This window comes from Cibotium barometz, chromosome 20 (genome assembly GCF_041138505.1).
Source record: "Cibotium barometz isolate CiBa-2024 chromosome 20, ASM4113850v1, whole genome shotgun sequence".
In the NCBI taxonomy this organism is placed as follows: Eukaryota; Viridiplantae; Streptophyta; class Polypodiopsida; order Cyatheales; family Cibotiaceae; genus Cibotium; species Cibotium barometz.
Genome location: NC_141065.1, coordinates 4,074,970 through 4,147,058, shown reverse-complemented (window position 1 = coordinate 4,147,058; position 72,089 = coordinate 4,074,970). Strand labels below are relative to the sequence as shown.

The following is a 72,089-nucleotide window of genomic DNA, read 5'->3' as shown; positions in this document are numbered from 1 at the left end:
ATGTAAAAGTGTTACTTTTATCATATTTGAATTTCATGCATAGAGGTATGCATAAAAGATTATTATTTTAATGTAAAAGTGTTACTTTTATCATATTTGGATTTCATGCATAGAGGTATGCATAAAAGTTATTTATTTTATTATAAAAGTGTTACTTTTATCATATTTGGATTTCATGCATAGAGGTATGCATAAAAGTTGATTATTTTATTATAAAAGTATTACTTTTATCATATTTGGATTTCATGCATAGAGGTATGCATAAAAGTTGATTATTTTATTGTAAAAGTGTTACTTTTATCATATTGGATTTCATGCATAGAGGTATGCATAAAAGATATTCTTTTATACTAAAAGTGTGATTTTCATCATAAATGGATTTTATGCATTACTTAGATGCATAAGAGAAATTCTTTTATTCTAAAAGTGTAATTCCTACCAAATTGAATTTATGCATAAGAAGATGCATAAAAGATTGATTTTTAATTCAAAAGTGTAATTCTCATCTAAATTGAATTTATGCATAGGAAGATGCATAAAAGAATGGATTTTTAATTCAAAGGTGTTATTCTCATCCAAATTGAATTTATATATAGGAAGATGCATAAAAGATGGATTTTTAATTCAAAAGTGTCAATTCTTATCTAAATTGAGTTTATGTATAGGAAGATGCATAAAAGATTGAATTTTAATTCAAAAGTGTCATTTTCATTTAAAATAAATTTATGCATAGGAAGATGCATAAAAGATTGATTTTTATTTCGAAAGTGTTAGTCTCCTTAAATGGAATTTATGCATAAATAAATGTATAGAGAAATCTTATATCAAATATAAGAATTCTCTTGTATTCTATAAATAGATATGGAAAGTGATAGGATGTGATAAGAGGCATATGAGATGTGATAGGATGTGATAAGATGTGTATGGGAAGTGATAGGATGTGATAAGAGGTATATGAGATGTGATAGGATGTGATAAGAGGTGTATGAGATGTGATAAGATGTGATAAGATGTATATGAGATGAGTTAGGATGTGATAAGATGAGTTAAGATGTGATAAGATGTGTATGAGATGTGATAGGATGTGATAAGAGGTGTATGAGATGTGATAAGATGTAATAAGATACATATGAGATGAGTTAGTATGTGATAAGAGGAGTTTAGATGTGATAAGATGTGTATGGGATGAGGTAAGAAGTGTATGTGATGGGATAAGATGTATATGGGTTGTGATAGGGCGAGAATGGATGTGATGTAAAAGAATAGATGTGAAGGCGTATGTGGTTATATGAATGGGAATGTGGAAATGGATGTATGAAATTGAATGTGGATGTGGATGTATGGATGTGGATATGGATGTGTATGTATAAATGCGGATATGGGATTGGATGTATGATGTGGATGTACGAACATGGATGTGTATGTAGAATAATGAATGTGAATGTGTATGTGAAATAATGAGTCATTGATATGAGTGAATGGATGAGAATGAGTACACATATGAATGGAATGTGGAATAAGTAATGTGGAATGAGGAGGGATAATGTGGAAAGATGAGAGTTCGATATAGAAACTGTATTTTGTGACCTGTTTGTAAATGACTGTTTTTTGTCAAGAATGCTGGGGAAGCATTTTGACCGTTCATGGAGACCAATCTGATAAAGTTGCACTGCTGACGGAGAGAATGGAGGAAGTCTCGCGTACCAAGGTTGACCGAGCTCTTGACCAGCCTCGGTTCGATTTAAATGGTGAGCTTCCGGTACGGTGGATGAGGGACCAAGGAAGCGGCCTATGAGTGAAGTGCTAGGTCACCTGCGAAAAAGGATCCTAGAGGGTGCTAACCATACAGTGCTCGGGCTCTGGGTTGCTGAAGATACCCACACGTACGTTGTGGAAGATATTGGAACAAGGAGTAAGAGTTGTTTTCTGAAACCGGGCATGGATCTGGTTGATTGACCTTGCTGGTCCTCAATGGATGAGTCCATGGCTCTCTTTTATGGATCTGTTGGTTGATCTTGCTGATCTTCAACGGAGATTCCATTTTGTTATGTGAATATATTGCCGGTTACCATGAGCTAGGAACTATTGAAAAGGCCCCTGAGTAAACAGGTGGTGAGCGTTCTGGTTGCCAATGATGCCATAAGTACACCAATGAATGAATGATTGGAAATAGGGATTCAACTAGAGATTTAGAGGATTGTCATCAGTGATCTAATGGTTTCATTAAAAGATTGTTTTAAAGTTAGTTGATGCTGAGAAAAAGGCAATTTCATATTGGGTGTGTAAGTGGTGTGACTAGTTTTATGTTTGCATGAACTTCCGGCTAGGGGACTTGGGAACACTTTTCCATGGTACTCGGGATAAAACCTAACCAAATTCCTAATTGGATCACATCACTTCAGTGGTTGGGCGGTTGGCTAACCCATGGGACTGGATGGGGTTAGGCTGGACTGATGGATCTGTAAATCAAGACTCAATTTCTGTTATTACGATAGATGAAGTAAATCCCAGATAGTAATTGTTCTATGGATAGGAATCAACGGCTGTGCCTCTTGATGGGGAAAAAAGCATTGATCCCAATGATCCAAGTGCAAGTTTCTTCCTTGATCTGACCGAGTATCTTTATAGGTGTAGTCGGATCAGTTTTATCAGTAATGGTCTTGACTACGTTAGAGTAAAAAAAATATCCTGGAGGAATTGCCCGTGCTTTTCGGATAAGGGAAGTTTTTTTCCGCGTTCGGTTTTGGAAAAACCGACAGATTAGTCTCTTTTTTTCCGGGTTCGGTTTTGGATCCTGTTCCCACCACACACACCGAGCAACGGATTCGGGATACTAGCAGCGGAAGTAGCACTTCTCGCGTGGGACAGGGGTCCCACACTCGGGGCCTCGCCCACGGATATCCAGAGGATCCTATTCCCACCGAGCAACGGATTCGGGGTACTAGCAGCGGAAGTAGCACTTCTCGCGCGGGACAAGGGTCCGACACTCAGGGCCTCGCCCACGGATATCCGGACAAGAGACTAATCCGTCGGTTTTTCAAAAAATCAGACTCGGAAAAACTTCTCTTACCCGGAAAGCACGGGCGATTCCACCAGGATAACTTTTTACTCTAATGTAGTCAAGACCATTACTGATCAAGCTGATCCGATTGTACCTATAAAGATACTCGGTCAGATCAAGGAAGAAACTTGCACTTGGATCATTGGGATCAACGCTTTTTTCCCCATCAAAGAGGCACAGCCGTTGATTCCTATCTATAGAACAATTACTATTCGAGATTTACTTTATCTATTGTAATAACAGAAATTGAGTCTCGATTTACGGATCCATCAGTCTAGCCTAACCCCATCCAGTCCCATGGGTTAGCCAACCGCCCAACCACTGTAGTGATGGGATCCAATTAGGAATTTGGTTAGGTTTTGTCCCGGGTACCAAGGAAAAGAGTTCCCAGGCCCCCTAGCCAGATATTCATGCAAAAATAAAACTAGTCACACCACTTACACACCCAATATGAAATTGCCTTTTTCATAGATTCAATCAGTTTTAAAACAATCCTTTAATGAAACCATAGTATCACTGATCACAATCTTCCAAATTATCCGGTTGATTCTTAATTTCCCATCATTCCTTCATCAGAGTATCTATGACATCATTGGCAACTAGAACGCTCACCACCTGTCCACTCAGGGGCCTTTTCAATAGTTCCTAGCCCATAATACTCGGCAATATAATCACTTTTAAAAATCTAGATGGACTCTCGTTGAAGATCAGCAAGATCAACCAACAGATCCATATAAAGAGCCATGGACTTATCTATTGAAGACCAGCAAGGTCAATCAACCAGATCCATGCCCGGTTTCACAAAACAACTCTTACTCCTTGTTCCAATATCTTCCTCGACGCACGCGTGGGTATCCTAGGCGACCCCCAGAGCCCGAGCACCGTATGGTCAGCACCCTCTAGGATCCTTCGCAGGTGATCTAGCGCTTTACTCATAGGCCGCTTCCTTGGTCCCTCATCCACCGTACCGGAAGCTCACCATTTTAACCGAACCGAGGCTGGTCAAGTCCTCGGTCGACCTTGCTACGCGAGATGTCCTCCATTGACTCTCCGTCTCAGCAGTTGTAACTTTATCAGTTAGGTCTCCATGACCTTAATCACAAGATGGTCAAATGCTTTCCCAGCATTCTTGACATAAAACAGTCATTTACAAACAGTTTACAATACAGTTTCTATATTAACTCTCATTTTTCCACATTATCCCTCATCAATCCACATTACTTATTCCATATTCCATTTATATGTATACTCATCCCATCACATCATTTTCCATCTCATCACTTCAGATTCCTTCACATCACATATCATATATACACATCCATACATATATCCACATCCACATCCACATTCACCTTCACATCCATACATCTACATCTACATGTATACATCCACATCTCCATGCATACATCCACATCCACATTCACATTCACATCCATATATCTATATCTACATGCATACATCCACATCTCTATGCATACATCCACATCCACATTCACATTCACCTCCATACATCTACATCTACATCTACATGCATACATCCACCTCCACATTCACATCCACATCTATACATCTACATCTATATGCATACATCCACCTCCACATTCACATCCACATCTATACATCTACATCTACATGCATACATCTACATCTCCATGCATACATCCACATCCACATTCACATTCACATCCATACATCTACATCTCCATGCATACATCCACATCCACATTCACATTCACATCCATACATCTACATCTACATGCATACATCCACCTCCACATTCACATCCACATCTATACATCTACATCTACATGCATACATCCACATCTCCATGCACATTCATACATCCACATCTACATACATACACATCCACATTCACATCCATACATCCACATCCACTCATCCCATACTCAATCTTATCACATCTCATATAACTCTTAACTCATCCTATCACATCTCAATATCTATTTATAGAATACAAGAGAATTCTTATATTTGATATAAGATTTCTTTACGCATGCATAAATTCTATTTTTAGGAGAATAACACTTTCGAAATAAAATCAATCTTTTATGCATCTTCCTATGCATAAATCCAATTTAGTAGGAATTACACTTTTAGAATAAAAGAATTTCTCTTATGCATCTTATTTATGCAAAAATTCCATTTATGATGAAAATCACACTCTTAATATAAAAATTATATCCTTTAAGCATATATTTATGCATACAATTCTTTTATGATAAAAATCATTCTTTTAATATAAAATTTTTATCCTTTATGCATATGTTTATGCATACAATTCACTTATAATGAAAAATCATTCTTTTAATAAAAGAATTTCTCTTATGCATCTTAATTATGCATAACATAAAAATCAAATTCTCCACGATTACAATAAAATTCTTTTAATTAATCTAGGATGATAATTCCTAGAATGTGGTAGGAAGTCCTCTTTTTATGCTTTGAATGAAATTATTTTATGCGTAATTTTTATAAAAATTTTGCCATAGCTCCGCTGCTATGACTGATAAATCTCAATTTTTCTAAGGGATCAAGCTTATCATTAAGGAAATAATTAGAAGGATCCCTAATTGGATCATTAATCCATAATGGATTGAATCATCAATATTCATGAAATACATAAACTAAAAGCATAGAAAAAAGCCATTAATTTGGCCTCAAGCATAGATTAATCTTAGATTAAGGAAAAGCTTTATGAAAAGCTTCATTTGGATTGAGAATGGGTCATGAGTATGACCATTTCTTGAGTGAGAGAGAGAAATTACATAAAAATCATTTGAATTAAACATAAATGGAAATTTATGTAACTCTTAACTATCATTAATCAATTAACTACAATAGCATTCATCAAATTATGTAACTCTTCACTACCATTCATCAATTAACTTCAATAGCATTCAAAAACCATTCCAATTAAGCTTCTCAAGCTTGAGAGGGGTTGACAAGAGAGAAACATTGACAGATTATAGAAAAGCTCAAAATTCACCACTTACCTTACAAATTGCTTGATTCTTTGTTCACGGTAGAGGCCCCCAACCAATCAATTGGTTTAGTATGTTGATAGAGCCACCAATGGAGATTGAAGAAAGAGGGAAGCTCCAATTCTTACAAATTGGAGAGAATTTTAGAGAATAGTAAATATTAGCATTATTTCAGCATAGTTCTAGAATAGTAAAGTTCTCCTCCTTTTTTTCAAAGGATTCATGTTCTATTTATAAGAGAGGGAGGCTCTAACCAAAGCTAACTGATTTCTAGAATTTTCTAATTTCAGTTTGGTTGAATTTAGACTAGATTTGGACCTAGTTTGGCTCCTTTTTTATTCGGTTTGGTTCCTTTTTGATTTGGTTTGGTTCAAGAGAGAGGAGAGATAAAAATATCACATTATTTTTGAGTTTAAAACTCATTGAAGCATGTGAAATATGCACCTCCTTTAATGGACTCCCCTTCCTTACATATGTGTCAAAATGGAATCATTATCACCAAAATATCTCATATTTTTAATATTGCTCATAGTTTTTTACTAATAAACCTTGTACATTTTCAACTCTTCATCTTATGTGAGCATTGAAAAGATGCAGGGGGGAAGAGAGCTTGAGCTCTTGCAAGCACACACACACACTCACAAAACCCTAATAGAGAACACACAAGGTGAGAGGCTGAAAATCTTCTTCTTCTCTACTCAACACTCAACACACCATATACAAGATAAGAGTACACAATAATATGGAAGGTACTCAACCAATACATACACGGGTTCTCTATAGTGTGAACCCGACTAAATGAGCTGGCGCTATAACTATGCCAGTCTCTAGAATGGCTGTCACACAGCCTGTCATCCCACTGGCCGCATATCACCCAAGATCTCACCAACCATGCGAGTGGTGTAAGAGTGGGGCCTATCCCCCAGGCGGGTCATCAGTGTCCACCGCCTCACTAGATGAGCTCGATATCTCAACACTCCCCCTCGAGCTCAACTCCATCTCATGTACACCAAGCGAAGCCCTGAATCTGCGGAGCTTCTTTGTACCCAATGCTTTGGTGAAGATGTCAGCTACCTGATCCTCTGTGCTGACATAAACAAGGTCAAGATCTCCTGCCAAGACCTTCTCTCTGACGAAGTGGTAGTGGACCTCTATGTGCTTCGTACGAGCATGAAAGACTGGGTTCCTGGCCAACTGTATACTGCTAATGTTGTCACAGAAAATGACAACTTGTCTATCCACTGATAGACCCAAATCTGCAAGTAGCTTTCTCAACCAAGCTACCTCACATGCTGCCATAGCAGCTCCTCTGTACTCGGCCTCTGTACTACTCGATAGAGCAACCGTAGGCTGCTTCTTGCTGCTCCAAGTCACAGCAGCACTCCCCAAAGAAAACATGAATCCACTGGTAGATCTTCTATCTGAGATACTACCAGTCCAATCAGCATCTATGTACCCATGTACACATATCTCTGTCCCAGTCTCATAGAATAGTCCACAATGCAAAGTAGACTTCACATACCTCAGTATGCGTCTCACTGCATCCAAATGCGATTTTCGTGGAACTTGCATAAACTGACTCACCAACCCAACAGCATAGCTCAAATTTGGTCTGGTGATCATCATGTATATCAAACTTTCTACTATGCTTCTGTACATAGTAGGATCCTCCAAGATCTCTCCTGAATCTGCACTCAACTTGCCATTCTGATCCAATGGCATGGAAATAGGCTTACAGCCTGTCATACCATACTTGGACAACATGTCCAAGCCATACTGTCTCTGCAGTAATCCAATACCATGTGGTGACCTAATCACCTCAATGCCCAAGAAATATCTGAGCTCCCCCAGATCCTTCATCTCGAACTTCTATCTAAGCAAGATCTTTACATCAAAGATCTCTGCATCGTGGTCCCCCGTAATGATCAAGTCATCTACATAGATGACAACAAGCACAACTCCTCTATCACCATGTCTCACATACAACGAGAAATCTGCATTGGCTACATGAAAGCCAATAGTGACAAGATATTCAGAAATCTTGTCAGACCATGCTCTTGGTGCTTGTTTTAAGCCATACAAGGCTTTCTTCAACCTGCAAACATGCTCGGGGTGACCCACATCCTCATATCCAGGTGGCTGCAACATATACACCTCTTCTTGCAAATCCCCATGCAAGAATGCATTCTTTACATCCATCTGATGTAAAGATCATTGCTTTGACGCAGCCACTGCTATCACAACTCTCACCGTTGCCATCTTGGCAACTGGGCTGAAAGTTTCCTCATAATCAATCCCATATGTTTGCGCATATCCTTTGGCTACCAATCTAGCCTTGCACCTGTTTATGCTTCCATCACTGTTATGTTTAACTTTGTACACCCACTTGCATCCAATGGCTTTCTTGCCTTCAGGCAATTGCACTAAATCCCAAGTCTCATTTCCATATAGTGCATCCATCTCCTCATCAATAGCTTTCTCCCAACACACATTTCCAACAGCCTCATCAATGCATGTGGGCTCAACAACCTGCACAACCTTTGCCATATATGCATAGTGATGTGCCACATAACCATCATAAGTAAACCTCTGCACAGGGTTCTTCACTCTACCAGATCTTCGCAGCTTTTTATTCATGGCTTCCATAGCCTTCTTTACACCAGGTGTTCTCATAGCTGGGATCCCAAGCTCCTCATCAAGGCTCATATTTGAGCCACTAGACTCTCCATCAACATGAGAATGCCCTGTAGAAATGTCAGGCATACCAAGGGGCTCAACCACTTTCTCTTTTCCTTTACGTGATGTACTAATCACATTTGCAGGGCTGGTATTATGACGCAGCCTGCCACTCCATGGTCTATCATCAATAGACCCACTAGACGAGGACTCTCCTGGTCCACTCAAAGACTGTGATTGCTGACCTGCATTCTGTGCAACCACACTTCCACTCACATTAGCCCCAACAGCTTCTTTTTCAGCAGCATACCAGCTGCTCATCTCATCAAAGACAACATCCCTGCTTACCCTCAATTCACGTGTAGCAGGGTTATAACACCTGTATTCCTTTTGCTCAAGGGAGTATCCAATAAACACACATTTTTCAGCTTTTGGATCCAGCTTAGTTCTCAGCTCATCTGGCACATGCACATATGCAATGCATCCAAAGACTTTCAGATGAGACAAATCTGGTTTTCTGCCAGTAAACCTCTCCTCTGGAGTTACATCATGTATGGCTGCAGTTGGAGTCCTGTTCATGATGTATACTGCTGTAGAAACAGCCTCAGCCCAATAGCAATGCATCATATTCTTCTCTTCCATCAATGCTCGTGCAATCTCAGCAATGTGCCTGTTTTTTCGCTCAGCAACTCCATTTTGCTGCGGAGTGTATCTGCATGTAAATTGTCTCCGAATACCATTCTTCTTCAAAAATTCAGAGAACTCATTGGAGAAGTACTCTCCCCTCCATCTGACCTTAGGCACTTTACATATTTCCCTGTTTGCTTTTCAACTAAAACTCTGAAATTCTGAAAGTGAGTGAACACCTCACTCTTCTCTTTCATGAAATATACCCACACTTTCCTTGTGTGGTCATCAATGAAAGTCACATAATACCTGCAGCCTCCCATAGATATGGTCTTCGTAGGACCCCATACATCTGAATGCACAACATCTAGTGCATTTCTACTCACATATTTGTTACGTGGAAACACATGCTTTGTTTGCTTCCCAAATTGGCATGCTTCACATATTTTCTGCATACCTTCCACTTTAAATTTTGGCAACCCTGTCACAATTCCTTTTGTCTGCATAGACTTCAATCTCTGTACATTTACATGTCCAATCCTTTTATGCCAAATGTCTGTGTCTGCAACAATTCCTGAACTATTTGCAAACATCGCAGCACTCATTTCAGGCATGTCTACATTCAACGTAAACATTCTGCCCACTCTGTTGCCTTTTGCAACCAACCTGCACTTGTCTTTAAAATCTTCAACATAACATCCATCATGGTTAAACCGAACTTGCAAACCCTGCTCAATCATCTGGCCAACTGAAACCAGATTCTTTGTTATGTTCGGTACATGAAGTACATCTGCAAGGTACTTCACTTTGCCATCCTGCATAGATAATGGCACATCTCCAATGTGGGCAATTGGATGAGCAGTGTCATCCCCTGTTTCCACAAAACCTGGTCTTTCCGGGTTTTTCATCTCCTTGAACCACTCCCCATGACTCGTCATGTGGTTCGAAGTGCCTGAATCCACATACCATACATTATCTTTTTATGCTGCATCAACATTTTCAGACATGGCATTCACGACATGCTGCATAACAAACAACCTTTCATTATCCTCATTATTTCTGCTTGAGGATGCATAGTTGTTTTGCTGCACTTTCCCATTTTGCATGTCAGCCTGCTTCTTATAACATTCTACCTGCACATGTCCAGGCTTACCACAATAATAGCATTCACGTGCATCATTATATTGTCTTTGCCAATTTCCACGGCCTCTTTGACTCCCCCTGCCTCTGAATTTGCCTCTTCCACCTGCGTGTTGTTGTTGTTGTTGATTCTGGGACTATTGTTGTTGCTGTTGCTGCTGGCCATAATTTTGATTACCTGTTCGGCCACCTCCTTGACCGCATCCACGGCCTCCTCTACCTCGTCCTCTTCCTGAACTCGTGTAGAAGGCCTGTTGCTCTGAACTGTTTTTGCTTTGTGAAGACTGTTGGTCTTCACCCAAGCTCTTCTCTAACACCAAATCTGTAAAGTTGGGAATGTTTTCCCGAGTCTGAATAGACGTCTTGAACGCCTTGTATTGTGGCCCGAGACCACGTAGACAGACTCCCACCTTGTCATCATCATCTACTGATACACCAATAGATGCAAGGGATTCCACAATACCCTTTATCTTCAGCGCATAGTCATTCACAGACATGCTCTTTTTCTCCACAGTATGAAGTTCATTCTTCAACTGTATCTTTCGTGCCTTGGTATTTGTTTCATAGAGCTTTACCAAGGTGTCCCACGCCTCCTTGGGGGACTTAGCATCCTGAATATGCCCAATCATGGTGTCCTGTATACTAATGGAGAGCCAATACATAACCTTCCTGGCTCCTTGGTTCCAGTCTTTAAACTCTTTCACATCTGCAGAGCAGTCGGATTTATATCTGGTATCTCCGGTGCCTCTTCATGCTCACCTTCTATGTAGTCCCAATAGCCTTTTCCCATCAGGAAATTCGTCAACCTGAACCTCCAAGCATGGAAGTTATTCTTATCAAGATTCTCAGCCACAATCTGAGTTATCCCATCATTTGACATCTTGCCAAACACACAACTTTACCAGAAACTGCACTCTGGTTTTTCTGCACAAATGCTGTATTTTCTGCACAGCGGTACTGTAGTACTCTCAAATGTCACAACCAGTGACTTCAATGCACATACATACACCCAATGGCAACTGTAGACCTCTTTGCAGCACCCCCAGTGTCTGCACAGTCAATCTGTCTTCCTGCAGTTCTTAAAACAGAGTTCTGCAGAGAATCGATGACTTACCCGCAAAGCTCGAAATCGCATGCTTTCTGAAAAACGGAGGTCCAGAAGCGCCCAAAACGCATTTTCGGCCCGAAAATTTCAGTCCGATAGTCCGATAGGACTGTATAGTTGCCCTATAGCTTTACTCCCGCGAAGAAAGCTCCTCAGTCAGAGATCGTTTGCCGGTGCCTCCCGTAGAGCTCCCGACAAGGGTGTAGTCACCAACACAAATAGGGAAGAGTAGTTGAAGCTCTTACCCTCGTACCGCTTCCTGTGGTTCTCTTGCTTGCAGCTCAGCCCTTAGCACGAACCAGGCTCTGATACCATGAAAAGATGCAGGGGGGAAGAGAGCTTGAGCTCTTGTAAGCACACACACACACACACTCACAAAACCCTAATAGAGAACACACAAGGTGAGAGGCTGAAAATCTTCTTCTTCTCTACTCAACACTCAACACACCATATACAAGATAAGAGTACACAATAATATGGAAGGTACTCAACCAATACATACACGGGTTCTCTATAGTGTGAACCCGACTAAATGAGCTGGCGCTATAACTATGCCAGTCTCTAGAATGGCTGTCATACAGCCTGTCATCCCACTGGCCGCATATCACCCAAGATCTCACCAACCATGCCAGTGGTGTAAGAGTGGGGCCTATCCCCCAGGCGGGTCATCAGTGTCCACCGCCTCACTAGATGAGCTCGATATCTCAACAAGAATTTACTCATTTTTGGATATCCAAAATATCTCATATTTTTAAAATTGCTCATAGTTTTTTACTAATAAACCTTGTACATTTTCAACTCTTCATCTTATGTGAGCATTTACTCATTTTTGGATACCCAAAATATCTCATATTTTTTATATTACTTTCTTACTAATAAACCTTGTACATAGTCAACTCTTCATCTTATGTGAGCATTTATTCATTTTTGGGTATCTTTTTTTACAAAATTGGATTTATCTCCTCCTTACACATGGATTGATGCTATTGGCCCATAGGAACCTTGATTGGACCATAATCCAAAAATTTCTGAAAATCTAGACCCTTAGGCTAAGGTCCTTTATACCCATTTCCAATTAATTCCAATTGCACATTGGAAAGTTCTTTTTGAATTTTTGTTTCAGGGGAACTTATTTTAATAAGATGAGATAATTTTCTATTCAAAAATATTAAAAATCTGAATATTCTCTCTCTAGAATATTTTCTCTCTCTATGTCAAAACAGGTAGAGACGAGATCTCTTATAATTCTGAAGAGGGAATTGATTACAGGGAAAGATGCTGGATATCTTGAGAGGTTGGGGAGGAATCGTACATTCTCTCCCACTTGAAAAACGCGAGATGTCCCCATCTCGCAAACTGGGGGTAATTTCACAAGATGCACGAATATGAGACCTAGAGAAAAATTTAATTAAGATTAACCACCAAATAAAAAAGTCTCAAAGAGAGTAAGGGTCAAGACAAGAACAAGATTTAAACTTTATTTATTCTTGGAACATATACAGTAAAGATAGAAGAACTCTTTACACTTCCATAAGCCCGTCCATCATATGATCACAAAAGCAGCACTCACAAGCTGCGCACGTATAAGGTAACTCATCTATGGAAATTACGAATTTTAGTTTGAATATCAAATTGTATGACTTATATCACACAATTACAACCTTTTTGTGCTTCTTGATAAATTTTTGGCAATTTTGGCTTCTCAGTTGATCTTTATTAGCCAATTCGCTCTGATACCAACTGTGAGATCCCTGTTCCCACCGAGCAACAGATTCGGGGTACTAGCAGCGGAAGTAGCACTTCTCGCGCGGGACAAGGGTCCCACATTCGGGGCCTCGTCCCACGGATATCCGGACAAGAGACTAATTCGTCGATTTTTCCAAAAATCAGACTCGAAAAAACTTCTCTTACTCGGAAAGCACGAGCGATTCCACCAGGATAACTTTTTACTCTAACGTAGTCAAGACCATTACTGATCAAGCTGATCCGATTGTACCTATAAAGATACTCGGTCAGATCAAGGAAGAAACTTGCACTTGGATCATTGGGATCAACGCTTTTTTCCCCATCAAAGAGGCACAGCCGTTGATTCCTATCCATAGAACAATTACTATCCGGGATTTACTTTATCTATCGTAATAACAGAAATTGAGTCTCGATTTACGGATCCATCAGTCCAGCCTAACCCCATCCAGTCCCATGGGTTAGCCAACCGCCCAACCAACCACTGTAGTGATGGGATCCAATTAGGAATTTGGTTAGGTTCTGTCCCGGGTACCAAGGAAAAGAGTTTCCTGGCCCCCTAGCCGGATATTCATGCAAAAATAAAACTAGTCACACCACTTACACACCCAATATGAAATTGCCTTTTTCACAGATTCAATCAGTTTTAAAACAATCCTTTAATGAAACCATAGTATCACTGATCACAATCTTCCAAATTATCCGGTTGATTCTTAATTTCCCATCATTCCTTCATCAGAGTATCTATGGCATCATTGAAACAACTAGAACGCTCACCACCTGTCCACTCAGGGGCCTTTTCAATAGTTCCTAGCCCATAATACTCGGCAATATAATCACTTATAAAAATCCAGATGGACTCTCGTTGAAGATTAGCAAGATCAACCAACAGATCCATATAAATAGCCATGGACTCATCCATTGAAGTCCAGCAAGGTCAATCAACCAGATCCATGCCCGGTTTCACAAAACAACTCTTACTCCTTGTTCCAATATCTTCCTCGACGCACGCGTGGGTATCCTAGGCGACCCAGAGCCCGAGCACTGTATGGTCAGCACCCTCCAGGATCCTTCGCAGGTGACCTAGCGTTTCACTCATAGGCCGCTTCCTTGGTCCCTCATCCACCGTACCGGAAGCTCACCATTTTAATCGAACCGAGGCTGGTCAAGACCTCGGCCGACCTTGCTATGCGAGACGTCCACCATTGACTCTCCGTCAGCAGTTGCAACTTTATCAGTTAGGTCTCCACGACCTTAATCACAAGATGGTCAAAATGCATCCCCAGCATTCTTGACATAAAACAGCCATTTACAAATAGTATTTACAAACAGTTTACAAATATAGTTTCTATATAAACTCTCATTTTTCCACATTATCCTTCATCAATCTACATTACTTATTCCACATTCCATTTATATGTGTACTCATCCCATCACATCATTTTCCATCTCATCACTTCAGATTCCTTCACATATCATATATTCACATCCATACATATATCCACATCCACATCGACATTCACATTCACATCCATACATCCACATCTACATCCATGCATCTATTTTCACATCCACATCTACATGCACATTCACATCCATACATCAACATCTATATGCGTACATTCACATCTACATGCATACATCCACATCCACATTCATACATCTACATCTACATGCATACATCCACATCTCCATGTATACATCCACATCCACATTCACATTCACATCCATACATCTACATCTACATCCATACATCCACATCTACATCTACATCTACATGCATACATCCACATTCACATTCACATTCATACATCTACATCTACATGCATACATCCACCTCCACATTCACATCCACATCTATACATCTACATCTACATGCATACATCCACCTCCACATTCACATCCACATCTATACATCTACATCTACATGCATACATCCACATCTCCATGCATACATCCACATTCACATTCACATTCATACATCTACATCTACATGCATACATCCACATCTACATCCACATCCTCATTCACATCCATACATCTACATTCACATTCACATCTACATGCATACATCCACCTCCACATTCACATCCATAATCTCACCCTATCACAACCCATATACATCTTATCCCATCACATACATTTCTTACCTCATCCCATATACATCCTATCACTTCTTAACTCATCTGATCACATCTTAACTCATGTCATATGCATCTTATCACATCTTGTCACTTCCCATTTCTTTTATGCATACCTCTATGCATGAAATTCAATTATGCTAAAAGTAATACTTTTATAATAAAATATTCATCTCTTATGCATACCTCTATGCATGAAATTCAAATATGCTAAAAGTAACTCTTTTATAATAAAATATTCATCTCTTATGCATACCTCTATGCATGAAATTTATGTATGCTAAAAGTAACTCTTTTATAATAAAATATTCATCTCTTATGCATACCTCTATGCATGAAATTCAATTATGCTAAAAGTAACTCTTTTATAATAAAATATTCATCTCTTATGCATACCTCTATGCATGAAATTCAATTATGATAAAAGTCACACTTTTATAATAAAATAATCATCTTTTATGCATACCTCTATGCATGAAATTCAAATATGATAAAAGTAACACTTTTATAATAAAATAATCATCTTTTATGCATACCTCTATGCATGAAATTCAAATATGATAAAAGTAACACTTTTATAATAAAATAATCATCTTTTATGCATACCTCTATGCATGAATTTCAAAATGATAAAAGTAACACTTTTATATTAAAATAATAATCTTTTATGCATACCTCTATGCATGAAATCTAATTATGATAAAAGTAACACTTTTATGTTAAAATAATGATCTTTTATGCATACCTCTATGCATGAAAATCAATTATGCATAATATAAAAATCAATTTCTCTAGGCTTACAATGAATATCATTCAATTAATCTAGGATGATAATTCCTAGAATATGGTAGGAAGTCCTCTTTTCATGATTTGAATGAAATTATTTTATGCGTAATTTTTATAAAAATTTTACCATAGCTCCGCTGCTATGACTGATAAATCTCAAATTTTCTAAGGGATAAAGCTTATCATTAAGGAAATAATTAGAATGATCCCTAATTGGATCATTAATCCATAATGGATTGAATCATCAATATTCATGAAATACATAAACTAAAAGCATAGAAAAAAGCCATTAATCAAGTATAGATTAATCTTGGATTAAGGAAAAACTTTATGAAAAGCTTCATTTGGATTGAGAATGGGTCATGGGTATGACCATTTCTTGAGTGAGAGAGAGAAATTATATAAAAATCATTTGAATTAAACATAAATGGAAATTTATGTAACTCTTAACTATCATTAATCAATTAACTACAATAGCATTCATCAAATTATGTAACTCTTCACTACCATTCATCAATTAACTTCAATAGCATTCAAAAACCATTCCAATTAAGCTTCTCAAGCTTGAGAGGGGTTGAGAAGAGAGAAACATTGACAGATTATAGAAAAGCTCAAAATTCACCACTTACCTTACAAATTGCTTGATTCTTTGTTCACGGTAGAGGCCCCCAACCAATCAATTGGTTTAGTATGTTGATAGAGCCACCAATGGAGATTGAAGAAAGAGGGAAGCTCCAATTTCTTACAAATTGGAGAGAATTTTAGAGAATAGTAAATATTAGCATTATTTCAGCATAGTTCTAGAATAGTCACACTTTTATATTAAAATAATAATCTTTTATGCATACCTCTATGCATGAAATCTAATTATGATAAAAGTAACGCTTTTATGTTAAAATAATAATCTTTTATGCATACCTCTATGCATGAAAATCAATTATGCATAATATAAAAATCAATTTCTCTAGGCTTACAATGAATATCTTTCAATTAATCTAGGATGATAATTCCTAGAATATGGTAGGAAGTCCTCTTTTCATGATTTGAATGAAATTATTTTATGCATAATTTTTATAAAAATTTTGCCATAGCTCCGCTGTTATGACTGATAAATCTCAAATTTTCTAAAAGATAAAGCTTATCATTAAGGAAATAATTAGAATGATCACTAATTGGATCATTAATCCATAATGGATCGAATCATCAATATTCATGAAATACATAAACTAAAAGCATAGAAAAAAGCCATTAATTTGGCAAAAAGCATAGATTAATCTTGGATTAAGGAAAAGCTTTATGAAAAGCTTCATTTGGGTTGAGAATGGGTCATGAGTATGACCATTTCTTGAGTGAGAGAGAGAAATTACATGAAAACCATTTGAATTAAGCATAAATGGAAATTTATGTAATTCTTAACGATCATTAATCAATTAACTTCAATAGCATTCATCAAATTATGTAACTCTTCACTACCATTCATCAATTTACTTCAATAGCATTCAAAAACCATTCCAATTAAGCTTCTCAAGCTTGAGAGGGGTTGAGAAGAGAGAAACATTGAGAAATTATAGAAAAGATCAAAATTCACCACTTACCTTACAAATTGCTTGATTCTTTGTTCACGGTAGAGGCCCCCAACCAATCAATTGGTTTAGTATGTTTGAAGGAGCCACCAATGGAGATTGAAGAAAGAGGCAAGCTCCAATTTCTTACAAATTGGAGAGAATTTTAGAGAATAGTAAATATTAGCATTATTTCAGCATAGTTCTAGAATAGTAAAATTCTCCTCCTTTTTTTCAAAGGATTCATGTTCTATTTATAGGAGAGGGAGGCTCTAACCAAAGCTAACTGATTTCTAGAATTTTCCAATTTCAGTTTGGTTGAATTTGGACTAGATTTGAACCTAGTTTGGTTCCTTTTTGATTCGGTTTGGTTCCCTTTTTATTTGGTTTGGTTCAAGAGAGAGGAGAGATAAAAATATCACATTATTTTTTAGTTTAAAACTCATTCAAGCATGTGAAATATGCACCTCCTTTAATGGACTCCCCTTCCTTACATATGTGTCAAAATGGAATGATTATACCCAAAATATCTCATATTTTTAATATTACTCATAGTTTTGTTACTAATAAACCTTGTACATTTTCAACTCTTCATCTTATGTGAGCATTTACTCATTTTTGGATACTCAATTTATGTCATTTTTTGATATTACTCATAGTTTTTTACTAATAAACCTTGTACATATTCAACTCTTCATCTTATGTGAGGATTTACTCATTTTTTGATACTCAATTTATCTCATTTTTTTGATATTACTCATAGTTTTTTACTAATAAACCTTGTACATATTCAACTCTTCATCTTATGTGAGCATTTACTCATTTTTGGGTATCTTCTTTTACAAATAGGATTTATCTCCTCCCTACACATGGATTGATGCTATTGGCCCATAGGAACCTTAATTGGACCATAATCCAAAAATTTCTGAAAATCTAGACCCTTAGGCTAAGGTCCTTCATATCCATTTTCAATTAATTCTAATTGCATATTGGAAAGTTCTTTTTGAATTTCTGTTTCAGGGAAACTTATTTTAATAAGATGAGTTATTTTTCTATCCAAAAATATTCATAATCTGAATATTCTCTCTCTAGAATATTTTCTCTCTCTATGTCAAAACAGGCAGAGACAAGATCTCTTATATTTCAGAAAAGGGAATTGATTACAGGGGAATATGTTGGACATTTTGAGAGGCTGGGGAGGAATCTTACACTTATGGCTTCCCCTGAATGCAAACAGGTAACATGTGCAAACAATTCTTTTCATCCAATTCAGGGAGTTGTGGTGAGGTGATCCTCACAATAGCCGATGGTGCAGACTTATGTCTTCCAGATGTATTGAATGTGCCAGGGATTAAGAAGAACCTACTATCCATCTCCTCTTTTGTAAGAGAGGATATGCAGTGAACTTTGAGGATGACAGATGCACAATGAAAGACTGTGAAGGTGGCTATGCATTGGTCACTTTCAGCACATTGTACCATGGGCTATATTAGCTTGACAAGTTTGATAAGAGAGAGCATAATGCTCATGTGGTTACCATTCTTACACCTCCCATGCACAATGTAGAATTGTGGCATGCCAGGTTTGGGCATGTAAATTATGGTAGTTTGCATAAAATGGTACACGATATGCCTCATGTAGAACTGCCACCAAAACATGTATGTGAAGGGTGCATATTGGGCACATAATTGCATTCCCAAAAGATGGATCAACAAGGGTTGTCTGAAAATTAGAGCTTGTGCATAGTGATGTGTGTGGTCCTATGCAGACACCATCTATTGGAAAGCATCTATACTTTGTAACCTTTATCGATGACTACTCCAAATTTGCTTGGTGTATCCTTTGAAAGCAAAATCTGATGTATTTGCATGTTTTTAGCATATTGTGGCACAAGCTGAAAATCAAATAGGTTGTAAAGTGCAAACCCTCCGTAGATCGAGGGGGAGAATACATGTCCATTACTTTCAAAGCTTTTATGGTAGAAAAAGGCATAAAGCATTAATGCACGATGCCATATTCTCCTTAACAAAATGGTGTTGCTGAGAGAAAGAACAGGTATTTGGTGGAAATGGCTAGATGCATGGTTAAAGGCAAAGGCTTGCCTCACAAATTTTGAATGGAGGCAATAATGTGTGCTACACATTTGTTGAATAGATGCCCTACTAAATCATTGAAAACCATAACGCCATATGAGGCTTGGCACAAAAGGAAACCTAAAGTTGATCACCTTAGAGTTTTTGGATGTATAGCTTATGCACATGTACCTCAACAATAGAGAGGTAAGCTTGATGAGACAAAGCAGCTACGTGCATATTTGTGGGTTACAACAGTGGCAGTAAAGGCTATAGTCTCTTTAATCCTTCCACATAAAGGATTTTGGATAGCTCTACAAGCAAGGAGAGTCCTACGACGTTATGTTTGCTAAAAATTCAGACCAGCCCCCATTGGGTTGAATTTTTTGGATAGCCACCTTTGGGCCCACTTAACATGTTTGAAGGACTTCTCTCATTGGGAATTGATGGCTCAACAAATCAGCCATCAACTTTCCCTAATGGACAATAGTTGGGTGCTCAAAATCAGCCTATGAATGAGCTCATTACACCTCAAAATGTGGAGGAAACAGTGGAGCAAGAGTGGACAACAACATGGAAGAGGCTAGAGTTGTGCCTCATTGGTGGCTGCTCCATACTTTACAGGAGAGAAAACTTTTAGCTCCACTTGGTAGCAGGACACGGGTTGGTTCACGTAATGCAAGAGAATAGCCACAGATGTTGCTTGCCTGAGTACACTTTGTGATGCAGATGAGCCATATTTAAAGAGGCTCTTGAGGATGAGCATTGGATGGTGCTGGATCATGGTCTGTACGGCCTGCATCTGATCTGTCTGGCCATGAAGCTCGGCTGACAGAGTCCTGTGTGACGCCTATAGGACCTGCATGTCGGTGCAGAGGGTCCCTGTAAGGGCTCTAATGTGGAGGTCCCTGTGTGTCACGTCCTCTGTTAGTACCCTAATCTGCATGTCTCTCTGTGATGAGGACTCTAGCCTAGAAGAGGCTAACTAAGCCCCAAGAGAGGCTATAATCATCTCCTGAACCTGGAATCAGTCCAAGAGGGCTCTGAGCTGCAAGTCAAATCTCGTGAAGTCTGTCGTCTGTAGATAGGTGGGGGAGTGAGTAGAACTATGAGGTGGGGTCCGTGTGATGAGGATGAGCCTGTGAGGATATGAGGATATGGGTTGGCTGTGAGGGGTAGAGGGTCGCGGTCGACTAAGAGAGGAATAAAGGGGGGGAGACGGTCTGTGAGGGAGTGAAGGAATGGGTGGGGAGGAGAGAGGCATGTGTAGAGTAAGGAGTCGGGTATGGAAAAGAATTTTCATTGGCTTTGAACATTATTTCTTTGAGAATAACTCAAACTACTTAGAGAATTAAGAGGAAAATATAAAAGACTATAACACCTTTAACACATAATGCATAATATTGGGCTAGGTAACTTTCACTTGCATACTCACATGAAGCAAAATGATAAGCAATTATCTATTTCTCCATTTTTCATGATGTCACAATTTGTATAACATGTGATAATTATGAGGTTACTTTGAAATTATATAAAAGAAAGGAATATACCTTGTAATCATATAGGTCATATAGGTATGCGCACGCGTTAAATTGGTATTGAATTAAGAATGAAAACTCAAAGCATACATGCATTTCATTTTTCATGCCAATATTATTTATATTTACAAACATGCCTTACGTTCTTTTTTTTCAAGAATAAGGATTCTCTAAGACTCACAAAATGTAATGAAATAGGTTTGGGTGGCATGGGGAATGAGGCCTAGGCACTTGGGCTTAGGGACATTTACATGTGTACTTTTAGGGGACCCTATATGAGGTATAGGGCTCATTGTACCCTTTTTTATCATTATACTTTCATGAATACTCTTACTCTTTGGAGCTCTAATCTTCCATGGTGGACTTCTCCCTCTTGAGAAGCTATGTGTGTACTCCATTATGAGGAGTGCAATAGGTGTTACTCCCTATGATAAGTGGAACATGTGTGTACTCCATGATGCTAATGAGTGCAATCCTTAAGTTTCCTTCATTGCGCAAAATCAATGCAAAATAAATTCTTTATATCAAGTGCGCACTTAGCATTTTGAAGTGACCTTAGAACTTTGAAACACCTATGGCTTAAATTTTAAGCATTATCTGCACATTGTAGCTTAAGTAGATTCTCACAAGTTGTCATTTCTTTAAAGACTAGGAAAGGTTTTACATTCGTAAAAGGTTGGAGAAAAGGCACGATGTTATTTTTTAATACATCATTTTAAATGTTCGTGGGAAACAAGTGATTCGAACATGTAAATTATGGCCTTGATCAAATTCGTAAAAGTAAACAAGATAGGGAACCCTACATTCTAAGTGTGAAAACATGGCAAGACCATGTACTCTTGCCAAGCATGTGAAAGGTGGGAACAAAAGAACACATACACTTGCACAATCATCAAGTTGTTATATTATGATAATGAGAGTGATGGTAGGGTGATCAAAAAATATAAAGATAGATGCCATTGATTTTCCATTGAGGTGACGGTTTTTCATAAACATGGTGTTATTCATATATGCATGAACATTGGCTCAAGAAATAAAACTCTTTACAAGATAAATAGATTTAATTATAAGAAGAAGAAAAAAATAAACTCAAGAACATGATGTTCTGAAAACACGGTGGTATCCACATATGCACAAACATTGACTCAAGACTTGAGTCTCTTTGCAAGACAAATAGATTTAATCCTTATAAAAGGAAAAAAAACCAAGATAAAAGAGATGGCGATTTCAAAGCCTTGAAGCTAATCATTTACAAAGCCTTGGAAGCTTGACCATTTACAAAGTAATCAACGTTTTAAGCTTTATAGCCAACAAATTAATGCTTATGTTTCCAAATTAATAACTCTACAAATCCTTTCTTTCCAAGATTTAATGACTAGGTGAATGGTTCTATTCAGCTAGCATGGTGGTGCTTTGCTCTATTTCCAAGGTTATACCATTATAAAAAATCTAGTGATTTTTTAACACACATAGCTTAACAAATAGAATTATAATAAGTCCTAAAGTAGTTTTGAATAAAAATGTATTATGTAATATGAGATGATGGATAAGACATGATAAGTTCACTTTAATTTTGGACATAGCCAAGATTTCCATGTATAGAATTTATTTTCTCGTAACACAAAGGACACAATCCCCTTGTAGGAGAATTTAGTCAATGGTTCTCGCTCTTTCTTGTCTAGTATTTTCATTTCTTGTGTGTGTGTATATGTGTGTGTGAGACATAGAGAGAAAGAGAGAGAAAAATAAATTAACATCTATAGCCAAAATGACCTATGAGAGACTAAACTTACAAACATCATTAAGGTCTAAATCCAACTATCCAATCCAACAAATAAAAACTTTCCACCACAAAAGAAAAGACCTAGTGATCTAATCGTCTATAGATCTAAAATGCCATGCATGAGAGAGAGAGAGAGAGAGAGAGAGAGAGAGAGAGAGAGAGAGAGAGAGAGAGAGAGAGAGAGAGAGAGAGAGAGAGGGAGGGTGGGAGGAGGGGGCGATGCTCAACTTGACAGAGAGAGAGAGAGAGAGAGGGGGGGGGAGATGCTCAACTTGCACGTGAGAGAGAAAAAAGAGATATTTCAAGAGTTATGTGCCTCTTGATTGATTTCTTCTAGGTGTGTGAGAGAGGGAGTGTGTCACCTCTTGATTGATTACTTCCACATGTGAGAGAGGGACCATTTGCTGGAGTAAAGTGCCACACTCATCAGTGATGCACTAAAAAATCATTATGGAGAAAAGAAGTAACCAAATAGAAGTTGTGCTTTGGAATTTGACAATAATTACACCCATCCTAGCCTAGGTTGAAATGTGGAGAGTAGCAAATCCTGTGATAAATTTTAGCTGCATCATCCATTTTAGCCTAAAATGGGGGTAGAAAATCCTCTTATGAATTCATTTTTTACATTATCTTATTAAAAAGAGCCACTTTTATGGCTTTTTAAATACTTTTATAAAGAATGAGTTTCTTTTTAAGTGTGTTATTTCAAACAAATTCATACTAGGAAAATATTTACAACATAAGTTATAAGTTGAAAAATATATTTAAATGCTAATTAAGAAACCAACAAAATCTTCCATAGTCATAAGTTAGGCATTTTTTTGTAAAAAGTTCTAATTTACATTGAGAATACCTTAGATTATATTGAGGCCATTGGCACATGCCTCTATCAACTAAATGTAGACTTTTCTATTATACATGTAAATGTATTAAAATGAGTCCAGTGGCATATACCTACTAAACTAAAACACACTTTTCTATACATCTCTCCTTAAAAATAAGACTCTTAAAACATTTTTATGTTATCTCTAGTAATTGTTTTAAAAATTTAAGTATATGAATTATGTCCAAAATAATTATCGTAGATAGATGTATGAGCATTTTTAGTAGTTACATGGATTTTTGAGTTGATTTGCCTTTCACATGTGGCTCAATTATAAGAATTGTGTTATAAATCAGTTTAGCAATGTTGGTGAATCCATTCCATATACTGATAATGGTATGCTAAGCTAGAAGGGCTAGATGCTACAAGTGGTACATTGCTGAATGCATTCCGTAATAACAATGGTCTACTAGGCTATAAGGGCTAGGCACAATGCAAAGCGGTGCAAGCTATGGATGATGGCATGGGGGTAAAGTGTGAGACCCAAGGTGGTGACACATCATAGTGGTACATAGAAGGTAGAGGTGGGGTTTATGGGTGTAGCTGAAGGTAGCTTAAGGTTATATGAAGATGTACCCTCTTAGCTAAGGAGCGGTATTTAAAATGAAGATTTTGAGAAAAATCTTCAAAAATATGCTTACATAACGGGGATTTAGATGGCATTATAAAAAAACCGTAAGTTTATAAAGAAAAAGGGGTCATTTTATTAAGTCAAAATTCAAAGAAAATGGTATTTTTAAATACCCTTTGAACGCATGTTATATATAGGTCTTCCTAAAAGTACACCCCCTAGGGTTACACCTTTCTCCCAAGATGGAGAAAGATGCACAAATATGTGCTACCACATGTGTTCTCAAGTGATAGCTTTCTCGACATTTGAAGGAATAAAAGATCATAGAAGATGTTCTTAGAAGTGGAAAAACCCACCCCCAACCATCCTCCAAAAATATATTCTCGACATTTGGAGGAATAAAAGATCATAGAAGATGTTCTTAGAAGTGGAAAAACCCACCCCCAACCATCCTCCAAAAATATACTCTTTTTTTCTCTCTCTTCTCGTCCCTTGAAGTGCTTAACATGCTCGAAGAAATCATTTAACCATGCCCCAAGAAATAGTTTAATATAGTTCCCTCAAGCAAATACATGTGGATGCCTAATTTTATTGTTGCTTTTCACCAACTTCCATGCTCTCCCATGCTCCGTTCTCAGAGCACGGAATCTCCACATATACAAGGGACTAGTAGAAGGGAAGGAGGTTAGTAGACAAGAGAGATCCTCCATCTTGGTTGTATCCCTATCTCTGTTTGAGTGGTTGGTACCTAATAATGCTTATCTAGCTTATCTAGCTTGTCCTAACCACATTTGGCCTTGTGGTTCTTGCATATGATGCAACATGGCTAGATCCAGTGCGGAAGAGATATTGTTTGACAATCAGTTTATAGAAATTTTGGGTCTTATTAATGTGTATATCCTAGAGGATATGGTAGTCAATGTTTTTTGCATCCTCATACTTAGTAGGCATCCAAGAGATCTATCCTATGCCTCTCATAGTCTTTTGGAGTTTATCTTTCTACTATTTCTACCCTAAGATAGGGTACTTGAAATTCCATTCGTACCACTACCTCAAGCGTATACACCATATTGAAGGATGTTAAACCAGTCATGTTCTTATAAGCTGCCCAATATGCCCATAATGCAAAATGCAGCTTTGGGTCTCAATCATTTTGGTTCTCATTGACTATCTTGATTAGGATTCCCTTCAAGATTCTATTAGTTAACTCTGCTTGGCCATTATCTTGCTAGTAATACACTGTTGATTTCTTGCGTATCACCATGTGCTACTCTTTCAACTTCTTAATCACTTAACTTAGGAATTTAGTATGTTGATTACTCAAAAGCTCAATTGGATATCCAAATATGATTGTGATCACTTTATAGAGGAATTTTGCTACTCAAATGGCTTTGTAGATCCTTATTGCTATGGCTTCCACCACTTAGTGTAATATTTTATCACCATCAGAATGAAATTATTGCATGTGTGCTAAGCTGCTGGTTTGAATGGTCCCATGAAGTCCAATCCCAATTTTTGAAAAGGCTCAAGGGAAATATGGGGTTATGCAACATTTAATTTGATGCATTTGGTTGCCCCTCTCTCTAACAAATGGTGAAGTTGAATTTTGGAAGTAGTAGCATCCATTTGCTAAGCATTTGGAAAATCATCCTCCACACGAGTTGGGGCTTCTCTTGATTTTAATCTTGACAAAAAATAGGTATTGCTTGATGGTGAAGTTGAATTCTGGAAGTAGTAGCATCTGCTATAACAAGTTTTCCTACTTATTCACCAAGTAATTATGATTCGCATAAAGTTCAAAGGTGTTACTCATGTATTGTATGAACTTCTTAATTGATAAATCATTCCCAATGCCTCATTATCCATTGTGGAATAGCTCATTTTTTCTTTGGACAGTCTCTACTACCTCGCATAGTACACATGTCTAAACCATCCTTCTTGGGCTTCTTGCATAAAGAACTTCTAATGTGGCTACATTAAATACATCCACAAACACATGAAACATGAGATCAAAATTTGGTTGTTGAATTATGGGTAATAAAGCAAGTATTCCCTTCAAATTTTGGAATGTTTCTTGACACCCCCTTGACCAGACATACTCCACATCTTTCACTATGAAACAAAAATAATAGTGTTGCCATGTATGGTAGATACCTTAGGAATCTACCAGACATACTCCACATCTTTAACTATCAAACAAAATAGTGGTGTTGCCATGTCTGGAACATACCTCATGAATCGGCAATGCCATTAATCTATCCCAAGAGTCTTTCCAATTCTTCGATGCTGGCAATTTCACAATCAATTCTGTAGCCAGATCTATTGTTAAGTCTTCTAACACTGTGGGATCCACTTGTTACCACAAATAAACATTTGATAGGATATTTTTCTAAGCACATCATTACCTGTGTAAGTGCTCTGATCTATTATTAAGTCTTCTAACACTATGTGGGATCCACTTGTTACCACAAATAAACATTTGATAGGATATTTTTCTAAGCACCTCATTAGCTGTGTAAGTGCTCTGATTATTTCCCAAACAATTGAAATCATCAACAAACACTCTCATAAAAGTAGTTAAGTACTCAAAAAAGATTTTGTGAGCCATCCTCTCGAATGTTATAGGTACATTTCGCCAATGGCCTTAATATAATCTAAGATATTTTCAATGTAAATTAGGACTTTTTGCAAAAAAGGCCTAACTTATGACCATGGAAGACTCCTTTGTTTTTTAATTGGCATTTAAATATTATTTTTTAAACTTATAACTTATGTTGATAATATTTTCCTAGTGTGAATTTCTTTGAAATAATATACTTCAAAAGATTTTTTTTAAAATAAAAGTATTTAAAAGCCACAAAAGTGGCTCTTTTTAACAAGATACTATAAACAAAGAATTCATCAGAGGATTTGTTACTCCCATTTCAATTTCAATCTAGGCTAGAATGTGTTGAGAAATGTGGTGCCATGAACACAGAGTTAGGGCAAGGCATGAGTAGAGGACTAGGGTCAAGAGGAGCATGCAACCACATCACACTTGGATGCTATCCCACATGAGCATATTTGTAAGAGATATACTCTCCTCATATAAAAAGATTCATTTTCAAGCAATGAAGACAAGCAGCTCTCAAGCCTCTCTATGAGTACAAGTTTTCATCTTGTAACCTAATTGTGCTTGAGTCAAGCTCAATTAAGTCATTAGGATCATCATCATTATATTATTAATTAGGTTACACCTACCACAAGATTAGTATTCTTTAATCATAATAATTAGGGTTAAGCATACCATAGCTATGCATGCTTGAGGATTTATGTATAGTCTTTTGACATGGTATCAGAGCCATCCTTTTTCCTCATGAGTCTCTCCTTATCATCTCATTAGCTTATTTAATCACTTTTTTACACTAATCAAGCCATTAATCACATTTAATTATAACCTTATCCTCTTTCCCTTCTTGTGGCCAAAATTGCTCAAGCTTGTTCTCCTCACTCTCTCAATTTTTGGCCAAGCCCTTCAAGAGGCATCTCACACAAGCCTAGGTAAATATATAGCTTGAAGCATTCACACCAAATCGCCACCAACTATCCGAAGTTTGCGCACTAGAGGTGATTGTCCTTCCGCTTCATTCAAGCAACGTACATGGAATTATGGCAAGCCCTTTTAGGAGCTTGTCACCAATGCCAAGAGGAGCCTACAATTCAAATTTAGTAACATTTCATCCACTGAACTAGTCACAACAACTAGATTATAATCCGCCTATGTTTCTTCACATTTCGTGGAGATTTTTGATATTTTTGAGCTATCTCTTGGCTTGGACATCTTCAACTCATTAAGGATAACAAACTTATGCAAAAATCCCCAATTACTTTGCCCTCTACAAGCTCAATTCAAGCCTCCAAAAATCAAAGCTTGCTAATCACAATTTATAACATTTATCTCTATAATTAAGAAAGTAATTTATAAAAATTAAGCTAATTGAAAGATAAATTGGATTCATTGGGTATATTAGCCTTAGTTGAGCATCAAATCACATCATTGGGTACTTGGGTGTCCCCAGATTGAGCTTCATGAGCTCATCTTCTTGCCACTCTCTGTCTTTACATGCATTTCCTCCATCCATTCTTTTAGCCCTTTGGATAATAGATCTTCTTCTACATTCTCTGAGGATTCAACTTCTTCTATCTGCTCCTCTAACACTATTTTTGTGTTAGTTGTAGTTTCTTTCGTAGATTACACGTTTAGTACTTCTGCTAAGTACTTGGACATAATCTTTTCTATGTCTAGTTGGAATAAGGATATGAGATGTAGGTTTTCTCTGAGGATTCTTTCCTCCTCATCATCTTCAATCCCATTTAGCATGTTCAGTCCTTCTGTGTACAATGGCCTGATAGAGGGATTCACTTTCCTCTTTGGGTTTGTGGAGATTTTTACCTTCTTTTTCCCTTTTCTTCTTGTTGTGATTTACTCCCTGTGCCAGTCATGTTTGATCTTACCTTGTTGGAGCCATGGTCTTCCCAGCATCATCGGATATGCTCCCTCATTTTTCATTCAGAGAACTAGAAATATGATTAGGAATTCATATCCAACAATTTGAATGTGTTTCCCCCCTTAGAGTAATCCTAGGGGTTGGACTTTGCGCTGATCCACCATCTTCATAGGAGCATAGCCATATTTTATGAGGCAGAGTTCTTTCGCTCTATGGATTCTGACAGTATGTTTACTCCTGAGCATCCATCCAGTATCGCTCCTTGGATTGGCTTCCATTTTAATGTTACTATTATATGGGGTATACCATTGTCCGTATTATAAATTTTATTGCTTCGACTGACTTGCAATCGGCTTTTGACTCATTGTTCCTAGAGGAATTAGACAAACTGCTATGCTCTTCCTTGGGACCTAGAAGATTGCTCAACAATTTCTGCATGTAGTTGGGTACTGAACAGGAGGAGTTAATCAAGGGATATATCAAGTTTTAAACCTTTCATATCCTCCCATATGTCATCTTGTCCTGCCTTTTCCTATCGCCGCTACTACGGATTCCACCTCACTATTGTTTCTTGTTGCTTTTGGGTAGGCTATACCTACTTCTTGAGCACACTGTTTCCTGGGCTCCTCTTCTACCTTTGACAACTAATTCTTGCACCTTACGAGGCTTACCTTCTCGCAACTTCCCTTGGTTTTCTATTGAGGGGATTATCCTCCCACAACACTTGTTTGTAAGACTCCTTGTGTGAGGCTTATCTTCTCGTAGCTTGGGCTCCTCTTCTACCTTTGACAACTAATTCCTGCACCTTACGAGGCTTACCTTCTCGCAACTTCCCTTGGTTTGCTATTGAGGGGATTATCCTCCCACAACACTTGTTTGTAAGACTCCTTGTGTGAGGCTTATCTTCTCGTAGCTTTTGTTCATTTGCCTCCTCCAGGCTTCCCTCCATTCCCCTTGGATTTCATCTGATATAAAGGGTTTTCTTCCAATTTCCTTTCTGTGCTTCTTGCACCTCCTTTGTCACAGAGTCTCTGACTTGTTTTTGTTTTTCCCATTCCATATTGGTTTCCTTCTGGGTGATTGACTGGTCCATTTGACACAACCAACTTCTCTTTTCCCTTTTAAGATCTGGTGATGCTAGAGTCAGCTATACATCTTCCAACTCTTTGATTTTGATTACATTTATGGACATTGCTGGTGCATTCGCTCCTCTTATCTTTTCCTGTAGCAGCTCTTGTTGGTGCTTCTGAAACAACTTATAGTCATTCCGCCAATGCCGGGCTTCCAACAGTAATAACATTGGAACCCGTTGGATTTCCCAATGCCACCTCTTCCTCTTCCTTGCCCTTGGCCATAGTCAAGTCTATAAGGTGTTGGTGTAGTAGCTATGGGTGCTGCTATTTATTATTGCATTGATAGCTATTCTTGCCCTATTTCTGACATTATATCTGCAATTGGATGTTAGGTGTGTCAATGTTTGGCAGATGGCACAAGTCGGCTGTATCTTTCATTCCTCTTTCAGATTCCTCTTTCAGATGTCCTTCCTTCTTTTGCACATTGGGTAGAAGATGTCTGTTCTGTAGTTAGAGGAGTTTTAGGTCTTATAAGAGCTCACAACGAGCTTCTCCACGCGCAAGCTTCTTGGCCACGACATCCACTTTGTCCTTCTTGCCTTTGTGTTTTCTCTTCTTGCTACATTTGGTTTCCTCCTTAGTGTTTGACTAAGATTTTGAGTCGTTGATTCCAACTTGCTTCTAGAGTCACTGTCTGAAGAGTCGTACTTCTTGCTTTTCTTTTTCTTGGACTTCTTTTCCAAGCCCATGTTCCATTTCTCTCGTTTAGGTGCTTCCACGAGCCCGTTAAACCCTTTAATGTCAATGTTGGTGGCTCCCACTGTTGGTTTTAGTTTTGAATCTTTTGAGGAATGTCTTTTTTAGTGCGTGGAAGGTGTGGAAGTGGTTTGAGTCTGGGATACCCATTCAGCTGGTATATCCCCCGAGTGTGGCCAGGAATTGGTCCCACTTCCTTTCATTGGGAACATTGGTGTGAGTGTGATTCACCTTCCACATAGCCTCAAATTTCATGACATGGGTGTTAGGGTCTTCAGCCTTCTTACCCTTATAGGTGGGGCATTTGTTGTTTCTGCATTGGTGTCATTTTTTTTATATGCTGATTAATTGTGGGGAGATGTGGAGCGTTTGCCAAGCGGGGTGGCTACTACTGTAGTTGATTCCACAATGACTGGATAATAAGTTATCTTGCGGGGTGGCTACTACTGTAGTTGATTCCACAATGACTGGATAATAAGTTATCTTGCTATTGCTTCTACGAGAAGTTACTCTCCCCTTTTGAAGTGCTACGCCAGAATGTTGCCTCTGTGAGAGAAATGGTGAGAGAGAAACCAGTAGGACAGAACTTTGTATTAATGTACTCCTTAAACTTATACATTGCTATTCTACTCTAGACTCACTCTCTTTGATTGTTCTATCTATCCCTCTATATCTCTATCTCCTAACTGCTAAACTGCTTCCTTCTTTACTATCTTGGAAGGACCTTCTTCTTGTCCTGTCCAACTGTTGCCCTTACTATTCTAAGACCATTATGTTATCAAACTATTACAATCAAGTGCATATGGTTATAATGTGCGCATGTGCATTGCCATTTGTGCACGGCTGTCGGTGTACTACCTTTGGCTTGTGTTCTCCAGCCAGTTCCTTAGGTCCCACTAGTAGCAGCTTCTATCTCAAACATTCAACATTAGGTATCATCCACACTAGCTTAGATTAGCACTAATAATCACATTGTTAATGAGTATAGGATTAAGTCTTCACATCATCACTATCTCTAGGGGAGCTTGGATCCACAAGTTTCATCATTGTTGGTGGGGCTAATTCCAAGATAATTTTGCTTTTACTCTCATTTGTGGAAATCCCATTTTTGGACACTATATGTCCTAAGATGACTCTGTGTTTGACCTAGAATTGGCATTTGAATGGGTTTAAAGATAGGCAATAAAGTCTACATCATTCAAATAAATGCTCCTTCCATGATGAATGAATGCACAAATCATCTAAGAAAGCTTCAAAAAATGTCCTTAGAAAATCTTTAAAGGCACTGTTCATAAGCCGTTAGAATGTGGCTAGTGCATTTATCAAGCCAAACGGTATAACTCTATAAGTGTAAACTCCGTATTCTATAACAAAAGAAGTTTTAGCTTGATCCTCCTGATGCGCAATGGAAATTTAGTTATATCCTGAATAACCGTCTAAGGAGATGTATGCTTTCTTGCCATCTACGGAGTAATGGAAATTTAGTTATATCCTGAATACCCATCTAAGGAGCTGTGTGCTTTCTTGCCAGTTACTCGTTTGAGTATGTATCTCATCTTATTACCACATTGACCTTTTTGAGATCGACGCATACTCATAATTTTTTATTGTTTTTTGGCACAACCATGATGGGTGACACCCAATCTGAATGCTCAATCTGATAGATGAATCCACATTTGTGATGATGAGCTTCTCCATCTCTTCTTTAAGAATATTAGCATACTTTGGATTCATTGGATAAGGTCACTGATGGTGGGGACATGTTTAGCATTTAGTACCATGGGAATTGTGTGTTGCACAACCTCATTAGTAGGTACTCCCTTTATATCATGGTAAGTCCATGCAAAGCAATCCTTACACTCCTTGTTGAGGAGGTCAAGGAAATTAGCTTTCTAACTTAGAGTGAGGTCTTTAGCTATAAAGACTGGCTTACGGTCTTCAACTAAGTCTACTTCCTTTACTTTAGCTGGACCATCATAGAATCCTTTTGCCTCACTTGTCGGCATTTTTCATTTGGCATCAGCAAATACCAACTTGGAGTTCCCCATTGTAAAAGATTTATAGTGCTCTAGGGTAGGGCACAAGCTAGGTGTTGGCTACTCATTTTCTTCATCTACCTTAGCGGTAGCTTCCACTTCCTTCTCTTTTTGGGCCAACTATTTTTTCTTCTTCTGCCTAGCAGAACGATTAAGCTTTGGTTCATTGGTGAAATTGATTTTGGCTATATCAAATCAGTTAGAGTTAGAGGAGGGTTGCAATAAATACTCTCCCCATTGAATGCACCAACATACTATAGCCATTGGGAAGTAGTTGACCTTTCTTATATCCTTTCATGATGATTGGCCACATAGCATTTACTTCTCCACAACATAATGTAGCCATTGGGCAGTAGTTGTCCTTTCTTGCATCCTTTTATGTCTTTGCAATTTTTGGAGATACTCCTTGTTGTTTTGAAGAACTTCATTCCTTTCTTCAGATTGGGACTCAGTATCAGATTTAGAGCTACTCCTTATAGAGTCCATCTCACTTCTCATTGTTTCTCTTAATATTGTTAGCTCTTTTTGCTCATAGTATCTAAGGAGTTGGTGTTGCTTCCGGTCTCTATTTCAGACTCCTCACCACCGTTGGTATTTGTGTTAGTGTCATCCCACGTGGACTAACGTTCACTATACGAATCCTCTCAACATTAGATGGTAGAGCACAAATCATTCATAATGGCACAACCTGGGGAGCTCCTCACCTTCAAGTGTAACCCATGTAGATCCTTTGGTTCCCCAACTATCGATTGTAGCCATCATATATATCCAATTTAGATCATCTTTAGGCTTAATATCTTGTTTTTCAACATCCTTATAGGGTAAGTCCTTCCATGTATTGTCTTGGAAATTAGCGGACCACTTCTCAGGAGGTCACCCATCCCAGTAGTGTTCATGCCAGTGCCCATCATATGTATCCATTTTAAATCATCTTTAGGCTTAATATCTTGTTTTTCAACATCCTTATAGGGTAAGTCTTTCCATGTATTGTGTTGGAAATTGGCCCACTTCTCGAGAGGTCACCCATCCCAGTAGTGTTCACGCCAATGCACGCTTAACCTCCACCACTCTATTCCCTTCCAGCCACACAAATTGGTGGAGGAGGGATGATAATGGCTCTAGTCTTCTATTATTTATGTATGATCTCATTATCCCTAGAACTATGCATGTGGTATGTAAACGGCTAGGCCATGACCTTCCAACACCCTCCCTTGATGGCCAAAACATATGGTACCCAAAGGCTCTAACAACACTTGGCTAAGAGGTCTGCCTACTCTCATAGAGATGTCACTTTTAGCATATGCCTGCTTGCTAGAGATTACTCCGGCCATACAAGCACGACATGGCCTTCTTAGTTATACACATATTCAGCTCCACCGAGAGGAATTGGCAAGTGGGCTAGCTCTGCTAATAACATCCCATGTTCTCCGTGGCTCTGATACCATGTTGGAAATTAGGAGCCACTTCTCAGGAGGTCACCCAGTAGTATTCACGTCGATGTGTGCTTAACCTCCACCACTCTATCCCTTCCAAGCCATGAAAATTAGTGGAGGGGGGATGATAATGGATCTAGTCTTATATTATTTATGTATGATCTCATTATCCTTGGTACTATGCATGTGGTATGTAGACGGCTAGGTCATGACCTTCCAACACATTGGTCTCTTCTCTGGAAGTATGGCAGCATTGCAAATGGGGTTGAATGTGTGGTGGTGTCCGAAACGATTTTCAAAAAGTCTTCCACTACCACCATAGGATGTAAGATCAACCTTGATGATGGAGTCATCGAATTGGAGGGGATGAATGAGTAGTGGTGTCCAATTTTTTTTAAAAAATTCTCCACTATCCATAGGATGTACACAGCCAGCACAAGATCTACCCTGATGATGGAATCATCAAATTGGAGGTAGACATGGTTCTTAGACTAGTCATGCACCATCTTTGCCTCTTTCATGAAGGCACATCTGCGCACAAAAAACATTGAACACTTAAATGAGATAATGCAAACATAAGAAGGAATAAGCTACCCAAGAACCTCCTGAAATTTATTTTCCCAAGATCTACCTTGAAGCCTTTATTCTAATATCTTTCTCCTTCTTGGTTCCATTTCTGAAAAAAAAAGAGAGAAGAAGAAGAATAGGCTGAAAGATTTCTCCTTCCTATTTGCACTTGGTTCAAAGAGTGGGAGAGCATTTCTGAAAAAAGAGAGAAGAATAGACTAATATAAAGAAGAGAAAACGTGAAGAAGCATTCAAAATTTTCCCTCCTTTATAATATTTATCCCTTCTTCTTTGTACTTTGTTAGGCCTCTTTAATGCTATTGGTAGTCATTTTCTTCAAAAAAGTACTACTTTTAAGATGAAAACAGTGGTTTTTGAATATACTATAAACTTTTTAAATAGATTTTTATATTCATTTAGCTATTTTCCAATGTTACATTGGCCTCTTGTTGATTGGTGCGCTTTTATTTTCTCTGTCTTCCAAAAGTCCCTCTAAATGACCTCCAAAATGTCTTAATGCAACCCCTTCCCATAGTGACAAGTTGGTTAACTGGCTTGACTCTCCCTCTCCCATCCCTCGCCCATCCATTACATATAATAGTCAAGATGAAGCTCCATGGGGTCCTCAAAGAGGTGTGGAATGGGTTCAACATCAACCTTATATTCTTTGTAATTAATAGGCTCCTCAAAGCTTACTTGATTAAGAGGTGTCACCCTTGGTGGAGGTGGTTATGGTCCCAAGATTGGTGGAGGTAATGGGACATTGGGTGCATTGTGTAAGCCCTTTGATAGGAGTTGTTGTTGTCATCCTAAGACTAGTGGAGGTAATGGCACATTGGGTGCATTGTAAGCCCTTTGATAGGAGTTGTTACCTGGGATGATCAACCATTGCTTGATTTGTTACAAGACTGAGGGCTAGTGTTTGAGGTGGGTGCTAACAAAGCTAGTTGTGGTTTCCCTGTGTTGGTAATAGCTTGTAGGCATGTTCAACAATCTCGGGCTTCATGACCATAGTGCCTACAAAAGCCATAGTTACAATTATAATAACAAGTCCTCAAGATTGGACATTTTTGTGCTGGTGGTATGTCCTTGATGATAAATGGATCCCCAATAAATCTCTCTTCTTGGGTACATGTGCACTTAGTCCAGAGATTTGCTAGTCTTCATTTCCTCTTGGAGAGATTTTGAGAAGTCAGTCCAAGTCAGTTCCACTAAGGTATTACCTTTAGTACAGGTTTTGTAATGGTGGTTCTCTATGACCGCTAGTAGCTGCTGATGTAACACACTTAGAATTTGAAGCTTTGATTCCCCTTATCCATCAGTTGGATGGCATTAGCTATGGTGTCGTCCTCCTAGGTGGTGATACCTCTAATGACCAAAAGCATTATGGATATATTCATGTTAAGCCTGTGGATGATCAAGTAGTTGATTGTTGGAGAAGCGCTCATGTAGAGTACAATGAGAGTTCAAAGATCTAAAGGTAAAATTATAAAAGCCACTATAATGCATGGAGCTGCATGGACATAAAGGGCATTGAACCTTGCTTTTATGAACATAAGATCAACTTGAAGAAAGATGTAATTCTAATCAAGAAAATATGGACAGAGAAAAATAGCTATCACCCATAGTCATTGTCCCAAAGAAGAATGAGAAACTTAGAGTCAGCATAGATTAGAGAAAGCTTCATGTGCCTACCATTGCTAATCCATTTTTGCTACCATTCACATATAGATACAATAGTTAGACATGATATGTACTCCTTCCTTATGCACCTCGTTAGCATAGACTAGAGAAAGCTCAATGCGCCTACCATTGTTAATCCATTTTTGCTACCATTCACATATACATATAGTAGTCAAAGATGAGATGTACTCCTTCCTGGTGGATTCAGGAAGGGGTACTCCTTCTTGATGGATCAAGTGGGTATAATCAAGAATGAGGAGGACGTCATCAAAAGATCAAAGGCTTAGAAATAAATCTGGCTATAGAAGTGATTGTGAAGCTGCAACACCAAAGAATATCAAAGAATTGGTAAGATTCTTGGGACATATTAAGTGGTATTGTAGATTCCTGAGGTATTCCTGAGGTATTTGGCAGACATAGAAACACCACCATACTATTTTGATAGTGAATTAATGACCAAATTTTGAAATGATGTTTCACGTGTTTGTGGATGCATCTAATGTAGCCATTAGAAGTGCTTTGATGCATGAAGCCCAAGAAGGATGGTTTAGACCTGTGTACTATGTAAGCCAATGGGAGATTGTACAAAGCAGAAATGAACTATTCTACAATGGATAAGGAGGAATTGGAAATGATATATTCAATTAAGAAGTTCAAACAATAGTACTTGTTGGTAGCACCTTTGAATTTCATGTGGATCATAATTACTTAGTGAATAAGTAGGAAAACTTGCCAAATGGATGCTATTACTTCTAGAATTCAACTTTATCATCAAGCACACTCATGGGAATGAACATGCAGTACCTAAATTTTTTGTCAAGATTAAAATCAAGAGACACCCAAAGTGGTGTGATGATTTTCCAAATGCTCATCAATTCATAATAGCTGATGTGAATCCCAGTTGGTATGATGAAATGGTACTGTTCCTACTAGATGTAACTTTTTTGGATTACATGAGAAGAGATTGAAATTAAGGCTAAGGGATAGCTTTGAGGGAACCACTTACTTCTACTCACCTCAACATGTTGTGGGGGTCTTTCTGATCGCATCGAGCTCGTAACCCTAAAGGTATCCAAGCTTAACACCACCATGGGTAGCTTAACATTCACCATCTCCCGTGAGAGTTGTCACACCATCACATTCCACTATGGGCACTACTCCCTCTTCTCACCTCAAATCTATTGAGAAATATGGTGCCATTGTGGACAAGAGTTGGTAGGGAGTGAGTATGAGTAGTCCAAATGAAGTACAAACCTAGTAAGCAGCCACATAGGCAAGCAAGGACAATCCCACATATGGAAGCCTAAGAGAATGTACCCAACTCCTATAAAACGGAGCCATTTTCAAGAAATGAACATATCACTTGCACTTATCTCAAGTCTCTTTATCATGTATCCAAGCTAATTCATCTTGGTGTCTAGTTGTACTTGAGTGCATCTTAGCACACACTCATGATGAGTTTTCTTTATTTCTATCCATCTTAGATTAGTATTATCATTAGTGTAGGATTAGTTTAAGATTAGATAGATGTCTTGTTATTATAAGATCTTGATCCATGATTCTTAACATGGTATCGGAGCTTGGTTTTGCTCTCCTAGCTTAGTTTAGCATTATGCACATTACTATCACTAATCGCTATCATTAAGATTTATTATTGGGGTTTTCCAAATTATGGTCCTTGTCTCTTTTCATAGCTTCCCCTCCTTCTTACCTTTGAGACTAGAGAGAGAGTTCCCAATCTATACATTTTCAAGCTATAGCGTAGTTGACTCTCTTTAGACATTAGGGAGGTAGAAAGAGAGAGATAAGGAGAGAGTAGAGGAGGACTTCTTTTCAGTGTAACATCCAACGTATCAACCTACTCCCATAGCTACACACCAAAGGCACATTGAGCATAACAAATTTATAACAGCCAATGAGGGTGGTGAAGGTGCACTTGTTTTGCCAGTCACATTAGATAGCTCAAAAAGGAGAAAACAACCGGTCGAATTGTTGTGGAAAGAAATGTTGCTTAAGGCAAGAAACTTGATCTAGCAAAAGTGTGCCCTCCATGCATCGTCAGCCAATGCTACCACGCGGCCAGAAAATGCACAAGGGAAAAGGCTACACGGTAGTGACCACAAGTCTTGCATCCGATGTGCCTGTGGGATACTTCTCTTGGGCGGAGTATGATTTGATGGCTTCTGCAAAGAACAAAACTCAAAAGGTTATTGCAACAACTTTCATTATGGGGGTCATATAACTTTTGGCTCGAGACACTCACAAAGTTGAGTCCTATGGAGCTTGCCTTCGGAATCAAGATGGTCATGGTATGGAAGAATTGTGCAATAGGTTGTGAGTTTTGAGGTTTTGTCGCTCTTGAAGGTGCAAGTAAAGCTGATGCAATTGGTGAAGCATGTGTGTGTTTGGGGTAAATTCTCGTGATCGAGTCTTACTTCTTCCAGCTTGCATCCCGTGACACTGCTTGGTATAAATAAAAATCTCGCATTACAAAAAAAAAATCTTGCTATTTTAAAAACAATCTTAAAACATAAATAAATCTTGTAAGCGTGAATTGAAGACTTTACACTTGTACCCTAATAAGAGGGTCTTCACATGCATTAAGGATCAGATCCACCTCTTACATTGCATCGTTGTATCAAAGCTTTCATTATGAGGCAAAGAGTGCCATATTTTGTAAGGGAAGTAGACATTGCCATTGAAGCTAAAAGCTTCATTGTGGGAAGACCCTTCTCAGCATGAAAAAAGGCACCAAAGGAATAAGTATATCATTGGGAAATTATCACACATTTTGGAAAAAAGCATGAGTACACAAAACATTACTCTAAGCATGCCTAAAGCACAAACGCACGAGATGACCCATAGCACATAGCATGGCACCCACACGTAAAGATTTAAAGGCATTAAAGGAAATTAAGCACAAGGCATCATGCAAAGAGCTTCACGTCCACACTAAAGAAATAGTCAAAATCTAGAGTCAAAGCTGAGAGTAAAAGACTAAGAGCCAAGGAAGAAAAAAGGGATCTTCATTAAGCAAAACAAGGAGATCTCAAGCAAGCACCAACAATGAGCAACAAGGAGATCTCAAGCACGCACAAGCAAGGAGATCTAATTAAGCAAGCACCGGCAATGGGCAGCAACAAGGAGATCTCAAGCACGCACAAGCAAGGAGATCTAATTAAGCAAGCACCAGCAATGAGCAACAAAGGAGCTATTAACCACTACCCTAACCTAATGTTGTAAGTCACTAAATAAGTAGGCAAATCTATGTCACACTTTACCACCTTAGTAGCCAAAGAGAACTTAGGGAAAGTGATGTAAATGTAAACATTCCTAACCACCTACTGTGCTAAGAGTAGCTAGTCAAGCACCTAGGGGGGGGAGATGTTCCATGTGCAAGTCCAAACGTCAATCCACCTACCACTTATATTAAGGGGGAGTGAAGTATTTGTAAACCTCACATATGACCACCTTTGCAGTAGCCTAAAAAATATGGCACCAAGGGAGGGTGTTAAGAAATGTGGTGCCATTGAGCACATGAGTTGGTAGAGAGTGAGTATGAGTAGTCTAAATGAAGCACAGACCTAGCAAGCAACCACATAAGCAAGCAGCCAAGGGAGGGTGTTAAGAAATGTGGTGCCATTGAGCACATGAGTTGGTAGAGAGTGAGTATGAGTAGCCTAAATGAAGCACAAACCTAGCACAAGCAGCCACATAAGCAAGCAAGGATAATCCCACATATGGAAGCCCAAGAGCATGTACCCAACTCCTATAAAAGGGAGCCATTTTCAAGAAATAAACATATCACTTGAGTCCCTTTCTATATCCAAGCTAATTCATCTTGGTCTCTAATTGAACTTGAGTGCATCTTAATTAGCAAGCAACGAACATATCACTTGCACTTATCTCAAGTCTCTTTATGTACGTAAGCTAATTCATCTTGGTGTCTAATTGTCCTTGAGTGCATCTTAATCAGCACACACTCATGATAAGTTTTCTTCATTTCTATCTACCTTAGATTAGTGTTATCATTAGTGTAGGATTAGGTAAATGTCTTGTCATTATTTAGGAGAGCTTGATCTATGATACTTAACAAAATCACTCACACACACTCACCAGCATGCACTAGAGAGAATATCAGAAAGAGGTTTAGCAAGAGGGAAAGATCAATTGCACAATGGGAGAGTGTACTTATATTATGAGAGAAATAGCCTTATATACATGGCCATAAGTGTTCACACACACTTAAACTATGATCGGGTAGGAACCCAAATCTTCTATTTGGCCTATTGCTTATACATTGATGTATCTCATAATACATCGATGCATTACAACACTAGGGAGCACATCCTAGCTCATACCACATGATGCTCTTGGAGTGGGAAATGCCATTAATTATCGGACCTTTATGGGTGCCAGTCTAAGTTTGAGATTTGGATACCATTGCTTCATGGCTTGTTTGTACATGAGTCTGGTGTGTCCATCCTTGACACTTGATGTAGATTACTCATGCTTTAGCATACAGTTGTGTGTGGTAACCTTGTTAACCATAAAATGGGTTAACAATGCCACCAAAATATGATGGACTACTAGAAGATAAAATTGATTTAAAAATGTACTTTAGGATTAAATGAAAAGCATAGGGTAAGAAATTTTCTACACACAATTATATCTTTTACTTATAGCACTAACCTGACTAATTTATTTGAAAGTTCACAACATGCCTTAGCTTTGGCCTGGCATTAATGGCTCAAATTCGATGGTATGGGCCACATTATTTGCTTTCTTTTCCATTTTCTTTAATTTACACAATGTACTCCATGACATTATAGGGTGTCCCTTAGGAAGAATTTCCATTGGCTTTAAACAGTTTGAGAATACTCAAACTACTATGAGAATTGAGAGGTAGATATAAAATATTGACACTTTTAACACACAATATTGGATATTGAGCTATGTAGCTTCCACTTACATACTTGTATAAAGTAAAATGATAAGACATTATTTATTTATTTCTCCATTTGTCATGATGTCACAATTTGTATAACATGTTACAATTATGAGGTTACTTTGAAATTATATAAAAAATAAAGGAATCTAGATGCCTTATAGTTATATATGTCAAATAGGTACATGCACATGTTGAATTAATCTTGAATTATGTCAGATAGGTATGTGCACATGCTAAATTGATCTTGGACTATGAATGAAGACTCAAAGCATACATGTATTTCATTTTTCATGCCAATATTATTTGTATTTATAAACATCCCTTGTGTTCCTTTTATTAAATAATAAGGATTCCCCAAGGCTCGCAAACTCAATGCAGAATAAAATCTTTATATCAAGTACACACTCAACATTTTGAAGTGACCTTAGAACTTAGAAACAACTATGGTTTAAATTATAAACATTTATCGGGCACATGGTAGCTTAGCTTCTGTGACAAGTTATCACCTCTTTAAAGGTTAGGTATGGTTTAGCATTTGTAGGAAATGCTCTGAGATTGAAGTTCCAGAGAGAAGATTGGAGAAAAGACACAATGTTATTTTTTAATACCTTCAAAATACCACTCGACACTATATCATTTTAAATGTTAGTGTGGAATGATTGATTGGCACTTGTGCATTATGACCTTGATCAAAATTCATTAAAGTAAACAAGATAGAGAACCCTAGGTTCTAAGTGTGAAAAAGTGGCAAGACCATGTACTCTTGCTAAGCATGTGAAAGGTGGGAACAAAGGGGCACACGCACTTTCACAATCATCAAGTTGTTATATCATGATAATGACACAAATGGTAGGGTGATCATAAAATAAATTTTCCATTGATGGTTTTCCAAAAACTTGGTAGGTAGTTTTCACATATGCATGAACATTGACTCAAGGCTTGAGTCCCTTTGCAAAACAAATAGACTCAAGAACATGGTTTTTCAAAAACAGGGTGGTGTTCACATATGCGTGAACATTGACTCAAGACTTGAGTCTCTTTGCAAGATAAATAGATTTAATCCTTATAGAAGAAACAAAAACCCTAAGAGAAAAGAGATGGAGATTGCTTTGCGAAGAAGAATCACGGAGCACGCTAAATACAAAGATGAAGGGATTGAATGGATAAATAGAGGGACATAGAGGAACATGAAGATTAAGTTTGTTTATTTAGGATGAAGATTTTTTCATGGGATGATATAAAAGACCCTAAAAAAAAAAGCATGCAACAAAGCCTTGGAAGCCTTAGAAGCTAACCATTTACAAAGCCTTGGAAGCCTGCCAATTTACAAAGTAATCAATGTTTTAAGCTTAATACCACTCTACAAATCCTTACTTTCCAAGATTTTATGACTAGTTGAGTCGTTCTATTCAACTAGCATGGTAAAGTAATAACGATGTTACTCAAAATCTAATAACATTGTTAGTAGTAGTCAAGAAAATAAGAACCTTATCCAAGTGAGTAAATGACATTATTGAAGTAAATAATGCCAATTTTTTATAACACAAGGAGTAAAAGTTATTCCCGTTGGTCAACATTATTAAAAAGTCTAGACTAATATTGGAATCTTGTAATTTTTGGTGACATGATTGATGTTTCAAAACACATGGTGGTATACACATAATATGCACGAGCATTGAGAGTCTCTTTGCACTTTTATTAAGGGAGTGGATGTAGCCTTCGTTAGTGAGTATCTCCACCTTGAGTTTCTTTGCAAGAAATACATTCTCTTACATGTTTGCACTTTTATTAAGGGGGCTAGGATAGCCTTCCTTAGCATCCGAAGCTAAAAAATGGGAGGTGCTTGATGAAAGTCTACAAGTTTGAACACAATGGAGGCACACTACAAAGAATCATCATCATTTGTATATGTTATATATGGGAATATTGAGATTACTTTGTGGTTTCTAGAACTTGCAAAGTGGAAAGGCTATAGAGAGTTGCCATCGTAAGTGGCTTAGTTTAAGTAAGTTTTTTTAAAAAAAAGAAGAAGAAGAAGAAGCTAATGCGAGCATCATCAAGTTGTTGCATTTAGGCCTTCCCTCAAGTGTTTTTAAAGAAGAAGACGCTAATGCTAGCATCAAGTTGTTGCAGTTAGGCCTTCCCTTGTAGAGAAGGTACAAAGCACTTTTTACAGAAGCAAAAGCAAACATGAGTTTCAAGTTCTTACATTGAGGCCTTTACGTTGTGGGAGGAGGCCCAAGGTCGCGACTTGCTACACGGGAGGTTCGCGGCGGGGGGAGGCCATTTGGAGGTTCTAGGAGAGGTAGGCTCAAATTATTATAGGAAAATATAAAGCAGGGAATTATATATATGTGCAAAGCAGGGGGGGTGAGGCCACTACTAAGTTTTAAAGGGAGGTGATGTGTGTTGATATAGAAGGGGGAGGCATGGCAAAGGAACGAAGGGCTTGCTCAAAGGGAAACAAGACCCACGTGAGGTAGAAACGGGCTTACCGTGCATGCACTGCACCCCGCGCACATTTTTTTAATTAAAAAAAAAAACAGAGCAGCGTCTTTTTCAAACACACACACAGGAGCACACAAGGTCGTCGATGCGTACATCCATCTCTCTCTCTCTCTCTCTCTCTCTCTCTCTCACACACACTCTCTCTCACACACACACACACACACACAGGGTTGTGATAATCAGCCCCCTTATTGCATTAGCACGGTGGAAAACATCCCATTATGACACGGAAGGCCCATGAAGAAATGAGCCTTGCTGCGCATGTTGCAGTTTCTATGACCGGCAAGGAGGTTTTTGTCACCTTGAAGAGCCCCAAGGGGCAGGGTGTGTGGCCTGCTGTGTTGTCAAGCATGGAGAGCCACAATTTCAGTGTTCTTCAAGCCAGCCTCTCCACAGTCGAAGACACTCATGTCCACTCCATCCGCGCCCTTGTAATTGCTCTCACCACCTACCTAACCTAGCCTTAATCCCAAGTTTGTGTGTCCTAATCCGGATGTATTAATGTGCGTTTGCTCCACTAGGGCGTAGGTTTTAATGCATGGTCTGCTGCCACACGATTTCATCTTCTAAAGCTTTAGGCTGGGTAAGCCTGTAACCAATCAACCGTCTCTTGTCGTTTTAATTAAAGCTCAGGGCTAAGAGAGTTGAACCTAATTGTTAGGGTAATCTATGCGCGCTCTCCTTGGTCTACGATCTAACCGTGCTGTTGTCTGATTAGCTTAATTACGATCATAATCCCCTACAGCTTGTGTTCTGCTGAAGATGGTATTGCATCGTCCGGTCGCTAAGCCTATGCTAGATTAATGTTCACTAGCGCGAGCAGGCTAAATGTGGTTCGGCTTGCCTTCTGCAGATCCCAGAAAGAGGTTGCGTCGGGAGCGAGGAGCTTAGAAAAATGGTGGAAGAGATCGTGCTGGAAAAGCTGCGAGCTCGCAGCCCGTATTGAAGAAGGTTGGAGCTTCATTACAGACCTGAATCATTACACTTTGCAGACCTTGCCCTAGCTTTATCAGCCATTAATAATACCTTACATTAGCATCCTATGGTTTTAGTGTAAAAAGGGTTTTGAATACATTTTAATCTTGTCACAAATGTTTTCTGAAATACAATACCATGCGTATTGTATCTCACACTTTTTTTGTGGAAGCTTTCTTCTTTTGGCAGGTGTATCCTCTCAGCAGGAAACTAAGGTTAGGGATAAACTTGACATCCATCATCTTTCATTTTCATGTTATATGCTGCATGGCATGCATCGAGATAGATGCGGTATGCATTACGTGTCATGCATGATATATTGATGAGCTTCACATATTTAGAACAGTGTGTTTTGGTGGAAATAGAATCTGGTAATTGTGTATAGTTGGAAATCAAAAGCTTGTGATTGATTTAGGGTCTTCTCTTTTAAGTTGATGCCATAATAGTATATCTTATGGTTTGCATCACATGTGTAGTATATGCACAAACAAAGTTAAAAAGTAACAACCCAACCTTACTGAGAAATTAAGTCAAAAAAAAAATCCCGTTATTAAAAGAGTGGCACCATTTGGTTATATTGTTGTGACATTGCTTCCATGTATGCTCCTAATTTAGAACAATCTCATGTGGACACTAAATTGGAAGAGACTATGTTGCCTAGAAAGCATATGTTAACTAGTCAAGTAGCTAGAAAGTGAATTGTTGAAGGTTGCTAATAAAGAAGTGTGTAATCAAGAGGTTGAGGTTCTCACGATAGGGGAGAGAACGTGTAGGAATCTCATGACCAACCACATGGTTGGACATTCTCACTTATTTGCAAGTGAACGGTGGAAGTATGCATCACACTAGATGTACGTAGTGATCGTAGCCATCGTGAGGAACAACATGCACACATGAAGAACTCAACACCCCTAAGGAGCACCTTATATGATATGCTCAAGATTATAGTGGCCACAACCTTTGTATGGATCGACATGCACACATGGAGGACTTAGCACCCCAAGGAGCACCCTAAGGAGACAAGAGGAAGTTGAAATCAATACGCACAAGCTAAGGTGATTATTAGGACATGATCATGAGCTTTTAGCTAGAGTGAAGGAAAAAATTAGAAGGTTTAAAGAATATCGAGATTCATTTGTGATTAAGAACTAATTTTGTTAAAATGGGATGTAGCCATGCCAATGAAGAGGTGGTGGCTCTCTAAGCTATTCTACGCTATGATGCAATAAGATTCACAAGTAATATGCAAATCTTACGCTCTTTGATTCCTTGAACTTTGGCACTACAAATGATTTAAAAGGCTATGCGAAGTGAATGATCTATGGCTAATGGTAGATAGTGCTAGATCCAATGAGAAGTTTTATAAGCGTATACTTATTATAAATCAACTTAAAGAAAACTATAATAATAGGTATGTGCCCAACCTTGATTTTTACCTCAACAAAGAAATAGTTTTTCATAACACATCATCATACTTCTAAACGGTTAGGGACCTTTATTGTTAGGCACAATGCCTCAACATTTGTGAATATGTTTGACAAACTTCTGGACCCTATACTACTTTCATTTGGTTGCACGAAACATCTAGAAGAGAAAGATGTATGTAGAGGGCTCTCTAAGAATCATAAGGTGTTGCCCATCTAGCTTTTGAGAGCAAAGAAGATACTTTACAAAGGGGTGTTTAATAAATCATCGTGGTGTTAACATACATTATATCGCTTTATGTTATCTCTTTTATTTGAATAAGTGTTATAAGGCAATTTAAAGAAAATTATGATAACATACATTCCATATGTGTAAGAGGGAGTGAGGGATTATTTGTTGGACTCAAGTGCCACAATGAGTTAAAAAGTCATTACAGAGAAAAGGAGTAACCAAATGGAAGTTGTGCTTTAGAGTTCGACTTGGCATGGATTCTCGATAATAGTTGCATCTATTCTGTTAAAGATTTAAAATGAATCCCTAAGCATACATAGCTATGGTGTGTTTAATCTTAATTACTATCATTAAAGAATATTAATCTTATGGTAGGTGTAGCCTAATTAATAACATAATAATGATGATTCTAAAGACTTTATCAAGCTTGTTGACTCAAGCACAATTAGGTTACAAGATGAAAACTTGTACTCATACATAGGCTTCAGAGCTACTTGTCTTTATTGCTTAAAAATGGTCCTTTTTAGATGAGGAGGGTACACCTCTTACAAATATGCTCATGTGGGATAATATCCAAGTGTGACGTGGCTACATGCTCCTGATCCTGGTCCTCTACACATGCCTTGTCCTAACTTTATGCTCATTGTACCACATTTCTCAATAACCTCTCCCTTGGTGCCATGATATATAGGCTTACTTCAAGGTGGTTGAATGTGAGTTACAAAAGATCCATCACTTCTCCTTTGGACAACATGCTACTTAAGGTGGTCAAGTGTCGTAATGCAAGATGTCATCGTCTCCCCTGGGTGCATAAATTGCTATTCTTAGGTGGTCAGGTGTGATAAGAAAACATATTTACAAAGAACTAGGTCTACTCATTAGTGACCTCATACAATCATGAGTTAAGGTGGTGAGGTTTTTATTGCTACTTGTTCATCTAGAAGAGATGTCCCTTTTTTCTTTGTCTTCTTAACTTGTTGTCTATGTAGATGCCATGTAGTTTGTGTTGAATCTACAATCTTCTTCTTTGTGATCGATCTTCTTGTAGTTGTTGCACTCCTGTTCTTTAATTTTCATTCACTTTGGAAGTGTCCTTTCCTCTCACAGTGGTGACATTTCATAGTGCTTTTGTTGAAGAGTGCTTGCTCGATGGTTGTGCTTCCTTGCTTCATCTCCTTGCTCGATGGTTGTGCTTTCTTGCTTCATCTCCTTCACCTTTTCTTGGGGAGGGAGGTCATTATGTATAAACCCTATATATCACGTGTATTCAAGGCTTATTTGTAAAACCCTTTTATCTGTAAATTTATCAGGAATAAAACACAACCTTTTTCTATTCAAGATGTGAATACTCTCTTTCTATGATACCCTTCTGTATGTGAAAAATGTGTAAAAAGGGGATTTTAAAAATTCCTTCTATTCAACCCACGTACTATGCTTACATGTTTATGACTTAATCCCCCGAGCTCCTTTTCAAGTAGGAAAGAGATGCATTCTTCAGAGGTTGGACCTGGCAAATTTTTTAACGTGGTCATAAGTGCATTATATTCCTTAGACATACTTTTTAGGAGTATAGCTAATGTATCTTTTTCTCCTATTTTAGCATTGATGCCATTTAGCTGGGTCATAATGCTTTTCATTTTACTTATGAATTGTGCTAATGACTCATTGAAGCTCATTTGTAACCCATAGAACTCAATTTTAAGATGGATTTCCTTGTTCTTTGCTTTGTCTCCAAATACTAGATTTAATGCATCCCATGTAGTCTTGGCATGATATTTGGAGTCAATGTGGTGGATAAGATTAGTGCCCAAGTGTAGCCTGATAAGTGACAGTGCGTTTTCATCCTTTCATTTAGTGCATCCAGCACATTTTCCTTAACTATCTTTCATAGCTTCTTGTGCATGAGGAGGTACTTCATTTGGGTGGCCTAGGTATGAAATCCTTTCCCTGTTAACCTCTCGATATGTGAAGTAATTCTAGATGGTGTTATGATGAGAAGGTCTTACCACCCAAAGAGCTTGTTTGGGCTTCAATTGTAGTGTTTAATCTCTTACAAATTTGGCGGTTACTCGCAGATGGTAAAAATCAGGGCAAAGCTGGAGCAAGTAATGCAAAATAAATTCCAAGAATTATTGACCCAGTATAAAGACGTGTTTTCCTGGAGCTACATAGATATGTCTAGCATTGACCCAATCTTCTACCAACACAAAATAAACCTAAAGAAAGATGTAGTTCCGATCAGGAAGCAAAGGTACAAGATGAATCCTAACTACGCCAAGCAAGTCAAGGAAGAAACTGATAAATTTTTGGAAAAAGGATTCATCCGACCAATAGAAAAAGTAACTTGGCTGATCCCAATAGTGATCATGCCCAAAAATAATGACAAGCTTAGAGTCTGTGTGGATTACAAGAAGCTAAGTATAGCTACCATACCATTACCTTTCACAAACTCGATGTTGGATGCTAGTAGGCCACAAAATTTATTCCTTCTTGGATAGATTTAGTGGAAACAACTAGGTCCAAATAACACCTAAAGATATGGAGAAGACTTCATTCATCATCACGAAATGGGGAGCATTCACGTCAAACGTCAGGGGAGCATTCGCATCAAACGTGACGACCTATGGACTCTGAAATTTCACCCCCATAACATTCCAACGCATGGTACAAGAAATTTTTTATAATTATTTAATAGAATTGATGCGTGTTTTTTTACATGACTTCAGTTTCCTTGGGAAGTGTGTGGAGCATCTGCATTAGCTACTACGCCTATTCTTAGAAAGATGCATGCAAACTAAGCTAAAGCTGAACCCAATGAAGTGCACATTTGCTATGAGAGGTGGAACACTCCTTAGACACATAGTGTGCAAAGATAAAATTTCTGTCAATCTAGCCAAGGTCAGGATGATAAGCAAGCTGAATCCACCGCAAAACATGAAGGAGCTTAGCAGATTCCTTGGCCAAATCAAATGGCACAACCGATTCCTCAGGTGCCTTGTTGATGTGGCATAACCACTATACACCCTCACAAAGAAGGGGGTAAAATTCCTCTTGTTAGAAGAGCACAAGGGAGCCTTCTAAAGTTTGAAAAAAAATGCTTGCTAGGGCACCGATAATCCCACCACCGGAATGGACAAGATGTTCCATGTATTCATGGATGCATCAAACACAGTAATTGGAAGTGTGCTGATGTGGTAGATAGAAGAAGGGTGGTACATGCCTATTTATTATGCTAGTTGGATGCTCAAATGTTGAGAAACATTACAGCACCACTAAAAGGGAATCCCTTGGACTAATTTACTCATTCAATAAATTTCATCATTATCACTTTGTGTTTCATCATCAAGCCCTATTGTATTTGGTGAATAAGCCATATCTGACTAGGAAGTTGGCAAGGTGGATACTTCTATTGTTGCAAGAATTTTAGTTTACCGTCATGCACACTCCCGAAAATTAAAATTCAGTAGCAGACTTCAATAGCATGATAGACATGGGAGAGCAACCTACAGGGGTGGTTGATCAGTTTCCAGATGAAAACTGTTTGCTATTCAGTCTATACCCATGCAAAGAAATTGGTACATTGACACACTGCAGTTCATTCACAGAAGGGACATTACCTCTACTGACATGAGCAGAGATCAGCATAAGAAACTAGCTCTCTGAAGCAGGTATTACCTTGAGACTGCAAGAGATTTGTACAAAAAAGGCATTAACCAAGTTGTCTGCAGATGTGTACCAGACCATGAACAAACAACCATGTTGGACAAAAGCACATCAAGCAGTGTCAAGTGGGCACTACTTTGGAGAAATAATGGGTAGAAAAGTATTACACGCAAGCTTATGGTGGCCCATGATATTTAAAGATGCATGGGATCATGTCAGGAAATGTGATGTGTGTTAGCAAATCGGACAGCCATAAATTATGCTGATCGAATGCCTCATTAGCCAGTCCTACCGCTTTCAGAAGTGGGGAATGGATTTTATAGGACCATTAAAACCTCCAACAAGGAGGATTGGTAACAAATACATCCTCGTGGCAACAACTGGCTACTACACACACTAAATGGGTGGAGGCAAAAGCTCTCAAGGACAATTTAGATACAGGATTCTTATACGAGAACATCATGATGAGGTTTACATGTCCAGTGGAGCTGGTTGATGATCAAGGAGGACATTTCATCAATGAAGTGATTTAAAAATTGACTTAGTAGCACAAGATACTGCACAAAAAATTAATTGTTTACTATCCGCACATGCAAATGGTCAAGTAGAATCTACAAATCAAGTGCTTAAGTGGATCCTCCTAGAAAAACTACAAATCAAGTGCTTAAGTGGATCCTCCTAGAAAAACTAGAGCGGCTAATAGATGTAGTCAAGAAAAAACTAATAGACCTACACAAAGAAATTCAGATAAGGGACACAAGGTTGGCCAAAGCAAATCAAGTGGAACTAGAGCTAAACGGGTACAAACACAACTCATGCAAGAGAAAATCAAACAACAAAAGCTATGCGAAGAGTTGCTGATAGTTAAGTAGTAGTTGAAATCATCAACTCTGCCAGTTGTCACACTCACAACCAATCAAGTAAACATTCTCCATCAGCCAGCACTGTGTGGTGAATCTTCATGAGGCAAATTAGTGTTACAGTCACATGCAACAGAACAACTAAAGGCCAGACCATAGAATCCAGAGTATGCTGCCTACTCACTCTACTCTCTAAGTTCAAACAATAGTATGATGAAGAAAAATGGGACTTGCTTATAAACCCATACAAGCTCAATGAATTTGTCAGCAAATATAAACCAGAGGAAAGGTCTACATCCCAAACTCCACGATCTTCATCAACAGATCCCACTGAATGATGGTACACAGCAGGATAAAATGAAGTGGAACCAAATATCTATAAAATGAAGATAGAGAGGCCTTGTAGTAGCAACTAGAATCCAACTCGCAGATACACATCTTTGTTAAACTATTCTTTCATTCTTTAAATGCAGATAGAGTTTTTGATATGATTCAACCCCATAATAATAGAGGATGTAATCCATAATAAGCAGACAAGAACTGGCATAAAAATAAAGGGTCTTCCCAGTCAAACCACCATAGGCCACCCCCACCAATCCATCAAACCTTTTAATCAATCTTTGAGGCAGCTGTTGGCACAGAGCCACCGGGCGTGCCAGGTGTTGAACGTTTGACATAAGCCATAGACTGGTGGGACTTGAGGAACTGGCCAAAGAACACAGGCTGACAGTAAAAAGACAATACATCGATAGTCATGCATAGACAGCATAGACAGTATGCTTATTATAATCATATGTACTTTATTTTTTAACAATTTGATAACAGAATGTTCTTGGAATAGTAAGGGCAATAGCTGGATGGGACAAGAAGAAGGTCCTTCCAAGATAGTAAAGAAGGAAGAAGCTAGCAGTTAGGAGATAGAGATATAGAGGGATAGAGAGAACAATCAAAGTGATTCTAGAGCAGAATAGCATTTTACAAGTTTAAGGAGTATAGTAATGCAGAGTGCTTTATATGTTGAGATAGGACTTCTTTTGGAAATAAGAGAATCACCATATGCTTCAATGCTTGACAACCCAATTTTTGCCTTGGACTTCTCTTGACACCAAAATATGGATGACAACCATTGAAGCCTTTAAATTTTAGGCTTGCCTTGGGCCTGTGCAATTCAATAGGGTCTACCTTTTTGCTTGCCTTGAGCTATCTTCACCCATGCACAATAATGGATGCTCACCAAAAACTCCCATCTCGTTTGAATGCCTACAACCCCTCTCTTCCCCCTTTTTTCTTCATTATCCCACAAAACGGGGGTGCATACATGCATAATTCTGCAACAATCAACTTCAACTAGGACCCATCTCATCAATAGAGAACAAGCATCCAACCTTGGGCCATCCAATAATTGTGGCGCCTTGCCCAAAGCTGCAATGCTATCAAGCTTGCTGAAGGTAAAAGGGCCTTCTCATGTCAAACAAGTCGCATTTTCTACCATCTTTGCTAACTACAATCAGTACAAGTATGACTAGAATCTAAATGAGTGTGCTCAATGTGTTTGTATTAATGTTTAATTTCATTCTCCTATGTTCTTTTTATGCCAAGATCAATGCTCACTTGCCTTTTTTTTGTTAACTTCTTTGGCTTGCCAAGTTCTAGGAGAAAATGTTATATTTTATCATTTTCCATGCTCAAGTACACAAGAATGAAGAAATACAATTGATTGATGTTTGAATAAAAGATTACAAGGGTACTATGAGATAATGATACCCCACCAAAATAGAGCCTTCATGTGCACTACATTTAATGTGAAGAAACAAGAAGTGACAACTACGCTACTGCAAAAGTGCCACTAAAACTATGTATGAATCAAAATCTCTTAATTCAGTGTGTTGAGGATTTGGGTTGGAAACATGATTACACACACACACACACACACACACACACACACACACACACACACACACACACACACTAGAGTGTGAGCATGAGCATTCACATATATTACATAACCATGTATAAGATTGGCATGAGCCTTAGCAAAAGAAGCTCTTCTCAATCAAGGATAAGCTGCATAATAGTAGCATGCCAAGATTTGGAGAAATAAGAAACAATAGCTGCGCTTCTGCAAAAGTGCCACTAAAACTATTTAAGATTCAAAATATCTTAATTCAATGTGTTGAGGATAGGGGTTGAAAACACAAGTACACACACACACATACACACAATTTAAGATTCAAAATATCTCAATTCAGTGTGTCAAGAATGGGGATTGAAAACACGAGTACTGTAAGATTCCTCCCTCCAGCTTTTGAGGTGTATAGGTATAAGAACCTCCCCTTCTGATCTTGTAATTATTCCCCTCTCTGAAATAAAAGAAAGATCTTGTTTTACCCTGTTTTGGTTTGGAGAGAGAAAATGTCTAGAGGGAGGTAATCCAAAATTGAGATATTTTTGGATATAAAAATCCTCCTAGTGTCTTAAATGGTTTTCCCTAAAATAGAAATTCAAAAGGAACTTTCCAATGTGCAATTGAAATTAATTAAAAATAGGTATAAAGGACCTTAGCTTAAGGGTCTAGATTTTTAGAAATTTTTGGATTATGGTCCAATTAGGATCAATCCAAGTGTGGAGAGGAGATAAATCGAATGAATAAAAGAAAATATCCAAAAATGAGTAAATGCCCACATAAGATGAAGAGTTGACTGAGTACAAGGTTTATTAGTTAAAAACGATGAGATATTACTAAAAAAAGAGATATTTTGGTATAATGATACATTTTTGACACCTTGGTAAGGAAAAGGGGGGACTTCTAGGAGGTGCCTATTTCACACATGTGGTGGAGTTTTTAACTCAAAATAAATTGTGATACTTTTATCTCTCCTCTCTCCTGGATCAAACCAAATCAAAAGAGAGCCAAACTAGGTCCAAATCTTGTCCAAATTCAGTCAAACTGAACCTGCAAAATTCTAGAACCTAGTTGGACTTGGTTAGAGGCCTCCCTCACCTATAAATAGATCCTTAGTCTTTTGTAAAAAAATCTGTGAGCTATACCATGCCATTATTATACTAAAATAATGATATTTTTTATTATCCCTTAAAAATACTCTACTTTTGGAGAGAGTGGAGCCTCTCTCTCTCTTCAACCATCCTTGGCGCTTTTCTTTCAACACAAAAACCAATTGATTGGTTGGGGGCTTCTTCTATGATAGAGAAGCAAGCAAAAACAAGAGGTAAAGTGTGATTTTATGGTTTTTTCTATACTATTCTCAACGTTTTCACTTCTCAACCCCTCTCAAGCTTGAGAAGTTTCTCAATTAAGTGTTTATAATGCAAAACAAGCTTTTCTTAAGTGTTGTAATGAACAATTAAGAAAAGTTTACATTTATGCTTAAATTAGAATGCTTTTATGTTTATCTCTCTCTCCTCCAAAGAATGGTCATTCCTATGACCAATTCTCTATATTCAATTGATGCTTCTCATGGAGAAATTCTTAATTCGCAAATCAAACTCTAGGCTTGTGAACCTAGAGGTTAAGAAAATGAAATTTTAATACTTATATGCTTGAAAATTATGGTAATATTATGAGATAAATCCATAAATTAGATTTAAGGCTAAAAGATAGTTATACTAGCATAATTACATTACTATGTCTAATTCTTTTCAAAAATATTAAAATTTACCAGTAATAGCAGCAGAGCTATGGCAAATTTTTTAAGAAATTGATACATAATTCATTCTTATGCATAACGTGAAAAGAGGACTTCCTACCATATTCTAGGATTGAATATCCTAGGCTAAAAGAATGATTTTTGTTACATTCAATGGAAAACTAATTTTTAGGGTTTATGTATAATTAAATAATTAAAAAAAGAGAAAATTATGGTAATTATATTTAAATGATAAAAGAGAAATTCCTATGACATTTGGAATTTAATTATTTAAATAGAAAAAGTGAAATTCCTAGCATATTTAAATTAATGGATATTTTATTTGAATTCAAAGGTGAATTTTAGATAAATCTATTTCATGTATGAGAAATATTTAAATGATAAAAGAGGAATTCCTATGATATTTGGAATTCAATCATTTAAATAGAAAAAGTAAAATTCTTAGCATATTGAAATTAATGGATATTTTATTTAAATTCAAAGGTAAATTTTAGATAAATTTATTTCATGCATGAGAAATATTTAAATGATAAAAGAGGAATTCCTATGACATTTGAAATTCAATCATTTAAATGGAAAAAGTGAAATTCTTGGCATATTGAATTAATAGATATTTTATTAAAGAAAATAGGAATTTTAGATAGATTTATTTTATGATAAAAGAGGAATTCCCATGATATTTGAGGTCCAAGAAATTAAATGGGAAAAAGAGAAATTTTTAGTATAATTCAATTTATGATTATTTATCAAAAGTGAAAATATGGGTAGAATTGATTTTTGTAAATCGCATGAATTCTTTTATTCAAAAGAGGAATATTGAATATAATTCATTTGAGAAATTGAGAAAGAATATGAAAATAGTCGTCGAGAAAAAGAACCTTTATCTAGGCCAAGCAATTGATTTTTGTAAATCGCATGAATTCTTTTATTCAAAAGAGGAATATTGAATATAATTCATTTGAGAAATTGAGAAAGAATATGAAAATAGTCGTCGAGAAAAAGAACCTTTATCTAGGCCAAGCAATTGGCAAAAATTTAGAAAAAGTTCTATTATCAGTATCGAAGTAGAAAAAGTTCCATTATCAGTATCGAAGTAGAAAAAGCTACTAAATGGGAATAGGATGTGAATGGATGTAAATGGGATGTGATAGGATATGAATGGATGTGATAAGATGTAAATGGGATGTGAATGGATATGAATGGATGTGATAAGATGTAAATGGGATGTGATAGGATGTGAATGGATGTAAATAGGATGCGATAGGATGTAAATGGGATGTGATAGGATTTAAATGGGATGTGATAGGATGTGGTGTAATGAAAATGAATGTGGATGAGATGTGAAGTAAATGGATGTGGATGTGAATGATGAGATGAGAATGAGATGAGAGGATATGTGAAAGGGTGAGATGGGAAGTAAATAGATGTGGATGTGTATGTGAAAGAATGTGAGGTGAAATGGATGTGATGTGATGTGGATCGGGGTAGATATGAATGGATGAGATGTGAATGAATGTGATGTGATGTGATGTGAATTGGGATAGATGTGAATGGATGATATGTGATGTGAATGGATGAGATGTGATGTCATGTGAATCGGGATGTGAATGAATGATATGGGATGTGAATGGATGAGAAAGATGTGAGGTAGCACAATCGCTTCATTTGCTCTCGATCAAGCTATGTTCGAGTATCACATTTGCTCTCGATTAGGCTATCATTGGTGCTCACAAAGCTAGGAGGTTAGCCTAACACCAATCTTCTTCAAGCCTGCGTTAAGCTTCCTCATAGTCCCGTCTGTCTGCTTTTTCTTGTTGCTTTCTTAATTTTTCTTCAGTGTTTTCTTCCCATTGTTTGGCCTCATCTTCTTGTCTTTGTTATTCAACCTGAAAGAAGAGAGAGATGAAGTCGAGGGTAGCTAGTGGAGTGGGTTTTCTTGCAGCAGCCTCTAAAAGTTGGAGATGCTCTATGAGAAGTTGATTTTGTGCTCAGAGTAGAGCTATGGTGTCTGCCTACTAATGGAAGAGCATGGTCTCTTTCGAGGGAGATGTCTTCTTGTTGATGTGTACTCTCCTTTGTAGACATTTTTCTAAAGTCGATGGTTTGCCGAAGCAAAGTAGGACCATCCAAGGATGCTCTCATGCTAGGATGCAATGTGTGTGGATAAGTTGAATTTAATACCAATGTAACATGTAGTCAAATTATGTGTAGATGTAGAATCCTATCACACAAAGTCTCACACCACCCTCTGTATCCTAAGTTTCGTGAGTCTTTAGCAATCCACTTTATCACTTCCCACTTTAAGAGATGAGAGAGAGAGATAAATATTTGTACACCTTATTGGGTCCCAAATTACCCACTCCACTGAAGGGCCCCCTCCTATTTGTAAGAGTATTTTCTTTATTACTTTGAAGAGAATGACTAACTTTAGACAGTAGATAAGCCAAACGCAAGACCTTCGGAAGACCAAGAGTCAGGCTAACTATACACTACTATAGAATCACCAGTGATCTCCAATCTCTATGCCAATGCACTCTTCCAAGGGGCTCTTCCAAGGGGCTATATAAAGGCTACAAACTGTGGCTGAGAAAGGGGCTAAATTGGGACCGTTCTAGGCTGCGCATATGCAAGGGGAATGACTGAATATGCGGCGTCGTGAACATAACCAATGGGGCTACTGCATGTGAACCTCTTCCTGCAAATCTCCATTGAGGAATGCATTCTTGATATCCATTTGATGAAGTGGCCAACCATAGTGGGCTATTAATGCCATGGCCAATCTGATATCCATAGTGACCAATCAACAATGCATTGAGGAATGCATTCTTGATATCCATTTGATGAAGCGGCCATCCATAGTGGGCTGCTAATACCATGACCAATCTGATAGTTGTCATCTTTGCACAACAGGGGAAAATGTTTCATCGTAGTCTTTTCTATACCTTTGAGAAAGTGCTTTAGCACACAACTTGGATTTATACCTCAATAGAAGAATATGAATTCAACTTGACCCTACAGACTCACTTGTATCCTATTACTTTTTTGCCTTCTGGTAAGTCATTGCTCACTCATGAGAGCATTATGCTCGTTTGTATATATGGTTGCAAACTTTGATGTGTAAGTCAACCTTTGAGGTGTGAACTTTGCCATTGTAGATCTCCTTAGTGCTATGGTTGAGGTTTCTTCATGTTCATATATAGGGGCTAGTTGTTCCTCCATATCTTGACCTTGTTTTGGTGTAGAGAAGATGAAACTTTGAGAAGCGATGGATAACTTCATGGGGAAATCTTCTTGGCTAGAAATTTCTAAACCATTACTTTGATCTTCTCCTATGTCTTTATGGTATGTGCTTAGGGCTCGTTTAAATCACGTCATGCTTATCAAACATAACATCTCTCTTGACACACATAGTTGATTAGAATTAGGACTCTACACCCTGTAAGCTTTGGAGTGTGATTTTTATCCAATGATTTCTATACATGATTAGAATCAAGATTATACACCCTGTAAGATTTGGAATGTGATTTATATAGATCTTTCAGACTTTGTATGTAATTTCTTTCTCTTTTTATATAGGATATTGTTGAGAATCATGGATCAAGCTCTCCTAATAACATGGCATCTATCTAATTAGAAACTAATCCTACTCTAATAATAGCACAATTAACATGATAAATCTAAGGTGGGTGATACCTAAGTGAACTCATGATAATGAGTGTGTGCTAATTAAGATGCACTCAAGTATAATTAGACACCAAGATGAATTAGCTTGGATATGTAAAGAGACTTGAGATAAGTGTAAGTGATATATTCTTCATTGCTTGAAATGGCCCCCTTTTATATATGAGAAGGTACACCCTTGGGCTTATACATCAATTTGGGATATATCCCTTTGCTCATGTGGCTTCATGTTAGACTTTACTCTTGCTTGGCTACTTATTCACACTCCCTACCTCTTCCTTGTTCTCAATAGCACCACATTTCTCAACATCCCCCCTTGGTGTCATTTTCTTAGGCTACTGCAAAGGTAGTCAGATGCAAGTTTTATAACATATTTTCACCTCCCCACATTTCTAACTTGGCTGGGTAACTCAAGGCTCTTTGGCTTGGTTACTCTCCAGCCTAGAGGTTACTTTAGAGATGTTCTAGTTGTTTTTCACTCCCCTATGATGCTAATTTGGCTACTCTCAAGTGATAAAGTGTTTTATATTTGCATATCAATTTGCCGACTCATCTGGTGGCTTTTACAACATATGATTTTGGTTAGGGTAGTGATGGGTAGCTCCTTTATTGCTTCCTTCATGCTTCATTTCGATGTTGATGTCATGGTAGCCTCTTCGTTTGCTATGACTATTAGCATAGCCTTCCTAACATGGTGGAAACACATGCTCCTACACACATAGCCATGGAGTACACATGTACAGATGAGAATGGAGTAAGGCTATTCTAACATGTATTTTCCACCGTGTTAGCATAGCCTTGCTAACATGGTGGAAAACATATGCTCCTACACACATAGCCATGGAGTGCACATGTACAGATGAGCATTGTGAGACCCCTCTGCCCCTCCACGCATAGGATTCCCGGTTGCAGGAAAAGTAGCTTCCTCTTGCACAAGGCAGGGTTTCCTACTCGGGGCCTCACCCTCGAATGTCCGAGCACGAGACTAATTTGGTGGTCATTCCAAAAAAACGAAACCAAGAAAATTTCCCTTGCCTGGAAAATGGGGACGATTCCACCTTTTTGATTATCTTAACGAATTTTCTAACGGGGTCAAGAGACTAAACTATCCTTCACTGACTAAACCAAATAGAAGGAAAACTATTACAGACAACTTGAAGAAATCAATGCTTTTTTCCTAATTAAAATCAAGCACAGCCGTTGATCTATTCATTTGAGAAAGTCTTCAGGTTATTATTTAACTATTCGAGTTCTAAGCGTATTCCTATTATTCAATTTCATTATTAAAACTCTACTGATTCATGCCTAACCCTATCGGCCCATGGGTTAGCCACCACCCAACCACTGGAATTGGTAGAACCAGACAATTACTCACCCACCCATAATTGAATGCCTTTCTTAACTTTTGCTTTCAAATACAGATACCCACACACTCCTCTTCAAAACTTTAACTTATAAAACAGCCATTGACAAACAGTTATTGGTTACAGATGTCATAACTCAAAAATTTCATCCAGTCCCTTGTTTCTTAAAAAAAAGAGTATCACTCTAGACTCTCCCTTGAGACTAGCTGGTCAGCACAACGAGATCCAGTAACAGATTACAATAATCATTGGTCCATCATACATATCTTCCATGACATACGCATGGGTGTCCTAGGCACCGTGAGCCCGTGCATTGCTTGGTCAAAACCCTCCAGGATCCTCCTTAGGTGTCCTGGTACTTCACTCAAGGACCGCTTTGTCGGCTCTCGTCCATCGTACTGGAAGCGCACCATTTTAACCGTACCGAGGCTGGTCAAGACGACTTGGGTAGGCTTTGCCGCGTGAGCTGTCCTTTGAACACTCCCCGCCAGCTGTTGCAACAACCGAACTTCCCTTAGAAAAACACATATACCAAATGCTCCCTCCAGCATTCTGGCGTAAGACAGTCCTTTAAGAAAACAAGGTTTCTATGCAAGTTTTCAGTTTGATTTTCTTTTGAATACAATGAGTATATCTTAAATCAGTATCCCAAAACTTCATGATCGTAATTCTGAATTCCATAACATAATTTCTTGAATTCCATAACCTTGATCCACAGATCAATTTGATTGGTCTCAAACTTAATTTTTTGGTTTGGTGGGAGTTTTGAGTGTATTTTCTTGAACTGGTCACATCTTCTTTCCTCGAAACTGACGAAGAGTTTGGTCTTGGTCATAGTCTGATTTAGGGTTCGAGTCTGATAAGATTTTTCCTGAACTATCTTTCTCAAAAAGGGGTGATATTTCAGTTACTATTTTACTGAATCTCATTTATTGAATATTCACTCACGAATTCTGATGAGGAATAAATTAATCATTTATCTGAATATTTCAACTTTGATAGATTTCCTCAATTTTCTCTTTACAATTTGAGTGAATATAAAACGATAGAAATTTCTCTCTCAGAATATTTACTTATTCATTTATCAAATACTCATAGAAATTGAACATAGAATTAAAGAGAATTCTAATTTTGATATAAAAATTCTTTATGCATGTATTTATGCATAAAAATCAATGTCAATGGGAATAACACTTTTATATAAAAGAAAATCTTTTTATGCATCTATTTATACATAAAATCAATTTTAATAGGAATAACACTTTTAAAATAAAAAGAATTTCTTTATGCATCTGTTTATGCATAAAAATTAATTTTTACAAAGAATAACACTTTTATAATAAAATTTTCTTTATGCATCTTTCTATGCATAGAAATTAAATTCAATGAAAATAACACTTTTATAATAAAAAATTTTCAATATGTGAAAATAACACTTTTATAAAAAAAATTCCATTATGCATCTTTCTATGCATAGAAATTAAATTCAATGAAAACAACACTTTTATAATAAAAATTTCCATTATGCATCTTTCTATGCATAGAAATTAATTTTAATAATTAATATCAATGATATCCATGCATATTCATAGGTGAATATGTACATGAAGTAAATAAGAATATTTCTTTTAGAATGCATAAACAGTAGGAATTACACTTTTAGAATAACATAAAAATAAACTTTCTTTTCTACAAAATTCAAGAAAATTTTGCCATAACCTCCTTTGTATGGCTGACCATTTCTCAAATTTTAACATTCTATTTTCTATTTAAATTAACCCCAATAATATATAAAGGACTCTAATCTACATAATTTTTAATTTCAAGAGAGTAAACAATAAGAAAAGTTTAATCAATTTATTTGTTAATCATTCTAGGATAAAATTCTTTTTAAACTTCTATTTCGGGGCAATTTATTTTAATAAGAAAGGATATTTTTCCATCCAAAGATATCTAAAAACTGAATTATCTCTCTCTAGAATATTTTCTCTCTCTTGGCCAAAACAGGTAAAAACAAGATCTTTTATTATTCTGAAAAGGGGATTGATTATAGGGGAAGACACTAGACATCTTGAGGGGCTGGGGAGGAATCTTACAGGCATGGAGTAAGAGACATGGATCGAGAACAAGATAAAGATACAAGCAAAACATCATAGTGTATTCCATGTCCAATTTCCATACAAGAGGGACTTTATACAGCCATATCCAACCATGTAACTCTTGGGATACACCCATGTGACTTTTGGGCTCCCATAACCTCCACAAGATCGGAACTCCCCACTAGCCCACTTGTAACCACTTCTTGATATGACATCTTATAATGTCCAAATTCCACAACTCATTAGCCTAATCTAATGCTAGTAATGCTAGGGGTGTTCACACCCAAGCTAATGCTAAAATTATAGGGGTGTTTAACACCTCTCTTCCCCTTTATTTAATTGGGACTGTACTATATCCTATCAATGCTAAGTACGTCATGAAAATGTGTGAATAAGTGGCTGCTAGAAGGTATAATGCAAGCCAATTCAAGTCATACAATATAATCATGTAGAACCACATAAAACTGATGGTAGACCAAGGAGATGGTGGGAAGATGATTTCCACCAATTCGATGAAGAATCCATAAGCATATATCGATGAAGAATCTCGTCCATGGACAAGTGTGCTACCATTTGTGGCAGTGAAGCCTGCTAGCCTAGGCCATAAACATAGGCCTCCAAATACCATAAAAAAGCACTCCATGAGGTAGGCAAGAATCATGTAGTGATAATGGAGTCAATGCTCCACGAGCATGGGATGCTAAAAATGTGGGCCATGTCGACCTAAATCGGTGTAGGTGATTCGATGTAGCCACCTACCTACTGCTCCATATGTTCGAGAAGTCAGCTTCATCTTTGGGGGTGTCCACAAAGTGAGTCCTCGCTTGGGTCCTAAAATTACAACACCCAATAAGTAACTGCGTTCTAGAAATCATTACATCATTTTTCTCTATAACTTTCTTATGCTTTTAACATTTTCATTTTGGTTTACATTCTATTTTTCTTGGACTTACAGGCAACTCGATAGGGACCTCATGGAACTTTCCTCCATCCTCATGTCTCATTCTTGGACTTATAGGTGACTAGGTAGTATAGGAACCTTGTTTCATTCTTGGACTTACAGGGCGACTCAATAGGGACCTCGTTGGGCCTCTATTCCGGGCCTCATTCCTCCTTGGACTTACAAGCAACTCGGTAGGGACCTTGTTGGGCCTCTCCTCCAACCCTCATGCCTTATTCTTGGACTTACATGCGACACGGTAGGGGCCTCTTTGGGCCTCTCCTCCGGCCATCATGCCGAATTTTTTAATTATTTATTCATACAATATTTCAAGGCAACATACAACAATTGATGTATTTACAATTGGCACCACATTACTCACTATCTATGTCCATTAGGTCATCTACCCCGAGTGAAAGGTGAAGGATGCGTTCCATGTACTCCATGCAGTAGGCATAGATGAGTTGGATCATCAAAGCCAACATGTCATATGCCATATGTGTGCTTCTTTCAATGTACTCATGAAACCCTTTGGACTTTTAATTGCCTTCTTAACTTTCTTATGTGATTTAGATTGTGCAAGGCATGCAAGATTCCCTGGAACTCATTATCCAACGACAGTGCACAATACGACTTCTGGTGACCCCTTGCATTACAATGCTTATATAAATAGAAATGACAATATTTATTGTGGTGACCCTTATCATGACATAACTCACACTTTCTCCCCATTTTTAGTGTTTGATTTGATCTAAGCCGCCCCTGCAAACAACTAGTGCACCACACCAGTGCAAGACCAAGTATGCCCCAACAAGTAGATCTTAGCGCAATAGCAAGGTTCTTGCCATTCACACACAAGGCTGCTTGATCTTAACTTTTAGTATTCATTTTGTAAAAAAACCTCTTGTTTATGTGTAATTCCCATGCTTGGATACTTACGCATGCTTAAAATCTCTCGGGGTGGAGTTTAAAAATCTTTTGATAGTTCCCGAAATGCCCTAACACGTGACTCGAAAAACGAAGATGTAGAGTTTAAAAACTCCCTTTTGGGCTTCTAGGTTGGCCGAACAAGTGCACAAGTAGAGTTTAAAAACTCTGCTTAAGGTTTTATGATGGCCGGGAAAGATGATTTATGAGAAGCTCAACTTCCCAAGCCTTGAGCTTTGTCTTTTGTCTTTCGAAAGCTACCTTTTGAAATTTTTTTTGATTTCCCAAAGTTGGATTTGGATTAGTCCTGAGTGTTCTAATTGGAAAGCTTTTATCCTTACTGGCATCAATGAGAGGAAGATCGTCATTATGTGGCATCTCTATAATATTTTGGACTTTTGATAGCAATTCCTAGCTTTTGGGAGGTTGCTTCTTCAGATCTGGCCTTTCAGCTCTTAATGCTCCATGGATAACTAATGCATTTGTGCGCCTAAAGCTCCGAAAGTGAACGCATAATTTTTCGTGAGATAACCATCACATAACTAAGGACTTCAATCAGTAGCAAACCTTAGTGTTGGTCTGCGTTGCCCATTGAGTAATAAAGAAGCGATGTTACCAGGCTTGATTTTACAGGAGGAGAGGGGTAGGCGCATGCAATATCTGCGGAGATGGGTTTTCCAGTGTTGTGGACACCGAAATGACAGCCCAAGCCTCATAGCCATGGCAGCATTTTGCAGTAATAAAGTAACTAAGAATAAAACTCCCAATGATTTATAATATAATCTCAAACATCACAAATAATCATTATAATATCCCTTCTCATGGGGTTCTGAGAGAAAAGATAAACATTATGGGTAATCTATAATCAAGAAAATTAAGAAAGAATCGTGTATGATACTAATCTCTCTTTCGGTAAGAAATGCTTAAGGATTAGGCATTTGACTTCTAATCAAGACCTTCTTGTGGGCAAGGAGAAGATCAAATCTTCTCATCCTGTAAGATTCCTCCCTCCAGCTTTTGAGGTGTACAGGTGCAAGAACCTCCCCTTCTGATCTTATAATTATTCCCCTCTCTGAAATAAAAGAAAGATCCTGTTTTGGCCTAGAGAGAGAAAATGTCAATGAATGAGATGTGAGGTCATGTGAATCGAGATGTCATGTGAATCGGGATGTGAATGAATGATATGGGATGTGAATGGATGAGATATGATGTCATGTGAATCGGGATGTGAATGAATGAGATGTGATGTGAAATGGATGTGATGTAAATTGGGATATATGTGAATGGATGATATGTGATGTGAATGAATGTGATGTGAAACAGGATAGATGTGAATGAATGAGATGTGATGTGAATGGATGAGATGTGAATCGGGATAGATGTGAATGAATGAGATATGAGGTGAAATGGATGTGATGTGGATCGGGGTAGATATGAATGGATGAGATGTGAATGAATGTGATGAGATGAGATGTGGATGAATGTGATGAGATGAGATGTGGATATGGGTAGATGCGAGTGGATGAGATCTGATGAGGATAAATGAGAAAAGATGTGATGAGATGGAAAATGATGTGATTGGATGAGAATGGGAATACATATGAAATGAATGTGGATTAAATAATGTGGATTGATGTGGAACAATGTGGAAAGACGAGAGTTCATTATAGAAACTGTATTTATGACCTGTTTTTAAATGACTATTTTATGTCAAGAATGCTGGGGAAGCATTTTGACCGTCTTGTGAAGAGGTCATGGTGGAGACCTAACTGATAAAGTTGCAACAGTTGAGAGAGAGTCAACGGAGGATGTCTTGCATAGCAAGGTCGCGCGGCCAAGGTCTTGACCAGCCTCAGTTCGATTTAAATGGTGAGCTGTGAGCGCTAGGTGACCTACGAAGGATCCTAAAGGGTGCTGACCATACGGTGCTCGGGCTCTGGGTCACCGAAGATACCCACACGTGCGTCGGGGAAGATATTGGAACAAGGAGTAAGAGTTGTTTTCTAAAACCGAGCATGGATCTGGTTGATTGACTTTGCTAGTCCTCAACGGATGAGTCCATGGCTTTTTTATATGAATCTGTTGGTTGATCTTGCTGATATTCAATGGAGATTCCATTCTGATTTTTATAAGTGAATATATTGCCGGGTACTATGAGAGCTAGGAACTATCGAAAAGGCCCTTGAGTGGACAGGTGGTGAGAGTTCTGGTTGGCCAATGATGCCATAGGTACACCGATGAAGGAATGATTGGAAATTAGGATTCAATCGGATATTTGGAGGATTATGATCAGTGACACTATGGTTTTATTAAATGATTGTTTTAAAGACAACTGAATCTGTGAAAAAGGCAATTTCATATTAGGTGTGTAAGTCGTTGACTAGTTTTAAGTTTGCATGAATATCCGGCTAGGGGGCCTGGGAACTCTTTTCCCTGGTACTACTCGGGATAAAACCTAACCAAATTCCTAATTGGATCCCATCACTACAGTGGTTGGGGCAGTTGGCTAACCCATGGGACTGGATGGCTGGACTGATGGATCCCTAAAATGAGACTCAAATTCTATTATGGTGCGATAGATGAAGTAAATCCCAGATAAAAATTGTTCTATGGAAAAGAATCAATGGCTGTGCCTCTCAAATAAGGAAAAAAGCATTGGTCTCTATGATCCAAGTGCAAGTTTCTTCCTTGATTTGACCGAGTGTCTTTACAGGTTCAATCGGATGAGTTTGGTTAGTATGACCCTTGACTACATTAGATTGCGCGGGGCAGGGTCCCTCACTCGGGGCCTCGCCCACGGATTTCCAGACAACAAACAAATCCCTCGGTTCTTCCAAAACCGAACCCAGAAAAACTTTCCTCGCCCGGAAAGCACGGGCGATTCCTCCAAGATATGTAAGTAGAATATTTCTTTTAGATGCAAAAATGGTGGGAATTACTCTTTTGGAATAACATAAAAACAAGCTTTCTTTTTCACAAAAATTCTAGAAAATTTTGCCATAACCTCCTTTGTATGGCTGACCATTTCTCATTTTTATCTTTCTTCACTTAACTTATATAACCCAATTCAGAATTATAGAACTCTAATCTATACAATTTTCTAAATTCAAGAGTTTAAATAATAAAAAGAGTTTAATTAATCACTTAGTTAATCTTTCTAGGATTAAGAAAGGTTGGAATGTAAAGAAGAGAAGGGGGTGGCCTTTTCATGAAAGGCATAGCATTTGAATTTAATTTAATCATTTGCAAAACATAAAAATCAAGAAAACCATAGATTTTTCTTTAAAATTCGTAAACAAAGTAAGAAAATTAGCTTACATGGAGCTTGTAAGCTCTCCTTTGGCTTGAGGGATTGAGGGTCTGAAGCAATAGTGGCCACCAATTCACTTTGGAGAGGATTAGGCCAAAAACAATTGAATTATTAAAAATATCAATGTAGATGGCTCAGGACAGGAGTAGAGTAATAGTGCATAAACACCATTAAGCTTTTACAAAGGGGGAGGCTTCTATTTATAGGAAAAAGTGAGCCTCTAATAAAGCAAATTGATTCTAGAATTTTTCAGATCAGTTTGGTCAATTTTTGACCATTTTTGGGTTAGTTCAGCTTACTTTTTGGATCTAGTTTTGAAATAGGAGAGAGGAGAGATGAAAATATCTTATTATTTTTTAGTATAAAACTCTTCCACACATGTGAAATAGGCACCTTCTTGAAGAGCCCCCTTCTGCTTATTACCAAGGTGTCAAAAATGGATCATTATACCCAAAATATCTCATTTTTAAAGTAATAATCATAGCTTTTTACTAATAAACCTTGTACTCAGTCAACTCTTCATCTTATGTGGGGACAACTGGGTATATGAGTGCTGAAGCACAGATTTTTGGCTCGCTGAAGTTGCGCTCCCCCCTGCTCGTGCTTGACTGCACACCTCCCCCCTCTCCCGCCATCACATCTGCTCACCCCCCCTCCCTCCCGCCTGCACACTCGCGCTTGCCCCCCCTCCCCCGTCTGGCTGTCCTACGCGCCCCAGCGTTGTAGCGCCCCGCTCCCCTTGTTTGCCGCCGTCGCCTTATCTTCCCCCCCGCCTCCTGTTGCGCGCTGTTTTCGCCTCCCCCCTTGGGGGTTTTTTATCTTCACCGCCTTACCTCCCCTTTTTTTCTGATTTTTTCGTCTCTTGGTTCCGCCTTCCCCCTCCGTCCTTTGCGTGCAGCTGGGCTCTTGCAGGACTCTCCGCTTTCGCTCTGCCTTCGACTTAGCTTCAGACACTGATGGAGGCTCCTCCCGCCCCACCTCAGCAGAGGGACTCTCCCGCAGCCCCCTCGCCCGCCCTTGAGGATACCCCCATCAGGCTTTCTCTTTTGCCAGAAGAGGAAGCAAGCCTCGCCGCCGCAGAGGTAGAACGCGCCTCCAGGCACACTCCACCATCTGCCGTATAGTCAGCACTCACCCCAGCAGAGGGGAGATCCGGGATCTTTTCCAGGCCCGCCTTCTTGCAGATGTGGGCAAGATTCTGGACGTTCAGCTACTGGGCCGTGGTCACTACCAGATCGAGTTCAACCTACCCATAGCGTGGCCAAGGTCCTAGCCATGAGTCCCCTAGACATCAAGGGTGCTTGGGCATTCTTCAGACCTTGGCAGCATGGCTTTGACCTAGCAGCGGGGCCAAGCAAGGAGAGCGCCTTTTCCATGTTACAGTTTGCTTCCCTAGACTCCACTGTGAGTACCTGCCGCTCCTTTCTAAGCTAGGAGCCTTGGTGGGTTCGGTGCTAGAGACTGGCCCCACAGCAGCTTCAGTGGTGGCCAGAGCAGCTGGGCTACCTTCGATCAGAGTTTTGGTTCCTGACATCTCCTCCCTTCCAAAGGTCATTCAGCTACCTAGGATAGGGGGGATGGATTGATCAAAGAGTGGAGTTCTCGGGGCTCCCGAACCAGTGCTTTATTTGCAAGCAGGTCGGCCATCTGGCCAAGGCCTGTCCTCGCAGCAGACCCCGACCCTCACTGCAGCAGAGCAGGCCCCTGGTGGCCCGCCCACAGATGCGGCTCGGTAGGCAGCCTCCGGGACACCTGCTCAGGTCACAGAGACCTTGGAGTGCAGCCTGGATAGGGGCGCCGTCGAGGGAGACAGCCATAGCAGCATGCCCGAGACCGATGCAGCAGTAGCCACAGTCTCAGCATCACTGGGTTCCCATGAGGAACAGCTTTGCTCCCCTACAGGAGGAGACCCCTGAGACGACTGAGGACCAGGAGATGCCAGCACCCCCTCCTTCACCCCCCCACCCCCATCCCCCCCCTACCGCCTCGCTTCCACCTTTGCCGCCTCCTGTCCCCGCTCCGGTTTCGACAGCGGCTCCTTCTCCTCCTCCCTCGCCCCCCCTCCTCCCCCCCTGCCCACCTCAGCTCCCCGGGAGGCCCTGGCAGTCCCCTGGCGTTCACTTGCACGTTCACCTGTAGTCAGGAGGGCTCTGAGCACCGATCTTGATCGAGCACCGCAGAGGAGACTTACCATGCCGATTCGGGCTTCACGAATATTATCTATCCGCAGTCGACGACTGAGTCACCTCAGCACTAGACAGCGCTCGGAGGCTTTTGATTACTCCTTCACATGGCTTTTTGGAGCAGAGGGCCCCCATGAGCCAGCACCCATCCGAGTTCATGTAGTGATACCTCCGGCCCGCGGGGAGGAGGCACTTGATTCAATGGTGGCCTTCTCTTTCCCTCTCTGTGGCCCATGTGACCAGGAGTGGACTCTGGAGCTCGCTCTTAGCACCTTGAAGACTCAGGCAGTTGAGTTTTCTCACCATGTGGGCGATCTAGAGGTGACAGATGTGATAGGCTGACTATGTGAGCGATCTAGAGGTGACAGATGTGATAGGCCGACTATGGGAGTTGGCTCATTTTTTCTTGGATCCCGGGAGTGTGGATGCCTCAGGGATTCGTCATTTGGTCGTTCGCATAATGGCAGACTTAGCACGCGACCCTGGATATGTATGTATACATGAGGTTGCTCTGTCTGAGCGGGAGGCAGTCGCCATGGGTCACAGCCACTGGCGCCTGATCCGTGATTCTTGCAGTACACCAAGTGGGCAGATTCGTAGCCGCTCGGATGGGGACTACTCTCCATCCGCTTGCGAAGGCCCGCCGTACGGCTGAGACAGCATCCACCTCAGCAGGTCATCCATGAGGATCATCTCATGGAATGTATAGGGCCTTGGCGAAGCAAATTTTATACGCTATCGTGGTTGCTTGAGGCAGGAGCTTTAGAGATGCCTGGTTGGTGGCAGCATTGATATTTTGATGATGCAGGAGCACCACTTGGGTGAGAGCAGGATCCGGAGATATGGTTCGATGATGCCTGGTAGATGGGACACCTTTTGGTCTGCAGGGTTTGGTCCTTTGGGTGGACAGGGAGGAGTATGCATGGTCATTGCAGATGTATGGCGGCAGGCCATTGTGGATCGAGGGATTATTGTGCCTGGTAGAGCATAGTATGTCATTCTGAGGATGCATGATGAGCTATTGGGCGTGCTCGTCTATGCGCCCAACCATGCTAGTGCCAGAGCAGAGTTCTAGACCCAGGTTACAGATGCATTGCCAGAGGCCGCACATTGGTGTGTCGGGGGAGACTTCAACATGCTTGAGGACCCGGCCGATAGGGTGGGAGGCAGTCATATTACAGTGCACGGCATGGAGCTTGCAGCTTGGGAGCGGTTTTGCATGTCACTGAGGATCACTGATGCATGGCAGCATGGGGCCTTCTCCCGCTCTCAGGACAGTCTTAGTTCCTCTCGGTCGGATCGCCGACAGGGAGAGACTAATCCATCACGGATTGATCGCTTTTATGTGGGCGACTGGTTAGGGGAGCGAGGGGGCTCCGTCAGCATTCTCGCTGGCACCTCATTTTCAGATCATGCGCCAGTTATCTTGACATTTGAGGAGAGGACACGAGAGCCCAGCTTACAGTTAAGGATCCCAGAGAGGGTACTTATAGATCCTAGTCTCACTGAGGACATTGAGAGGATCTGGCATGATAGTCAATGCTCTGACCAGGATGCAGCAAGCCAGTGTGCCCAGGGACTCATCAAGCTTAGCTCTTTTCTGCACGCTGTGCAGCTTTGACACGGCTGGGAGAGATTCGCGAGCGGGAGCATCGGCTGAGACGCAGCCTTGCTTCGCTTTAGTGCCTTCAGGAGCAGCAGCCTGCATGTGAGTGGGTGGCGTCCTAGCTGAGCCAGGCACGCCAGGAGGTTAGAGAGGCAGAGGAGCATAGACATGAGTTTTACTATCATCGCCAGGCCTCTCAGTGGACGCAGCTTGGTGATAGAGTGACTGGGGAGTTTTTTGAGATTACTGGACCCCGCCATGCTCGAGTAGGAGTCTGTCATCTTGGGAGGCCGGATGGATCGGTAGCTACTAAGCCTGGGGAGATCAGAGCCATTGCCACTGGATTCTATAGAGACCTGCTTTCAGCGGAGCCAACCACGCTCATGTGCAGAGGAGGGTCACAGATCGTATGTGTACAGTTCTTGGTGCGCCTCTTTCAGAGATTGAGCTTGCTGAGGCCTTGAGGGTGCTGCCGCGACATAGTTGCCCAGGGGAGGACAGACTGACGCCTACCTTTTTTATGTGCTATTGGGACCTTTTGGGGCCAGGCCTCCGCAGGGGCTTTCAGTATGTTTTGGACACTGGGGTGATGCCACAGAGCTTTTCAGAGGGCTTGATCTTTCTTATCCCCAAGGGGGAGGGAGTATCAGATGATATTCGACATTGGAGACCTATTACGATCCTCAATACTGTCTACAAGGTCTTAGCAAAGGCCTTGAGTTTGAGGATCCAGCCCTTGGGGGAGTTGATTCATGCTACCCAGACAGGATTCGTCAAGGAGCGCAGTATCCTTGACAACATCTTCACCTTCTGGGAGGCGACAGCCCGAGCTAGATTTCTTAGTGAGGACTTGGTCTCGTGATGCTTCTCGATTTTGAGAAGGCATACGATAGAGTCGATTGGGGTTTCTTAGAGGGCACTATGCTTTGCTTGGGCTTTGAGCCAGGTTGGATTAGAGGGGTGGCAGCTCTGTATT

General features: G+C 38.9%; 1 protein-coding gene across 1 annotated transcript; it reads left to right on the top strand.

Annotated features, from left to right (window-relative positions):
* The first annotated feature begins 44,291 nt into the window (after nt 1-44,291).
* On the top strand, nt 44,292-45,395 carry LOC147627465 (uncharacterized). The gene is made up of 2 exons (XM_086814362.1): nt 44,292-44,615; nt 45,038-45,395. Exons 1-2 carry the CDS (start codon nt 44,406-44,408, stop codon nt 45,128-45,130), a joined length of 303 nt encoding a protein of 100 aa, XP_086670488.1. The 5' UTR covers nt 44,292-44,405; the 3' UTR covers nt 45,131-45,395.
* The last annotated feature ends 26,694 nt before the right edge of the window (nt 45,396-72,089 follow it).

Excerpts from the sequence above, each read along its gene's own strand:
- LOC147627465 (XM_086814362.1), top strand. The coding sequence starts at position 44,406 with ATGACACGGAAGGCCCATGAAGAAATGAGCCTTGCTGCGCATGTTGCA. Across the intron at positions 44,616-45,037 it reads TCCACTCCATCCGCGCCCTT|ATCCCAGAAAGAGGTTGCGT; the intron begins GTAATTGCTCTC and ends TGCCTTCTGCAG.